The following is a 72,089-nucleotide window of genomic DNA, read 5'->3' as shown; positions in this document are numbered from 1 at the left end:
TTCTTACTTCCTATGCTTCTTTCTTATGTTGCTTCCTATGTTCAGGGTGTCCAGGTGGTTGATTATGATATTTGTCCACCTCATTTCCCCCAGAATTTGCCTTCGTTGAGCTGCAAATCTGTGTTTGTGTCCTACCAAAGTGTCTTCTCATTTTTAATTCTGCTGTTAGTGCTGTTTTTTGCTTTAATTCCTGGGCTGATACTCCAATATTTCTTATTTTGAGTATCTTTATTACTGGTGTTTATTGACCCTATAGAGTGATTGCTTCTCAGAGACATCTTCCAGGTATAGCTGGACTTTTTAGGCTTTGAGTCTCTAATGACTCTCAGGCAATCTTGTTTTCAGTATACAAAGGAGGACAACTGATTAGATAAATCACAACACCTTAGCCCAGTTGACACAATTAGCATCAAACACAGCTTAGAAAATGACAATTTGTGGTAGCAGTTAATCTGTCACCTTTAACCATGCAAGCTAGATCAAAATCTAGGGGCAGCCCAAAATATGTTCATAGTAAGTAGACCCTTCAATGTAGCAAATTTACCTTTTGGGATAAGGATTTAGCAGGGGTTTGGGAGAGAGTGGTAAAGAGATAGAGGGAGAGGGAAAGGTTAGAGGTGAAACTAGAGGACATAGGAAGATAGCACAGATTGTGGGGATCTGTTGAAGACAGGAGGAGAAGACAGACCAAAAGAACAGAACAAACTGACAACAATGGGGAAGCTAGAAATTGTATTCAACTTCCTAAAGAAGTGACAGTTGAGAGGACAGAGAGAGAAATGTAGAGCCAGAAGGTATAGAGAGAAAAAGAAAAGATATATATATATATATATATATTTATATATATATATATATATATATATATATAAACAAACAAAAAAAGGTCTCCCTCAAGATATGTCTCTGCTGTCCTTGTAGGCAATGTGGGCACCATTGTGTTGGTCCAGTCAATTAGTCTCAGCAAGCCAGCTGTAGTCTACTGAGATTCAGGCTGATTTCTCACTGCAAGGTCCAAGTTGAGGACCCTGACCTCCTGGAGGATTAATCTCTGCAAGGTTTTACTGCAGGTTCCAGCTGCCCTCCCCCCTATTCGAGTCTGGGTTTCTATGGGAGGAGCTGATCCTACCAATTTACTAATCACTGCGGTCCAGTGTGCTTTTATTGAAGAGTTTTTCTTCACTTTCCCAGTGGGCTTTGATTTTCATTGAGGAGCATCAGAAAGGCCCTCTCTGTTGTTCACTTCTGCTCTATTTTCTGGGGCTCATAACCATGACCTTTATGTTCCTCCTGGTGCCTCTGCTGTGCGGATTCAGATGCTGCATAGTGCATCACGTCATCGCCACGTGGTCTCCAGCGGGGCATGGCCTCGACGAGACCAGGGGTCTCTGATCCGTGTAGTATCTTATATACTCATCATTCTGTGTTATATACATTTGGCAATGACTTTTAAATTTCACCTGCTTTGAGCTTTTGACAACCTGCTCAGGATATCTATGTCACTCTGTCTTTGAGAATTGAACTGATGAGACATAATTGTCCTCTCTTGTAATTATCCTATTTAGATTCAAGGCAGGAATATAGTTTATTCACAAAACACTGGTTTTCCCAGAGCTCTAAATTTAGGTAAAGACAGACTCTCTAGGTGTCATCCAGTGTCTGGCAAGGTGAGAAAATATCTTTGGGTTTTCAAAAGAGGGACTTCATAACAATAATGCTTTCCAGAAGGGATGAAAGGGCAGTGGGGATAAAGAAGGGAGAGGTCCTCCATGGATTAGATCAAAGCTATTGACATTCATGTGCTAAGGAACAGGTTTCCCTAAGATTCAGCCTCCCCACAGCATTTGGGAGCCGCCCTCTGGAGGTTTAGACCGATTCACAACTGGCCTGTGCCTTCCTCTGAAGTGAAAGGGTAATGAGGACTGAGCTCTAACCTTGTAAAGTCTTTCTGTTTTTCTCTCTCCTGATACCTAATGCAGCTTAGAACTCTGATAAACATTACAATGGTGAGATGCTCAAATTTTTGTGGATGGCCCACATTCTCTAGTCAGAAGTTAACTCCTAAATACCATGGTATTTCTCTGCAAAGGCAAATTTGTTTTTCTAGTCTGGATCTTCAACCTCCTGTGTCACCTGTGACACCAGAGGAACTTACAAATGTCAGCTACATGAAACTGTCATCAGGTGTGGGTTTCTATTCTGTTTTCCAACTTTATGGAGGTATGATCGACTCATGAGTTTCAGGTATACAACCTGATGATTTTATGCAGGTGTCCAGTGTGAAATCATTACCACTGTTAGTGAGTTAACATATCCACTGTCTTATAGAGATACCAGGTATTTGTGCAGTGAGATCACTGAGAACTCTAAATAAATATGAAGAATCCAATATCTTCTCATTAATTATAGTTACCATAATGCACATAGGGTCACCAATATTTATTCATCTTACAAGTGAACATCTGTTCTCATTGACCAATGTCACCTTTCTCCTCCTTCAACCCCTCCTATAATTACCACTCTACTCTGTATTTCCATGAGTTTAATTTTTGTTTTTTTAAATTCTAAATAGTAAGTGCAATCATGAAGTCTTTGTCTGTCTATACCTGTTTTCATCCATAAAATGTCTTTGATATCCATCCATGTTTTGGCACAGATTCTGTCAAACTCTTGAGCTTGGCAGGGGACCATTCTCCAGTTTAGCTGTGAAGGGACTGCAGCACTGGTTGGCTTCTTAATGGAACCTTGGTGACAGAGTACTGTACTTGAAGAACACTGAAATTGACTAATCCTTCACAGGATTGCCTCACAAAATCTGTGTTATGAAAATATGTATCGAAGCATGGGAAATATTTGTAATGGTGCATAAAAAGTGAATATGTCAAGTGGCAGAGAAGGTTGTTAACTTTGATTGAGGCCAGACTTGGCAGCCTGACTGGTGCCAGTTGTAGAGCTGCCAATGTTGGGGAAGATGCCACGTGGAGCTCATACTCATTCCTGTGAGAAACCAGAAATGTGAATCCTGGAAGCCTGGAGCAAGGGCACCTCTCTGGTACAAATTCTGTGTTGTGGTGAACAACCTCTCTTTATCACAGATTCCCACTATATTTTCCAATTACTCAATATTTTAAGTAGTATTATATTTAATGACATGGTCCCAAATTATATTTTATGACTTAATAATATTAATATGTTTGGAAGATTAGAGGGCTCAGATTTGGAAGAACACACAAATCAATTTCAACAAAGTGAATCAATATTTCCAAGGGTCCTGATGGTTCTTTTACACTAAATGAAAAAATCCCAAAACATAGTCTAATGTTTGTACATCTCAGGACACACACTTGCTGTGTAGGAAAAGACAGTAAAGTGTTGCACGTATTTCAGGCAGGTAGTTTTTGGTGGATTTTCACTTAGCTTTTCCTATTTTCCTTCAGTTACAGTGTTTTCTATGTCAAACTTCATATTTTAGAGTTAATGGAGTTTGCTTAATGAAGCATTTTCTCAAATGATTTCAAAAAACTTTTAGTTCTTGGAAAAATACTGCTCAGGAAGATGTTTCATATAATTTCTGGGTGTGAAGTATGTTGTTCAGTGAAGACTCTCTAGAGTTCAAAACCTCAAGGTCAGGGAAGCAAACATAAGCCCCAAATTTGTCCAAATTCTCATTCTCTCTCTCTTCTTTTCCTTAAGTTTTTTGGGTAGTAACAGAAAAATACATTTCTTGAAGATCAAATAAAATTTGTTGTGAACTCTCCTCATAATTTTTCTACTTTCACTTGAAGTAGTACTTTAATTCTGAGTGAGAATTCCCTGGCACCATACTGTACAATATTCAGGTGAGTTGGTTTCAGGTTGACATATCTTTTTTTTTCTACTCATTTAAGGGAAATGGAAATGGAATCTTGGAGGTAAGAAAGTCTCCCTTAGTCCAAGTGCCATAACTATTGAATCTGTCTTTATCTGTCTTTCCAAGGGCTCAGATTTTGTAGCTCTGGTCTCTTGTTCTTCACTTGGTTATCAGTCCTATCTTTTACTTCCTAAATATCCACCATGTGCCTAATATTATACAGTCAAACTCAAAAATTTTAAAAGAATATTATAAAATCTGGAAATGTCCCCAATACCTCCTGTCTTGTACAAAAGAAGAGAAGAGGATACCTCAGCAATAGTGAACACGACACATTGTGGCATTTTAGTACCTGGATAATCATACCTGCAGCTATACCAAGAATATAGTAAAAATGGGACATTTCCTCCCCATTGTGGTTTTGTCTAACCTCTTATCTAGTGAAAATGTTGTAGTAGACTCAGAACAAAGTACATTCAGGTAAACACAAAAGAAAATCAAAGGAAAACAGGGCTCAACAGAATATTGACAAGAGTTAAAAGATTGAATAGTATGAATAGACAAGGTAAAGTTTCAAGTAAAATCAAATAAATTAATGTAAATTTCATAATTAATAGAGAGTGATTGAGGAGCAGGTTTGTATTGGCCTAGGAGCACAAGGGAGGAGGAACAGGAGGAGAGGGAGAAAGAGCAGAAGGAGGAGCAGGAGGAACACAAAGAGGAGCAGGAGGAGGAGAAGGAGGAGCTGGGGGAAGAGGAGGAGGAAGAGAAGCAGGAGGAGAAGGAGGAGGAGGAGGAGGAAGGAGAGGAGAAGAAGGAGGAGGAACAGGAGGAGGAGCAGGATAAGGAGGAAGAGGAGGAGCAGGAGGAGAAGGAGGAGCAGGGGGAGCAGGAGGGGAGGAGCAGGAGGAGAAGGAAGAGGAGCAGGAGGAGGAGGAGGGGGAGGAGCAGAAGGAGGAGGATGAAGAGGGGAAAGAGGAAGAGGAGCAGGAGGAAAAAGAGCAGGAGATGAGGAGCAGGAGGAGGAGGAGCAGGAGGAGGAGGAAGAGGAGGAGCAGGAGGGGGAGGAGGAGGAGGAGGAAGAGAAGCAGGAGAAGGAGCAGGAGAGAGAGGTGCAGGAGGAGGAGAAGCAGGAGGAGGATGAAGAGGAGCAGGAGAACAAGCAGGAGGAGGAGTGAGAGGAGCAGGAGGGGCAGCAGGAGGAGGAGTAGAAGGAGGAGGAAGAGGAGGAGGAGCAAGAGGAGCAGGAGGAGAAAGGAACAGGATGGAGAGGAGCAGGAGAGGGAGGAGCAGGAAGAGGAGGAGGAAGAGGAGGAGGAGCAGGAGCAGGAGGAGCAGCAGCACGAGGAGCAGGAGGAGCAACTGGAGGAGGAGGAGGAACAGGAGGAGAAGCAGAAGGAGGACTCAGGTGGAACAGAACAGCCACAGGGAAGCAGGCTGGTCTTGCCTTAGCGCCACAGCCTACCACAGGGATGGCTGTTTTTGGTGAATCTTCCACAGACACCAGTGGAGATGAGGAGAGGACCCACAGTGTCAGGTAATGGTGAGAAGCTGAGGGTGAAGCAGAGGAAATGTACTGAACAATTCCTGTGCATGAAGTAGGACTGGTGTGTGTGTGGGGGGAAGCAGAAGGATACCAGGGAGAGCTGAACTCGCCTTTGATGTCCTACCCTGTATGCATGTATCCACTGCTGCACACTGTGGCCCATGATCTGTTTCTTTGATGTGTTTTAAAGGTTGAAAACAAATGCCAATCCACACCTGGTGGCACAGGCCTGTAATCTCAGCACTCGGGAGGCTGAGACAGGAGGATCAGTATGAGTTCAAAGGCAGCCTGGGCTACATAGTGAGTTCAACACCAGCCTGAACTACATAGGGAGATGCTGTCTCAACTCCTCACCAAAAAAAGAGAAAAATAATGCCACATACTCATGAGACTAAAAGTTATTGATGAAGGTTGGGTTTCCACATTTCCTGGACACCAAAATTGTCAGACTTTAGCTGAATACATAAATAACATTTCCTCATGCAACTTTGATGCATGTGTAATCTCATTGTTACTTTTTAATAATAACTTTATTATTAATCACACACACATACAAAAAATTAAAACCATTCAAAGAAGAGCAATGCAAGGGGAAAAAAAACTACAATAATATTCAAATATAGTAGAACTCAACCAAAACAAAACTGAAAAGCACTTAAACATTTTTCCATATAACTTGAAAAAGCATCTCAAGCACCAACAAGACACAAGAGGATGTGATTTGTTGTAGAAAGGTCCCCAAAACCAACATTGAACAAATAATGATCTGGAAAAAAAACCTACAGTTAGTTAGAAGACTCCACATAAGCTAAACTTCTGCCTAATTTAAATTTTGACACAGTCATATGACACGCGATGGAAACACAATCCGAGAGATATGTCATTAGGCCATTTCATCCCTGTTTATCCTTATTTACACTTTCAGTTTCTCACACTAGAGAAGCTATTTGGTATTTACACATGTGTGTCCTATTTATTTCACTTAAGAGGATCGCCTCAATATGCATCACTGTTACTTTTAAGTCTTTGATACAGAATTTGAGCTCAGAAAGTCAGACTAATTTCAGACTAACTTCCACTGCCTGAAATTGAAGTTACAATCACCTTTCCAAAGACCCTCTTTCTGTCATTATGCTGGGCATTCATGAGCAGTTTTTCAGTCCACTCCTGGTTTCCCTTTCTCATGAAAGAAACAAATATTTGAGTGTCCTACAGAGCAGTAGTTATAAGATATATCAGTTACTTTTTCTGTTGAGCTGGTTGGACAAAACTAAAAACTGGGACCTTTATTAAAGAACTGACATTAATAGTTCTTTTATTAATCTAAACAGTTCAGAGATGTACTTTTTATTAGCTTCATTAGCTCAGTTTTAAAAATCATTCTCCAATGTTTAAGGAGAACTTGCATACAGAACATGATTTACTTTCTAAAAATAATATATATAATATGATGAAAACTGAGTCACTTAAAATAACATATATGTCCCTTTAGTCACAACTCTTCTGTGCCTAGAACAGCAATTTTCCTCCACTAGACTGTGGAGAGCGAAAGGTTGAAATAACCTTGAGAGACCTCTGAGTCTCTTGAGAACATAATGAATCCTGGATATGCAGCTGACACAAAAACAAGGATGGTTACTTGCAATGAGAGTGGTTAAATAGAAAGAGTTTGAATGTCTGCAGTGCAAGGGAACGTTATTCCCGGAGTTGTAAGGATACATTTGACCTTTTCCCTGGAAAATAATTAGTCGCCGAATTATGTACAGAGGAGGAGTTGGGGGTTGTGGAAAAGGTATATAAAGGACAATAAACTGGGAAGCGGGGTCTCTCCTCTGCCTCTCTCTCCTTTTTCTTTTCCTCAGAGGTTGTGTTTTTCTTTCATCCTCTCCCCTCCTCTCAGGTACTGTTCGACTAGTGACGGCTGGCACCGTCACACTAGACATTTGAGGGTGATTATCTAACCAATAGCGCCTTTTACTAGATTTTCCCACCTCTAAAAAATACAGAAGGCTTGGGAAAAACATATCTTCTGCTAATTTCAAATTTAGATATTCTGTATTTGCTAATATGGCTAGTAAAATTATAAGATAGAAATAGAAAGCTAAAGCCTAATGATATAGTTACTCTATGAGTTTAAGAGTGTCAGTGACAGTAATTGAGGAAAATCTGTAAGTAAGGGGGCAAAAAAGGATTGAACATGTCAAAAACACAACCTCTTCATTTTATCTGGTTGCTGCAGATTCCAAAAATACTAAGGTGATATTACAACATGAGGAGGGAATAACACAAGCTTAAGGGTAGAAAGATATATTTTCTTTAATAAGTTAGTATGTTTTCAGACCTCATAACTTGCTGTGTGAATTCATGAAAACTTTCTTTCCTCTGATCTCCTGGCTGAAAATCCTAACTGTAGCAGTATCCTCCCCATCTACACTTTTGCTCTCCTGAGCTTTACTCCGTAGTTTTTTAGTGCTACATTCCTAGTAATTATTCTGTTATTACTATTTTTAAAAAAGAATGGAGGGGCCGGGGATTTAGCTCAGTGGTTTCCCCGCCTGCCCTGCAAGAGCAAGGTCCCAGTTTAATTGCCGGTACCAAAAAAAAAAAAAGAATAGAACTATGAAAAATTTACCTTCTGTAACACTGCAAAGGCTTTCTTTCTCTCCTAAGAAAAACTGCTCCATTGAACTTCCTCCACTCAAAATCCTTAAAACTTACCTCTTCACTAAGAAGCTGCCAGCCTCACCCAGATTCCTTGACTTACGTGTAACATATTTCTTTACCTAAGTGTATGAAACTCCTTGATTTATAATTCCTGCTACTATTTGGATATTTAAATGGACATATTCTAATGCTTGTGCACAATTTTTATATAAAGTAATTAGTATATAAGTACACTGAATCATTACCATGATTATGCTTGTTATCATTATTTCAGATCTTCGAGCAATCATGTTGTTAGCTGAAGGAAATGATCATTCAAAGTCACCTTCATCTTCCTGGACTTCTCTGAGTATCCACACCTCCAGGTGGCCCTGTTCCTGGTGCTCCTGGCCAACTACACCCACCATCACTGTGCTGGGGAACCTGGGCATGATCCTGACCATCAGGTTCAATCCCAGACTCCACAGCCCCATGTATCTTTTTCTCAGTCACCTGTCCTTCATTGATTTCTGTTACCCCACTACTGTCACACCCAAACTGCTGGAGAACTTGGATGTGGAAGACAGAACCATGTCTTGCATCCTGCAGTTCTTCTCAGCTTGTACATGTGCAGTGGCAGAAACATTCATGTTGGCAGTGATGGCCTACGAAAGATTTGTGGTAGTTGTAACCCTCTTCACTGCACAGTTGTCACCTCCCCGAAGCTGTGTGCCTTGCTGGTCGCTTTGCCCTACATGTGAGAAATAGTCTCTTCCTTGGCACTCGCCTGCTTTCTCTTGGCATTGTCCTTCTGTGGGTCCAACGTTATCAATCATTTTGTCTGTGAGCACTCGGTCATTGTCTCTGTCTCCTGCTCAGACCCCTCTGTCAGCCACATGCTTTGTTTGGCCACTGCCATATTCAGTGAGGTGAGCAGCCTGATCAACATCCTCACTACTTATACTTTCATTGTCATTACTGTAAAAAAAAAGCTTTCTCCACCTGGGTCTCCCAACTGAGGGCCACCAGCATGTTCCAGGGCACTATCTTCTTCCTCTTACTGTGTGCCCAGCTCCAAGACTACATGGCTCACAGTCAAAGTGGGCTCTGTGTCTACACAGGGGTATCCCCATGCTGAACCCCTGATCTACAGTCTGAGGAACAAAGCTATGAAGGATGGTGCCCGGAAGGTGAGGAGTCACCTCACACAGTGATGCTGAACTTGCCTGTGTCCACGGGGATTTGGTCAACTCCATCAAAGGTATTTCCATGCTTTCTATAGAGATCATCATTGAAATTATATAGTCAACTCATTAATCCTGATTATAAATTTACTGTAATAAAACAATCTAGGAATCAAATAAACCCCAGGGTTCTGGATAATAACTAATTAATATACTGGGTAACAAATTTTCTAGACCATGCATGTGATTTTTTTTCATCTTACTGTACAATATGTAAATTTTACGTTTTAATTCTCCCCTGGAAAATTGTGTGTTTGTGTGCTTGTGTGTGTGTGTGTGTGTGTGTGTGTATGTGTGAGTGTACCTTCCGGGTGGTAATGTATACAATTTTTCTTCCAGGAACACACTAATTATAAAGTGAACATTATCAATACTAACTTTTCAAAACAAATAATGACCTTTCAGAAGAAATTAATTTGTTACATACTTGTGAGGCATTGCCTTGTATATGGATAAAGAATGGCTTCTTCTGGTCTTCAGGTTATAAATAAAATAGGAAGGAAGCTCATAAATGACAACATAGGAAAGAGTCAAGAAAAATCCTCAGGATAACATCTAACAAAATCACTAGAATTTCTATCAAATCAAAGGTAATATAAATCTATAAATTTCAAATTAATAAATTATTCCATCCATTAAAAATCACAGTATTACTATGAAAGGACATAATTAAGGTACAGGGTTTAGGAAAGGGCTAAAATATTTTATGAGATTTTTTCAAGGAGAAGATTGCATGAAGCATGGGCCTTTTGATTAGAAAGATATGTAGAATTTCAAAAATATATTTATTAACCTTGCCTTCATTGCTCAGGCACTTTTGAGCATATCAACTCCTATACTGTCTTGCTCACATTGTCATACCTCATGTCACACCTGTGTGAGTTCTGCGTGTGCAGCAGCACAGCACTGCATGGAGCCAGTGCTCACATGCCTCAGAGCTTCAGGAGCTACCACATTGGACACAGAAAGGGTGGAGCTGGTGGGGAGACCAGGAGGGAGGACTTTGACCACCACCACTAGGAGGTCCCTGGGACAGGGTGGAAAATGTCATCTAACAGATGATGATGATGATGAGCTTTCCTAATCATCAAATATTGTTTTAAAAAGCCAACCACATGAAATGAACAGGATATAAAAGGCACGAGAATATTTATGCAAAATATGCAGTGGTGAGAGAGAATGATATCAGTAAACAGATCAGATGCCCAGGTGGACAAAGCTTTCAACCAGATGGACAGAGCAAAGCTGCTGGGCGGCAACTGTGCATTTACAACAAACTTTTAAAAGTAGGTGAACAGAACTTAATAATGATGAGCATGGATGATCTGGGGAAATTGAGACGAGATCACAACAAGGCACTCTGGAAAGATGAATCAGTGAGGAACATGATCTACACATAAAAAGAATTTAAGGTTTTTACAACAGCTGTCCATGACTCAGAAGGAACTCCCCTTAGCAAAAGTAGAGCCTGGTTAGGCTCAGGAGACTGCAGAGCTGGTCCCACTTCATGTTCAGGGCAGGAAGCTGGAGAAAAACCATCTTGTTATTTCAGACAAGCAGAGGAAGGCCTACATGTCTGTATCCTCACTAGCAGTGCCACATAATTTAAACTTTGCATGAAATATAAAATAAATACATGTTTGCCTATTATTCAAAATCTAAAAGCAATTTTATAAACAGTTCCAAAAAATAAATAGAATATAAAATAGGGATTTCACAATTTGGAAAATAATGTAGTGAGCTATTTGTAAATATAATTAGTATTCAATAAAGTCTACATATTACAGGGAAAAACATCACCAAGGACTTAAACTATAAATATGCATAATGCCAATATAGTATTCTTCTCTGACCCACTAGAATTGAAATGACAAGAAAGCTGCGATTTCACAGTGTCTCCCCACACACCTAGTGACTTGCTGAGCTGTTTCCTATTTTATTTGTTTTAACTCAAACTCTCTCTCTCTCTCTCTGTCTCTGTCACTCTCTCACCTTTTGGCTATTACTTATACCAATATAAGAACGTCAGTGCACACATTCAATGGGATAAAGTATTTGTTCATCTAGATTTTGATAAAACATATCTTCATTTTTCAGAATTTGGAAGTGATAATAAAAGATTGACATAATGTTGTTTGCATTCTGATCTGTGTTTCTATTTCCCTACCTTTGTGCACATGTACTCTAATGATGAGTCTGAAACCACCCACATGCTCAGCTATGAGCAGGAAGGTGTGACTTTCCAGGAAGAATGCAGATTGAAATATTTTGTAAACATATGAATTCATTGAAATTTCAAGGTTTTATCTAGAAAGAAGGTGTGTGTTTTAATTTTTAAGTCTGTATTGTAGTAAAATATAAATTGCTTTTAATCCCACTCAGAATTCTTCCTCAGATTTGAACATGCTCATCATTTCTCCACAATCCTGAAGCAGTCCTGGAAGTCCCTTTCTGAGGATGTCTTTAGTTGTGCTGCCAAGGAGTCTCGATGTCCTGAATCAACTCAAAGTTTTTCTTTTCCTTTCCATTTTGAGCTTGGGAAGAGCTGGAAGTTGTTGTAGGATGACAGATTCAGTGAACAGTTGAAGAATAAGGTGAATGGGATGCAGAAGGTTAAGTAGCACAGAGTTTTCCTTACATTCTTTTAGACATTCAAAAGTTCAGTAACTTTAAGACCAAAGTGAAAGATAATGCTATGACACGGGAGGTAGACTTTGTGGAAATGGGAAGTGGGCCTGAGCATGGGAGGGAGAGGAGGGGAAGGGGAAGGAAAAGGAATCATGATGTGACACATATGTACTAGTTCCCTCCATTATGTTATGTATGGCAAGCGTATACTAATAAATTTATTAAAGATAAAATCTGGCTCCAGTCATCTCGGTCCTCTCCTGCTGCTGCTAAACATCGTGCTTTCTGTCTGTGCCCCGCTCACCACCATTAGGGACCGGCAGAGAGAACCCCCAGCATTTCATGATCTGCCCTATCCAGCACCAGGGTATTTGGCAGATAGATAAGAAAGCCAAGGCCCCCTTTTGGAGGGCTGAGGAGGTGGATCTTTCCAAAGATATTCTTCCCTGGGAAGCACTAAGGCCTGATGAGAGATTTTATTTCAATGTCCTGGCTTGCTCTGCTGCCAGCCATGGCATAGTCAGCGAGAATCTGGTGGAGCGATTTAGCCAGAAGTTCAAATTACAGAAGCCCGCTGTTTCTATGGCTTCCAAATTGCCATGGAAAACCTCCATTCTGAAATGTACAGTCTCCTTACATTAAAGACTCCAAAGAAAGGGAGTTTCTCTTCAAGGCCATCCAGACCATGCCCTGCGTGGAGAAGGAGGTGGACTGGGCATTGTGCTGGATCATTTGTCGATCTTCTCATTCAAGAAACCTGACCTCATGCCCGCCCTCACCTTTTCCAGTGAACTTATTAGTAGAGATGAGGTTTGCACTGTGACTTTGCCTTCACCTGCCTGATGTTCAAGCACCTGGTTCACAAACCCTTGGAGCAGAGTGAAGGAGATCATTGTCAGTGCCCTCAGGATCCACCAGGAGTTCATGCTGAGGCCTTGCTCATCTGGATGAACTGCACTTTAGTGAAGCAGTACATTGAATTCGTGACTGACAGGTTTATGCTGCAACTGGTCTTCAGCAAGGTTTTCTGAGTGGAAAATCCATTCTTCTTCATGGAGAATATTTCTCTGGAAGGAAAGACGAACTTCTTTGAGAAGAGAGTAGGCAAGTATCAGAGGATGGGACTTATGTCCAGTCCTATGGAGAATTCTTTTACTTTGGATACTGGGTTTTAAATGAACTGGAGATGTGTTCTTATTTTACTGAATATTTTTCCCTTTGTCATTAAAAAATCAGCTAAAGTAAATCAACCAGCTACACCAAGTATTGCCCACAATGTTCATTCATGGCACCTGTAACACTGTGTAGCTACCTCAGTCAGTCCTGTTTACTAACAGTGCTCACAGCATCACCTAGAGAAGGACACTAAAGCCCAGCCCCCTGGATTCTTTGGAAGATGGGGTCCGTTTTGCTAGCAGCTGGCGGCTGTGATGCCTCCATAGTGCTATAGCCAGGGGACCCCTGCAGCTCACAGCAGTATCAAACATGTTCCCGGGCAGATGAGGCTGGGGGCCTCGCTGCTTGCATGCAGGCTAAAGTTTACTGAACTGGTTGTAAATCAGATGGGCACTTTACATACAAATCAGAAACTGTACTGTTGAGGGAAAAGCCTGATAGAAGTGCAAAAGTGTTGCGTTTCTTACGAATTGTAGCTAAGGCAAAATTTACTAAGTGACTAAAAGAAGGTTATTTGTGCTGACTGAACAGGTACTTTGGAAGCTTTTTAATGAATTGAAATACTCTTTACTTTTGAAGTCAGTTCTAGGCAAATCTACACCTAGTGTGCCCAGAGGAGACAGGGTGTGATTTCTCCTGAAATAGGACCTCCTAAAAGTGTTGCTTATTCTGATTTTGTTTATGAGTAGGTAATGTTGAGATATTTATAGTTTATCTGATATATTTATAATTTATCCATGTGTTTTCAATTAGAATTTTTTTCTACTATATGTATCCTTTTCATATATTATGCATACTTCATACTTTGTAAAAAGTAACCCGGTATTATCTTAATGAGACAAATATCTTAAGGGGACATATCTTAACGAGACACTGCTTGCTGCAGTGCTAACATTTGCCTATGTCGCCCAGCAGATTCTCAACTGAGTAGAAAATTATTGGTGCATGAGCTGTTCATATCTGCTCCATTCAGATACTAATTTTAGATGGAGCTGTAAACTAACAGACACAGCTCACAGTGAGTTCCAATCTGCCTTTCTATCGGGGAAAAGCCAAGGTGTTCATGGGAAGGGGTGGGAGATTGACTTGACTCGTGAACCCCAAGTTCACTACTTGTGTTCCCTGTTGGTTGTTGGAGCCCTGGCCAGATTTCATTTATTTTATTTGAATTCCTGTAATACAAGACCTGTTTCCTGTTTCTATCTTTTAAGTTATTGTTATGTAAAGCAAATAAATCCAAGTTATATGATCTCAAAAATTATTAAAAATCAAATAAAACTGTGTAATAATAAGGTGAATATGTCCACATCATAATATATTTATTTGATATAAATTGCTTTAAAACTTATGAATGGATTAAAGACCTCTAGGTATACCATGAAGACAGTCACTCCTAGTCTCAAAGTGTCACATTGTCTACCCAGAATTTCATTTGACTATCAAGCAGAATTTAGTGGCTCCCAGAGACAAATCTGTGAAAGGGTGTAACGCACGTGGGGGAGCTATTTCAAAAAGTTTTATGTTGGATGAAGCACATAAATACCAACAAAATTTCAAAGGGAAGACAAACAAGAACTTTGTCTCTAAGGAAGATGCATCTAAAAGCACAGCCATCTTTAATGGACCCAGGTTATTATCAGCCCATCATGGAGTTCTGAATTTCTTCTTACAGTTTCTTTTATTTTAAGGTTTTAACCTTATAAATAATTGAGTATGTGATTCCTTTTCTTTCTTTCTTTCTTTCTTTCTTTCTTTCTTTCTTTCTTTCTTTCTTTCTTTCTTTCTTTCTTTCTTTCTTTCTTTCTTTTAATATTTTTATTTTTTGCTCTGCAGAGACCCAGTGTGGACACTGGATAAGGGAATGAGGAGCAGCACACAGGGAGAGACAGAGTGGCAGACTCTTCAGTAAGGCCACTGTGGGAGTGGGGCTGGCTCTGGTCCCCCTGAGATCGCTCACTCAAACTGGGGGTCGCAGTGGGGGCTGAGGGGGTAAGCAGCAGGCAGAACTTCTCACAGTTGGGAAGGTGCTTGGAGAATATGGAAGTCAGATTGTCATGAATTTTCAAATTTTTGGAGAACAATTATAAATAAAGACAAATAAAATCATTTTTAAAAACAAATGTGGAACTCTGTATGTTTCAGAAAAGTCATTATTCACACGTAATTCTTAAATGAATCATCCTGACACATGTGAATTATGGTAACAGCATAAATTGCAAAGTGCAATGAATTTCTACTCTTAGTTCACTACCTTCCAGTATTAAAGATCTAAAATAGTAACAATGAATACTCAGGAGGGAATAACCTTTCCAAAATAAAAATTAAAAAACAGTAAACACCAATATTATTCCTAAAGACTTGGAAGTGCTAGAGAACTTCTGATAGAAATAAATTAAGCATAATTAAAAATAATCTCTTATTCATTTCTACTGCATGTAGAGAATGTGGGACAGTCATAAAATTAGTGAACTGCAGAAGGGTGACCAGCAATTAGGGATGGGAATGTGAAAAGATTGTGTAAACAATGTGATGTTTGAAGGGTATGAAGAAATGAGTATCCATAGCAGCATTACTCCTAGGAGCCAAAAAGTAGAAACAATCTACAAGCCCTTTTACCAATGAACAAATAAACATGATGTATTGTATTAATTGAACAACATATTATTTATTCATCCAAGAGAAGTAAATGCTAAAAGATGGGTATATATGTAAAGCATGGTAAGTGAAAAACTAACACAAAAAACAAATACAGGGGATCTCTGTTAATATTTAATACTAGAATAGATGAAGACCTGAAGTCAGATAGGAGCTTAGAGTTAGCCAAGGACTACAGGAAAAGAGAGAGTGGGCTGACTTCTACTCTTATGTCTTTGTACTTCAGCTGATGAAAATGTTCTACAAGTAGACAATTGTGGTTATTCTCCAGACTTGTGATGCCACTATACACCAAGGAAGTGTCCAGTGTGAATTTTGTAGTTCATGTATTATATCTCAATACAAATATCATCAAAAGGTAGTAATAGTTTAGTAATTTGGAGAAAAAGATGTTTAAACACTTGAAAAACAAATGAAGAGGGGTACAGTTTGGTAAGGATTCTTTGGGGGGCTGTTTAATTACATTCTGCTCCAGGTAGATGGACATGAGACAGATAACATTTTATACTAGAAAATTTGTATGCATTGCAAGCATTAAATGTTTTAAAATCAATTTATAGTTTCATTCTGACATATATGAGTTGGGAACTATATTCAAGACACAAGCTCTACCTGTGCTCCAGTGGTTCTTGTAGTCACAGGGGAAAACACAGATCCAGAAACACAATTAATTACATGTTTACCCATTGTGGAAGCCTAATAAAAGTAGCTTCAGAGAGTTAATTCCCAAAAGGTTCCTGTTAGAATAAAATGGTATCTGCCTAATGTTCAGTTACCAAAGTATCTCTCATCTCAGGTAAGTTCTTGGTTTCCAAATTAAAAAAATAATGTAAATAAATGAAATGAACAAACCTAACTGATATGAGAAAAGTTAATGATTTCATACTAGGTTGCTTAGAAGAACATATTGTGAAATCGAATTTTCAAAGCTTATAATTTCTCCTCAGAAAGAAGGCTCTTACTGAATTTATTAGTATGCACAACATCTCATTTCCCTTATTTTTCTTTAATCTGAGTTCATAGAAAGATTGTATTAATTTTATCATTGTGTAAGTATAAATTTCAGAATGTTCTAACTTAATATATAATTGAAATATAACATTACAAATAAGTATCACTTTATAAATAATGATATGTGAAAATTTAAGTCCATGTGTACCTTATAACAGTTACCTTATCAAAAAAACAAACATAAATCTCACCAGTATTCACCCCATACATTCCACTTCTCATATTTCAATTAAGAATCATGCACATGTGAAAATACATCACCTTTTCATGAATGTTCATACAATCAAGGGCAAGGGACATATCTCTAAACTTATAATTGCACTTCATCTTGTTTTCATTTTTTATAAATACAATTTGCTATACACAATAGATACATTCATAATTTGTGATATAATAAAAATATATGGATTAAAATATGTTCTTCTATTTAGAGTGACCAGGACCCTGCTCTTTTAGCTGGAAAATTCCTCTATAGTAAGTAGTGAGCACCGTGGCAAAATCATAATAATTTTTAAGGAAAACATCAATAATTATTTTGTGTCTTATCAAGTACTAAAGATCTGGAAGAGTAGAACAATAATATTTATCTTTATTTGTCAGTAGTGCTATTATTTCTACAATTAATAAATGGTCTTTTAAGATGTGAATAAATTTTGAAGAAGATAAATTTGTAATGTTTTATATTGATTATTATTTTTAAGAAGCATAGCAAGCACTAAACTCTATTTCTCATGATGTAATTTCTCTAAAATTTGTGTTTCATTCATATTATTTGGAAGATTTACTGAGATTTCAATCATCAAGTATATTTTAGCTGAAATTAGGACAGTAAAAAGACCAGAGAAATTAGAGGAGATATAAACAAGCACATATGGTATGATATAAATTTAGACTTTGTTCAAAATTTCTCAACTGCTATTTTGGATTGATGATTTTAGTGTTCTCAAAAGCATCCAATATTTGTGAAGATAAAAAACCTCTATGGAAACTAAAGATGTTCTGCTTTACAGATATTTTGCAATGTACAAAAGAATTAAAATGAACCTCTCATATTTTTAAGTTAGACAAGAGAAAGAAGAACGGCCAGGGAAAATGTTCTACCTTGAATGAATTCATTTTCCTGGGATTTACTGATAACGGAGATATCAAAGTCAGGCTTTTCGCTGTATTTCTCCTGGTTGATCTCTTCAGTCTCCTGGCAAACCTTGGCATGAAGACTGTAATAATGGTGGATCCCCATCTGCACACACCCATGTACTTCTTCCTCAGCCACCTCACTCTCTTTGACCTCTGCTATTCCACAGCAATTGGGCCAAAGATGCTGGTGGACTTGGTGGCCCAGAGCAGGTCAATCCCTTTCTTGGGCTGCACTCTGCAGTTTCTGACCTTCTGTATCTTTGCAGACTCCAAGTGTCTGCTGCTGACGGTGATGGTCTTTGACCGGTACAGGGCCATCAGCATCCCCTGCTGTACACAGCCCACAAGTCCAACAGGCTCTGCTCCCTGCCTGTGGTGGGGGTTTACCTGGTGGGACTGGCAGATGCTCTGATACACACCACATTGGCATTCCGCTTGTGTTTCTGTGGGTCCAATGAAATCAATCATTTCTTCTGTGATTTACCTCTACTTTTTCTTCTTTCTTGTTCTGACATAGAGGTCAATGAGCTGGCTTTATTCACTGTTTTTGAATTCATCGAACTGGGCACCATCTCAGGGGTCCTTGTCTCTTATTGCTATATCGTCTTATCAGTCATGAAGATCCACTCTGCTGAGGGAAGGTTCCAGGCATTCTCCACCTGCACCTCCACCTCACTGCTGTTGCCATTTTCCAGGGAACTATTCTCTTCATGTACTTCCATCCCAGTTTTTCCTACTCCCTAAATCAGGACAAAATGACCTCACTGTTTTACACTCTTGTTATTCCCATGCTGAACCCACTAGTGTACAGCCTATGGAACAAGGATGTGAAAGATGCTCTGCAGAAGCTGAGAAATAAAAAGTGATTTTAAATAATTGCCTTACATCTAGATGTAACACACATATAATATTGCTTATTTTGAAAAATTGTATTATATTTTGGACAACTAATTGTGGCACACAGTTAACTTACTGAAATGAGTGTTTAAAATATTTTTTCATTGTAAGGAAATGTTGCAAATCTCCACATGTGCCATGTTCCATTATTATCATAAATTGATCCGAGCTATTCCCTGTGGTAAGTTTTTCTGATTTTCTCAGATGTGCCACAGTAGGATTTGCTCATGTTCCCATTCAACTTCAATTATACTGAGGTTTATTAAGTGTTTACTAATTGCCTTTTGGCGGTGTGTGTTTCATGGCAAATCCAGTTTATTTACCTGTGAATCTTATATTCTAAGGGAAGGAATAAAATGTAACTAAAATGAATCCCAATTTAGTGTGGAGGAGAAAGTCATTCTTAGAGAAATTAAGTGTGAGACCTAAGTAGAGACATATAGGAGAGAGGAGGGGATGTTAGGCAAGTGTTTTGGCAATCAGAGACATCCTGAGGTACATAGAGGTTGATAGGTCCATTATGTTTGGAAATAAAAGTAGTAAGTAACACCACCATTTTACGATATAAAAAGAAAATTGAAAGGCCCTGGGCAGTGTCTCTATCTCTTCTTTTCTTTCCTTCTTCTTTATCTTCACCCTAGTGAAATGATTCTCTATTCACAATCATTTCCCTTACATAGATATATATCTTTATTTCTTTAGTCATTCTCTCCAATGTAAGAAAGTAAGCATTTTTTATCCCAAGGCTGCACCTTCTGTCCTTACTGTCCAAAGCACTTACATTATGTCTGAGACACACAGAACAGGAAAGCAAAGAATAAAAGATAACCCAACATTTTGAGTGCTTATTGGATTTTGATATACAAAAATTCCCTGAAGGTATGATAAGTACCTAAAATACAAAGAAACTTACATATACCTCGTCACAAACTACCGTTTAAATACATATAAAATAGCTGTGAATGAGAAGGTAAATAATCTACAAAGACACGAATAATAATTTCCTGAGAATATGAAACATCTATCTGTGTATCCCCTTGATACTTTCCTTTGTTATAACCTCTAGTTTTGTGAGACTCAGGCACTGAATGAGCTTCTTGGGAAACCCAGGGAATATCTGTACATTTGAAGTCCAACATAGGACACTCTGGCTTCCTTAATTATCCAATACAATTGCTGAAGCTTCAGCCAGGAGTTGCCTTATGGTTTTACATTCCCAAAGTAAAACATTTCAGGATAGAACAAAAGCCCAAGGTAAGTGGGCTTCCTCTACCTCCAATCCCAGCACTCTGGGATGTTCAGCCTGGAGGGTGCCAAGTTGTAGCCCAACCTAGGGTACTTTGAAAATTAGGAAGAGGCTGGCTCAGAGATAGATGATAGCTAGCTAGCTAGCTAGATAGATAATTAATGGGGAGGAATGTGGCTCAGGATAAAAGTCCTGAGCTCAACCCAAGTACTGAAGAGAAGGAAAGGAAGAAAGAAAGAAAGAAAGAAAGGAAGGAAGGAAGGAAGGAAGGAAGGAAAGAAGGAAGGAAGAAAGAAAGAAAGAAAGAAAAAGAAAGAAAGAAAGAAAGAAAAAGAAAGAAAGAAAGAAAGAAAGAAAGAAAGAAAGAAAGAAAGAAAGAAAGAAAGAAAGAAAGAAAGAAAGAAAAGAAAGAAAGAGAGTGCATATGCGTGAACAGGTCAAGAATGACTTGGAAATACATTACAGTCCTAGTTCAAGTATGAAAAATTTGAGTCACCTGAGGTGTGTAAATAATATTAGACTATGACAATGAAGACTGATAGGTAGGACGAGATTCAGAAGACAAAATCTATTTAAGGATCACCCTTTTTACATGGTAACTTCTTCAAATTCTATGTCATGGAGATGTCATGGTAGTGGACACACAGCTTTATAGGACCTTGTATGGAACGGGTGAATGTCATGCAGAGGCTCATGTGCTGAAAGTCTGTACCATACCAGGGAGCTATTGGAAGTATGGGGCCTGGTGAGAGGTGCAGCTAGCTGGAAATCTCCCAGCCATTTGAGGACATGTCCTTCACTCGTTACTGAGGACCTGGCACGTTTGTTTCCTCTCCTTGCTTCCTTCCCAGGTACAACATGGTCAGCAGCTCCCTCTGCCATGTGCAGCCGCCCTTCTGGGACACCTCGCAAAGCCAAAAAAGGGGCCAAATGAGGATGGCTGAACCCCTAAAGCTGTGACCTGAAACAAAACTTGCTGCTTCTAAAGACTCTAAAGAGTATCATGGCATAAGTCTCAGGAGAGAAAGAGTGTAGAGGGGGAGGGTATTGCTCCAGCTTTGATATTCAGCCAGGAGACCAGAGAAAAGAAAGTAAAGAGTAATCATTTCTTCTGTGATATCCCTCCTCTCCTCTTAAGATCTTGTTCAGATATTTAGTCAATGAGCTAGTCATTTTCACTATTTTTTGTTTTATATAACTGTGCACAATTTCAGGAGTCCTTGTTTCCTATTGCTATATCATCTTATCTATGTTAAAGATCTGCTCTGCTGAGGGGAAGGTCAAAGCTTTCTCCCACCTGCACCACCCACCTCACTGCAGTTGCCATTTTCCAGGGAACCATGCTCTTCTCATACTTCCGTCCCAGTACTTCCTACTCCCTAGATCAGGACAAAATGACCTCACTGTTTTACACCCTGCTGATTTCCATGCTGAACCCTCTGATTTAAGGTCTAAGGATGCTATGAACATGGGTACACATATATTGCTTTGGTATGATTGTTTTAATTCTTTTGGGAAGATACCAAGAAGGGGAATAGCTGGGTCAAATGGGACCTCTAATCCTAGTTTTTTGAGGAATCTCCATACAGATTAAGAGGGGTAATGGGATAAAATACAATTTATCAAAATAAACAACAAAAAAAACCCCTCTACCTTCCTGTAATTCTCAAGTTTACAAAGAATTCATATTGAAAATAGTAAATGAATTTTTTCATAAAATACAGAACTCTAGTTTTTGAGAAAATTGTTAATTTTGAATAAGTCTTAAATGAATCATCCTTGCACATATCAACTATTTTATGGGAGGGGAAATTCCCAATTCTAGAACATCTCTACTTTCTGTTCACTATTGTCCATTATAAGGAGCCTAAAATAATTTACAATATGTAGTAAGCAATGACCTTTGTAAATTGTTTTACTAGATATTTTTGGGAATAATAAAAGAGAACATACAGACCTTATTTATAAAGATTTAAGTGTAATACAAAAACTCTTATATGAATATACTTAACATAATTCAAAATTAATAGCACTCAAGTAAAGAATATGATACAGTAATAAAATCTGTGTTGTGTGATGGGTGTGACTGGTGAGTGAAAATACACCAATTCTGGCTGCAAAAACTGGCTTTAACCTTCTATTAACTCTAGTGCTCATCGATTATTATTCATGAAAGCAAAAAAGTAGAAAAACTACATAAACATCAAATTATGAGTGCATCAGTCATATATATTATGTCCCTAAAATTAGATATTATTCAGCCATGAAATGATATGGAATTCTGAAACTGACCACAAAAGGAAAAAATTTTGAAAATATCATGCTTAGAGAATAGTCAACACAAAATGGCACATATAAAATATTTCTGTTTATATTTGATTTCCAGAATAAGTAAATATATAAAGTCAGAAAGTAGAATAAAATTTGCCAGGAACTGAGAAGAGAAACTTAAGAGAAATGACCACTATTAGGAAAGTTTTTCTTACTGAGGGGATGAAAATGTTCTGGAAGTAGAGTGGTGTTTGTTTCCCAAGCTTGAGATTATATTACAACTCATAATCATTTGCTTTAATCATGTGAGATTTAATTTGCAGTATATACACTGTGTCTCTAATATTTCTTCAAATGTAGTAGTACTACACTGGAGTAGTGAGGAAAATGTCTTTAAAATGGAAGCAATTAAAAATTAGTAAAGAGTTGGAAATGATTTGAGGGTAAATAATCTTATAAAATTCTGCTTTAAATGGACAAGGACGATACTGAATAAATTTAAAAGAATAAATCATGTACGCAATGTCATAGTTTTCATGACCAGATTAATTTGCAGTTTTCATTATGACATAGCTTATACAATGATAATAATAATTAAGGCTCATTTGGTAAAGAAATTCATGTTTACATAAGGGAAATACAGAAATATAAATATAATTAATCACATGTTTGCATAAAATGAAAGCCTGAGGGAAGTAGCTCTAGAGAATTTAATTCCCAAATTATACCTTATACATATAATAACATGCTGTCTACCTGGTGTTCAGCTACCAAACAGCTGCTCATAGCAGGTAAGTTCCTGAATTTCCAAGTTTAAAAATGTGCATTTGAAAACTACCTTTATAAAAAAGATTTATAAATGAATTATTTTATGACAGATTAGTCAAATGAATTTAAAATCCAATGATTCATAATTAATTTTCTACTCAGAACTGGAGAACTCTGAACTTAATATCTACAAAGCAGCATTTTATTTGCATTTTACTCTATGTTCATATGCAAGCCTTTATGCATTTTATGATTCTGTAGGTACCCACATCAATTCAATTGATAAATTCTCTTTTGGGTAAATAAGTTTAAAGAAAATTGAAATATCACATTAGAAATAACAATATATGCAATTTTAATTCCATATGAATCACATAGCATACTTATCTAAGTCAATAAATAAATAAATATAGACACTCGAATATTCAACTCCTGTTATTTCTCCTTCTTTGACATCAATAAAGACATTCACACATGAAAGCTCAGGAAAACATGTACATTTACATAACGATATGAATCCTCTGAATCCAGGAACTACTTATTGACCCTCATGCTGTAATCATTTTTGAAATACAAAGTCAATTAAAATCTGCCATATTGTGATATACTATGTTGTGTGCTACATTATGGGCATACACTTCCATTTTAGACTTTGTCCCTGAAAGGTCAGGATTTGGCTGGACTACCACTTTGGAGAAGAACATTGTAGCAAGCACAAGATACTTTCAGAAAAAACATTAAGCAATACTTATGTAATAGATTATCAAACACTGAAGATCACATCGACCATGAACAGTAGAAGATAACTTGGTTTTTCTTAGTCAGTGATATACCCATTATTTCTAGAACCAATACATTGTTTTGTAAAACAAATCAACAATTTTGAGGAACATCTTATTTCTAATTGTTTTGAATCTCTGGAGATGATTATAGCATATAATTAGTTCTGCATCTTCCACCCAAGTCTGCATAAGATTGATGTTTATTACATGTTATTTTGAAAATGTAGAGAAATTTCAGTACCCTGGAAATATATTTCCTGAAGTAAAGGAAGGTGAGGTGGAGAGAAAGTAAAGATTGTATACAGAGTAGCAGCCCCCAGGATGACATCTAGATTTCAATCAGAGTTTCTCAACTGCTTTCTCTATTTTTTTCTGTTATTATCAATAGAATCAATGGTTTTAAAGAGTGACAAATGGCAGAATAATTTTCTCCAGTTAAGAAAGGAAATTACAGGTACATAAAGTGATCTGTCTTGCAGATAATTTGTGAATGTACAGAAGAATTAAACATGAATCTATTCAAACTTGTTTTCAAGGTTACACAAGAAAAAAGAAAAATGGACAGAAGAAATTGCTCCTCCTTGACTGAATTAATTTTCTTGGGAATCACTAATAAAGCTGATATCAAAGTGACCCTTTTCACCATTTTTCTACTTGTATACCTCATCAATCTTCTGGTGAATCTTGGAATGATCATTTTAATTAGATTTGATTCCCAGCTCCACACACCCATGTACTTTTTCCTCAGCCACCTGTCTGTGATATCTGCTATTCCACTGCAATTGGACCCAAGATGCTGGTGGACCTCTTAGCTAAGAGGAAAATGATTTCCACTGTTGGCTGTGCTCTGCAGTTCTTCACCTTATGTATGTTTGTGGACTCTGAGTGCATGCTGCTGGTGGTGATGGCCTTCGACCGGTACAAGGCCATCAGCAGCCCCCTACTGTACACAGCCCATATGTCCAGCAGGCTCTGCGCCCAGCTCCTGGCTGGGGTTTACCTGAAGGGAATGGCAGATGCTTTAATAAACACAGTATTTGCATTCCGCTTGTGTTTTTGTGGGTCCAATGAGATTAATCATTTCTTCTGTGATGTCCCTCCTCTCCTTCTACTATCTTGCTCAGATACACAGATCAATGAGTTAGTGATATTTATCATTTTTGGGTTTATTGAATTGAGCACCATTACAGGAGTACTGATCTCCTACTTCTATATCATTTTGTCAGTCTTAAAGATCAGCTCTGCTGAGGGCAGATTCAAGGCTTTCTCCACTTGCGGTTCCCACCTCACCACTGTTGCCATTTTCCAGGGAACTCTGCTCTTCATGTACTTCCGGCCCAGTTCTTCCTACTCCCTAGATCAGGACAAAATGACCTCACTGTTTTACACCCTGGTAATTCCCATGCTGAACCCTCTCATTTATAGTCTACAGAACAAGGATGTGAAAGAGGCCCTTGCAAAGGTAAAAAAGAAAATTTAGTTTTAGACATTTGCTCTGTCCCTACATGCCATGTTATTTATGGCAGTTCTTGCTTCTATAAAAGTTTATTGCCTAACAGAGAAGAAATAAGTTGTGTCACATTTTTTAATTGTCTAAAAAGTTTCTGTACTAAAATGTACTAATAAAATATGGCAGATATGTAAATGTGTTTACATTTATCATTTGTCTTAAATTATTATGTGATATTTCTTCAGTATAGAAATGCTGCTACCTTTTTCATTTGTGCCATGATTTTATTTGCTCATTTCTTGATACTTTACTAATTGTTTTTTAAGCACATTTATGTATTTTTTATTTTGGAGAAATATAGTTTATTTATGTAGTGCAAATACAAACATTAGCTCAGAATTCATATAATTCATATAATATCAAGATAATCATGAAATAGACTGTCAATAAATTCCATAGCAAAATGTCCTAATTCACAATGCAGAGTAAAGGCTTCAATGCATGGAATATTAAGTTTCAGATAGAAACAATATTTCTTTGAGAAACTAGGGGAGCCAAAGCCAAGGCTTTGCCATTTAGGGCAATCTTGAGGTGTGTAAATTAGTTCTATGACATTTGGAACCAAAGTCTGATCAGCTCAGCATATAACGTGTAATTCAAAAGCCCCTAGTAGCATACATTGGTGTGTTGGAATTTTCAAACATCAGCTCCCCAATTCCTTTCTCTTGGAAATTTTGCTTTTCCTATTCCTCATTCTCCACCCTGTCCAATATTCTTTTGTGGTTCATGATCACCTTCTTAATGCACTATTTAATGTTATCATGTATCAACATATCCAGAGAGGGACTATGTACTACAAGGTTAAAAATACAACAATTAAAAATAGCTGTGTTAAACATTAATTAAATTCAGGAATAGACAATATAGAAAAGTATAATTTGGACCTTCTTTCTGAGTTTTTTAAGAAATGAGAGAAGACAGTATTGAAGACTTTGATCTATCTTAGACTTGCTGGTTAAATCCTCATAGTTTTCATCCCCTGGTAATCTCTATAAATCACATTGTTTTGTCATGCCAAATGGGATCAATGGCAAATATTGTCTAAATATTATAGTGCCAGTGACTATGTGGAGGGAGTTAAGAGTATAGTTATTTTCTACATCTTGATTCTCTCTTTTATCTGTGTAGAAGAAATCCCTAATTATTAGGATGACAAACAGATGACATATTTGGTGATATGAATAACACAGTCTACTTCAATCTCCTTTTACTTTAAAAGGACCCTTAACATAGGAAATGTCCAGTGTCCTCCCCAGTTGCTACATTCTGTCCCTATGAATTCTAATTTTACTCCCAAGTAAATGCATCAGTTATTGGAATGAGTTTGAAAGGAGGAGTCTCTTCATGCTTGTATATAATATCATACTACATCTCCCATCTTGTTTGACCTGAAATAAAAGCAGCAATGCTTTCAGATAGATAGTATGAGTTTCAGGTCAAATAATTTTAAATGTGGTGCTTTTTATTCAAATCTATAATTTCATACACACAGTATAGTAGTGGATATTCAACTTTATTAGCATTTGCTCTAGTTCAGTAAGTGTATGAAAAAAGCTAAAAGCTCATGTATGAAAGCCTTGTTAGTCAGTTGTAGTTTTACTGGGAGGATGGAGCCTTTGACTCTTAAGGACTAGTTGGAAGTCTTCCATCCATATGAGCATGTGCCTTAAAGGGGACTCTGGGGACCCTGACCATTTTAAATCCCTCCTTTTTACTTCCTGACTCCCATGGAGTGAGCAGGTTCCTTTGCTATGTACAACCACTATCATATACTCTCTTGCAACAGACGCTAAATCTAAGAGGACATCTGACTTTGAAGGTTTCAGTAAACCTTCAAAACCTATTTGGCAAAATAAGCCTTTCCTTCTCTGAATTGAATCACTTACTGAAGTAAACACTTTTTTGAAGATTGTATTTTTATGATTGTCATAGTGAGTGGGAAAATTTTGTCTGTCAATAGACATTTTCGTAGCACTTCAGAATGAAGAAGAATGGATGAACAAAATCGCTTTTTCTTGAATAAATTCCTTATCTTGTGAGTTCCCAATAATTCTGGAATCAGTTTTACTCAGTTTAGTACATTTGTAATTGTTCATCTCCTTGGTCCTCTTGTGATTTTTGGAATGGTGATTTTAATTGGACTGGATTTCCTGTTTCACACTCCACTGTGGTTTTTCCTAAGCCATGGCTCTTTCCATGACTTTTGCTATGGTACAGCAATTGGACTCAGGGTGCTGAAAGGATTCATTGCCAAGAACAAGTCAATTATATTCTTCATCTGTGCTGTGTATTCTTGATAATCCATGTCAGTGCAGTTCTGTATGTCTACTGCTGGTAGTGATTGCATTTGATAGGCACACGGCCATTAGCAACACCTTGCTCTATACAGCTCACATATCAGGTAGGCTGTGCTCCCAGATCTGGGTTAGAGTTTGGCTGATGGAAATGGTAGATGCTTTCATAAATACAGTATTGGCATTCTATGTATGTTTCTGTAGATTTAATGAAATTAATCATTTCTTCATGGTATTCAACATTATTGGTTCCATTATCTGATTACTCTTTCAGACCTACTCTGCAGAGGGAAGATTTAAGTTTTCTTTGCTTGCACTTCCCTGTTAAGTATCATTTCAATTTTACAGGGCACTCTACTCTTCATGTGTTTCTGGTTGATTCTTCCTAATCTTTAGGTCAAGAAAAATTTATCTTCTTGTTTTATAGCATTGGGATTCCCAGGCTGAAAACTCTGATTTGCATCCTATTGAACAAGGTGTGAAAGAGGTCTTGAAGTAGTTTTGAAATAAAAATATTATGTAGATAGTTTTCTCTAAGTCTTACACCGTGTTTCATAAAATTCAAATTATTTTCACTGATTTCACCCACAGTGGTCACCATGTTAAGAAATGGAAATTTAAGTGCTCTTTAAACAATTGCAACCTGAAGAGATTTGTCATGCTTGGTGACAGGGAGTCAACCTAATGAGTGTGGACCAAAGATGATTCCCATTCCCTCAAATGAGCACCAGGGAAGAAAACAATTGTCAGAGCTCTTGGGAAGCACACAGTCATCAGTGACTTCAGTTTAATATTTGGCTAATTATTGAAATTGTTTAGAATGAGCTTGCCTCAATATCTCTATGGCAATAATTTTCTATATTTATAATCAGTACAATTACTCAATAAATGACAGCAAAACATGAAAGGGCACTAAAGTGTATCACAAAGGAGCCCTTTTCCCCAGTCAAGAATATTTTAAAGATGTTAGCGTGAAGCATTACCTAGGTTTATTGGGATTTTACAGAACAATTGTGCCTTTGAGAACTCTTGGATTGGGTTGGATTTGAGAAGATACTGGAATCACCCAGATTATTTGAGTGTACACATTACTTAAGCCTATGTGCTGTTATATCATTTTTTGTGCATGTAATTTTTTATTTACTCATTTTGTGATAAAAAATAACTTACCTGAATTGAGACAAATGTAAAGAGATATTTTATTGTGCCTTACAGTCATTAGCAGACTTCACAACACATGTGGAAATCCATGTATCTTGAGATGATTTATACTAATATACTTCATATGCATAATAATGATCAACTATTGGAAAACATATGTTGCTTTCAGGCAAATGATTTCAAGGAAAAAGCCAAATTCTATTTATTTCAGAAATAAATTTGTGCACTGTTAATGAGATTTGGGAAGTACAGGAAATGCGAATAGTCTATGTATCTCAAACTGGTTTCTTTCTTTCTACTTTTTACTAAGTGTCTCCCAAGCTAACAGCCTGAAAATATTTAATAACACATATTTACTGTTCCATTGCTATTGCAAATCTATGTTCTAGGGATTATGTGAATGCAGAGACATACATGTATGGTAATTTAAGAAAACCCACCAGAAAGAGCATAGTAGGTGTCACGGATAGTGTATGGCACAAAATAATTGAGATTAATGTGTTTGGAATTGAGATAGGAGAGTGGAATCTGACAATGATTAATAAAAAGTCATTATGGTGTATTGCCACACTTCCAAATGGTATAGTAAAGAGTAGTGCTTAGAAATAGCGGAAACATGATGGAAGAAAGAAAAGGACACAAAACTCATGAGGTTGAGGATGTGTTTCAATTTCAGAAGATGTCTAGTTTCACTGGGAGAGAGTGTGATGCATGATCTGGTTGAGTTTCTCACAGTGATCAATTCAGTGACATCAGGGAAGAATGAGGCCTTTAACCTTTGCCACAGTTGTTACAGGATTCCTGGGGGGACCCTGAGCCAGGAGGGTAAACAATCACATCTGAATCACAAAATGCACAGGGGGGGGGGCTTATGAGATTTATTTCCCCATAGGAACTGGGTGAAAATAAATAGGATCTGTGTATGGTTCAGGTAACAGTGGTGAGTACAGAATGTCCATGTCAACTCAGGTAGGCTTCTCAGTGACTATACCAAAAAATAGAGGAAAAGTAAAGCATTGCTTTTTGGAGAAAGTGAGGAATTAAAACTGAGACATGTGTTAGTAAATGATTTAATGCTTGCTTACTCAGTTAAACACATTCTGCAATCTAATGGCCAGAGATGTTTTCTTATTAGACTTATGTGAAGTTGACTTCATTTGTCATTTGTATAAGAATTGTGAAGTTTACACTTTCACAGTTTATAAGTACACAATTCCTTTTCAAAATCTTTCTGCAAGTAGTATGTTTCATGTGAATGTAAAATTTGTTCTTGCTTAATGGAAGTAAATATAATAGAGGTATGATATTACATGTATCAACATATACCAACTCAAGTCCATATAGACTGCATCTGTAGTTGTTAATCTAGAGGAAAGATGAGCTCCCTGATTTCATGCATCAGTAGACACACACAGACACCATGCCACATACACACAGAAATGCATATATGAACATACTAAACTGAGGCTCATATGTCACAGGAACTTGCACTGTTTCTTTTCCCATTACAGTTTTTGTGAAAAATTCACTTAAAAGCCAACAATAAGGGCTGGAGATTAACTCAGTGGTGCTGTGCCTGCCTCCAAGTGCAAGGTTCTGAGTTCGATCTCTGTTACCAGAAATATAAAAGCCAACAATAAGCAGAGGTGCATGTTGCAGTCTGTTATTCCCACTTCTTTTTACTCCTTCTGTTTGGCTTTTCCAGGGATTCATCCTTGGGAACCGGCTGAGTTACATGAAAATCTTCTAAAATTTCTGATATGACAGGGATGATTAGGAGCAGAGTGGTCCAATCAAACATTTTACTTTTCAGTGGGACCTAAGGACACCAGGCAGAACCATAATTTTCACTCATTAACTTACATTCAATATGATGTCAGTGAGAAAATAGTACAGTTTCTTAAGCATGTGATCATTTTGAGAACTGTGAGAGATGATGCCTTTTACGTTCTGCCTTGTAGTTACTTCTAACTCAGGGGTTCGTTTCATGACTTTCGATCTGGTACTAGCTTTTAGTACATTCAAATTAGAGTGTGAGGATGGTTTATGCAGAAAAGGCAATTAATAGTTATACATGTTTAGAATAAAATTTCATCTAGCCCCATTTCTTGATATTTTGTTTCTTTTTTCATATGGCATTGCTTCTTTAGATGGCAACTTGTTTCTCCTGCTTTCTGAGGTTAAAGAAGAAAATTGAGGAGGTCCTGAGTCATGCAGAACACGTCGAATCAGTCCACTGCAGACAGGCAGCCACCTGGTTCCACACTACAAAGACACAGAGGACACCAGACCATCAGACCACAGTACTGAGTCCCGCTGCTCCCAGCCCAGAGGTAGGGGCTTCTGAGCCACCATCCCACTGCTCTTGGTCCAGAGGAAGGGGTTTCTCGGCCACCATACCTCCCACTGCTCCCAGCCCAGAGGAAAAGGCTTTTGGGCCACCTTCTGTCCCACCACTCCTGGTCCAGAGGAAGGGGCTTCCGGGCCACCATCCCTCCCACTGCTCCCAGCCTAGAGGTAGGGGCTTCTGAGACACCATCCCACTACTCCTGGTCCAGAGGAAAGGTCTTCCCTGCCTCCATCCTTCCCGCTGCTCCCAGCCCACAGGAAAAGGCTTTTGGGCCACCATCCCTACCACTGCTCCCAGTAGGATGCACCATCCCACCTCTCTCAGCTCACAGGAGGTAATCTGTTCAGGCGCCAAAAACTCCCCACAGGTGAAATGAGAAAACATGTAAATAAGAATCAAAACCAGACTTCCAGATCACCTACAGCAACCCCAAAGGGAAATGAGATGGAACACTCTGATATTCAACCACCTGGATCCACTGAACTGGCAAAAAAAGGGGATCTGGAAAAAATGAAATCAGAAATAGTTTCTCAGATAACAGGAGAAATTGTGCTCCTAGTGCAAGACATGATTAATAAAACTAGAGAGGAGCTCAGGAACATGATAGAATCCCAACATAAGAAACAAATGGAACCCATAAAACAGATGCAAATAGATATCCAGGAGATCAAAAACTCCATTGAAAGCCTACACAACAGAATGAGCCAATGTGAGGACAGAATTTAAGATAGAGAAGAAAAGATTGCAATTAGTGACCAAGAAAAGAAAAATTGCTTCAAAATTATAAGGGAACATGAGAAATCAATCCAGCAGCTTCTAGATGATGAAAAAAGAATAAGACTGATTGGGCTTAATGAAGAAACAGGAGAGAGTGCAGTTGACATAAAAAAATCTCTTCACAGAAATAATGGCAGAAAACTTCCCAAGCAGGGGAAAAGAGCTTGACATACAGATAAGTGAGGCATATAGGAATCCAAATAGCCTGGATCAAAAAAAAATCAACACATAGACATATAATTGTTAAGATTCCAGAAACTCAACAGAAGAACAAAGTTCTACAAGCAGTTAGAGAAAAGAAACACATCACATACAAAGGAAAGCCCATCAGAATCACAGCATTCTCAACACAAACCATCAAATCAAGAAGAGCTTGGAGTGACATATTCCAAGTCCTAAAAGAAAACAGCCTCCAACCCAAATTGATGTACCCTGAAAAAGTATCTTTCAAAATGGATGGAGAAATAAGATACTTTCATGACAAAGAGCACCTTAGGAACTTTGTGAATATCAAAACAGCACTCCACAGAATTTTACACAATATCCTAGGAACAGACATTGAGGATCACAACCCCAGGAAGCAAAGCAGAATGAACCCATCTGGCATGACAACAAATTAAATGGAAAGGGGGAGAAGCCAACAAAAAGAAAAAGTCATGGCTATGACAAGTCAGTACATTTCAGTTATAACCATCAAGGTTAATGGCCTCAGTTCACCAATCAAAAGAAATAGATTGGCAGAATGGGTCAAGAAGCACAATCCAACAATATGCTGCTTACAAGAAACACACTTAAATCAAAAGGAAACTCATAGACTGAAAGTTAAAGGGTAGAAAACAATACTCCATGTGACGGGAACCTGAAAAAAAGCAGAAGTAGCTATCCTCTTTGCAGATCAAGTAGACTTCAAATGAGCACTGATTAAGAGAGATGAAGAAGGACACTATATCCTTGTAAAGGGAACAATCCAAGAGGAAGAGATGACAATCATAAATATCTATGCACCAAACACTAGTGCACCCAACTATATAAAACAAATACTAATGGACATGAAAAGTCATATATGCAGTAATACAATTGTAGTGGGGGACCTCAACACGCCACTATCACAAATAGATTGATCAACTAGACAAAAAATAATTAATGAAATACTAGAGCTCAATTGAACTCTTGAACAAATGAACTTAACAGAACTTTACAGAGTCTTCCACCCCACAAAATCAGAATATATATTCTTCTCAGCTGCACATGGGTCATTCTCCAAAATAGACCAAATGGTCACACATAGAACATGTTAAAATAAGTGCAAAGGAATTGAAGTTACCCCCTGTATATTATCAGACCATAGTGTGATGAAATTGGAGATCCATAGCAAAAGAAACTCAAAAAATTTCATAAACATGTGGAAATTGAACAACACACTTCTGAATAACCAAGGGATCACAGAGGAAGTTAAAGAAGAAATCAGACAGTTCCTTCAATTAAATGACAATGATAATACAACATCGGAATCCATGGGACACAATGAAAGCAGACTTATGAGGGAAATTCATAGCAATGAATACGCATATTAGGAAAACAGAACGAGCCCAGTTAAAAAACCTCATGCTGCACCTCAAGCTTCTAGAAAAAGAAGAACAGGACAACCCCAGAGCTCATACAAGGGAGGAAAATATAAAGATCAGGGCAGAAATCAATGCAATGGAGACTAAGAGAATGATACAAAAAATCAATGAAGCCAAGAGTTGGTTCTTCGAAAGAATCAACAAAATTGACAAACCTTTAGCCAACCTTGTCAGAAACAGGAAAGAAAAGGTCCAAATCCATGCAATTAGGAATGAAAAGGGTGAAATTACAACAGACCCAGCAGAAATCCAGAGGATCATTAATACCTACTTCCAGAGCCTATACGCCAATAAGATGGACAACACAGAAGAAATGGACAGATTCCTAGATACATATGAATTAACAAAGTTGAATGAAGAAGACCAAAAATTCTGAACAACCCAATATCAACCAATGAAATTGAAAATGTAATTAAAAATTTATCAACTAAGAAAAGCCCAGGCCCTGATGGCTTCACTGCTGAATTCTACAAGACATTTAGAGAGGAACTGCTGCCACTACTGTTTAAACACTTCAGTGAAATTGAAAAGGAAGCAATACTCCCAAATTCATTCCTGGAAGCAAGCATCACCTTGATCTCCAAAGCAGAGAAAGACCCAACCGAAAAGGAGAACAATAGGCCAATCTCACTAATGAACATAGATGCAAAAATCCTTAATTAGATAATGACAAACAGAATGCAGATCATCAAGAAGATCATACACTCTGATCAAGTGGGATTCATCCCAGGGATGCAGGGATGGTTCAATATATGTAAATCACTCAATGTAATAGACTATATCAATAGAGCCAAGGACAAAAATCATATGATTATCTCCATAGATGCAGAAAAAGCATTTGACAAAATCCAACATGCATTTATGATAAAAACCCTGCAAAAAATTGGAATAGATGGTCTCTACCTCAAACTGATAGAAGCCATCTATGAAAAACCATAGCCAATATCATACTAAATGGTCAAAAACTGAAATCCTTCACACTAAAATCAGGAACAAGACAAGGATGTCCACTATCAAAACTCTTCTTCAATATAGTTCTGGAAACGTTAGCCATGGAAATTAGACAAGAGAAAGAAATAAAAGGAATAAAGATAGGAAATGAAGAAGTCAAATTGTCATTATTTACAGATGACATGATTCTGTACATAAAAGACCCCAAGAACTCCACCAAAAGTCTTCTGGACTTAATAACCAAATTCAGTCATGTAGCTGGTTACAAGGTCAGCACACAAAAATCAATAGCTTACCTCTACACAAATGACAGACTCACTGAGAGAGAAATCAGGCAAATAATTCCTTTCCCAATAGCATCCAAAAAGCTGAAATACCTAGGAATCAACCTAACGAAAGAAGTCAAAGACCTCTTGAAAAGAGAGATTGAAGATGATATCAGAAAATGGACAGCCATGCTCTGCTCCTGGGTAGGAAGGATTAATATAGTGAAAATGGCCATACTTCCAAAACTGCTATAGAGATTGAATGCAATTCCAATTGAGATCCCAGCAGCAAACTTCATAGACCTTGAGAAAAAAATCCAAAAATTCATTTGGAACAAGAAGAGACCCAGAATAGCAAAAGCAATTCTAGGTAACAGAGACATGGCAGGGGGTATCACAATCCCCAAACTGCAACTATACTACAAAGCTACTGTGATAAAAACAGCATGGTACTGGCAAAGAAACAGACCTGAGGACCAGTGGAACAGATTAGAAGATGCAGAAACAATGCCAGACACACTCAGCCATCTCATCTTAGATAAAGGAGCCAAACACCCTCACTGGAGGAATGATAGCCTCTTTAATAAATGGTGCTGGAAAAATTGGGCTTCAACTTGCCAAAGATTAAAACTAGACCTATATCTCTCACCATGCACTAAACTAAAATCAAAATGGATTAAAGATCTAAATATTAAAATAGAAACTCTGAACCAGTTGGAACAGAGGTTAGGTAGAACCCTTGAAGACATCGGTGAAGGAAAAAATTTTATGAACAAAACCCCAGTTGCCTGTGAGCTAGCACAAACAATCAACAAGTGGGATCTCTTCTTATTAAAAGGCTTCTGCACAGCAAGAAAAAACACAGCAGTGTGAAGAGACAACCCACAATGTTGGTAAAATTCTTCACCTGCTCTTCCTCAGACAAAGGTCTATACTATCTCGAATCTATAAAGAATTAAAAAGATCACACCTCCTAAATTTAAAGATCCAATCCGAAAATGGGCATCTGAAATGAACAGACATTTCTCACACAAAGAAGTAGAAATAGCAAATAAATACATGAAAAAATGTTCAACATCACTGGTCATTCGAGAGATGCAAATGAAAACAACACTGAGATTCCATTTCACTCCAGAAAGAATGGTTGCTATCATGAAATCAACCAATAGCAAATGCTGGTGGGGCTGTGGGGAAAGAGGAATGCTGCTCCACTGCTGGTGGGAGTGTAGACTGGTGCAAGCACTGTGGAAATCAGTATGGAGATACCTCAAAGAACTAGGACTGGAAATCCCATTTGACCCCACTATTCCACTGCTGGGTATCTTCCGCAAAGGAATTTAAGGAATCATAACACAATGTATGTAGCAGCACAGTTTGTGGTAGGTAAACCTTGGAAACTGCCCAAATGCCCATCAACTGGAGACTGGGCAACGAAAATGTTGGTTTTTTTCATAAAATGGAGTACTACTCAGCCATGAAAAATGAGAAATTAGAGACATTTATAGCTAAGTGGATGCACATTGAGGTGATACTCTTAAGTGAAATAAATAGGACACACATGTATAAATACCGAATAGTTTCTCTGGTATGAGAAACTGAAAGTGTAAATAAGGACTAAAATGTATAATAGGTAATGTGAAATAGGAAGAAAAGGGGCAAAGGGGAAGGAAGTGGGAGGGCTAGGGGAAAGGATAGAAGGGAATGGGATTAATAGGAGAAAATGGAAAAATAGGAACAAAATCTTTGTATATAGGGAGTAATGAAGGTGTTGAAGGGAGGGCTGGGCAAGGGTGAAAAATAAGAACCAAGAGAGACTATGTAAAGGTGCAAATTTCCAATGATGAATGTCATTCATTTTATTGTATACCTAAAATGTACCAATGATTAGAATGAATAATTGATAATGCAAAATAGGAAGAAAAGGTCCAAGGGGGTAGGGGTATTGGGAGGGATAGGGAAAGGAAAGAAGGGAAAGGAAAAATGGTGAGAAATGGAAAAAATGGAAATAAAGTCTTTGTAAATAGGGAAGGTTGGAGGGGGTGAAAGGAGGGCTGGGAATGGGAAAAAAAAAAGAACCAAGATGCATTATGAAAAAAAAAAGAAGACAATTGACAGATATAATTCACATTTTGTTCCATAAATATTATATTTTGGATATGTAGAAAAATATAATCCCAGTATAAATTCTCTTTATTTTTATTACAATTTATAGAAAAAACAATGAAAAATGGATGAAGGAAACTGCTCCTCATTAACTGAATTCTTTTTCTTAGGAATAACGAATAATCCTGAAATGAAAATGTCCCTATTTGCCATATTTTTAGTTGTGTATCTCATTAATGTCCTGGTGAATCTCGGTATGATCTCGCTTATCAGAGTGGACTCCCAGCTTCACACACCAATGTACTTCTTCCTCAGCTACCTCTCCTTCTCTGACCTCTGCTATTCCAGTGCAGTTGGGCCCAAGATGCTGGTGGACCTACTCACCCAAAGCAAATCAATTCCTTTTGTTGGCTGTGCTCTGCAATTCTTCTTCTTCTACATGTTTGTAGATGTTGAGTCTGCTGCTGGCAGTGATGACCTTTGATCGGTACAAGACCATCAGCAACCCCCTGCTGTATGGAGTAGACATGTTCAGCAGGCTGTACTCTGTACTTGTGGCCAGTATCTACCTGTTGGGAGTTGTAGATTCTTTGATACATACATCATTGGCATTCCGCTTGTGTTTCTCTGATTCTAGGGAGAGCAATCATTTCTTCTGTGATATTCTTCCTATCTTATTAATATCTTGCTCTGATACACAGATCAATGAGTTATTGATATTCACCATTTTTGGTTTTATAGAACAGAGCACTATCTCAGGAATCCTTTTCTCTTATTTTTATATTATCTTGTCATAAAGATCCACTCTGATGAGGGGAAGGTCAAAGGTTTCTCCACCTGTGCCTCCCACCTCACTGAAGTTTCCATTTTCCAGGGAACCATGCACTTCATGTACTTCCAGGCCAGTTCTTCCTACTTCCTAGATCAGGACAAAATGACCTCACTGCTTTACAGCCTGGTGATTCCCATGCTAAATCCCCTGGTTTATAGTCTACAGAACAAGGATGTGAAAGAGGCCACAAAAAGGTTGAAAAATAAAATTTTGGGAGCTAGGTATTTAGCTCAGTGGTTCTGCCACCTGCCTCACAAGTGCAAGGTCCCGAGTTTGATCCCAGGTACCAAAATAAATAAATTAATTAATTAAAATAAAATTTTATCTTAGGTTAATTAGTATATACTACCAATAAATATGTGTTTATACACAATGTATGTATGTGGTTTCTTCACATTATATTTATAACCGATAGTCTTGTCAAATGCCTTAATTAAACTTAATAGTTTAATTATCTCCAATATATCTATATCTATGTAAATATAATTTCCCAAATATTTTATCCTTTATTATATATCTTCTAAAGACATGGAGATATTTATTTTTGGAAATATTTTCAGTCTTTATTTTAATGTGCAGAACTGTCCTTTATTTGATGTGTACTGTAGGCATTGATTTTATTGTTAAGATTTACTGAAGATGCCCATTTGTACCTGTATGTTCATTTAATTCATGGTGAAATGAGTGTCATGCTATGGATCCCAAGAACGTATTGGGAATTAGAAACATTAAATAGCTAAACACACAAATATTAGATAATAAAGTATAAATTAGCATGAAGAAAATGCAGGACACTTTATGGAAAAGTAAAATATCTAAATCTGATCTGTAAAGAAGAAAACATTCTGTGAAATGAGAACACTTAGGTTATTTGTTTGTTTGTTTGTTTTCTTGGTACCGGGGATCAAACTCGGGTCCTTGCGCTGACACTTAGTTTTATATCTAAACAACGAATGCAGACATAATGGAGGGGTGCTGGGAGAAGAAATTGCTTTATATGACAAATTGGATATTAGAAATCCTGAAATGGTCAGGAAAACGGACCGAGAAGGAAAGGAAGTCCAAGTTGCAAGAAAAAAAGTGGAAAGGAGATTTCCCTAATGATTAGTATGTTGAAAATTTCTTTATATACTTCTACACAATTTAAATGTCTTCTTTTGAGAAATATTTATTTGGATTTCTTGTACTCATTTTTCATACTAGTATTTGTTTTGGAAGGATTTTTATTTTCTTTTATTATTTATTGAGTTGTTATGTGTTCTAGGAAGAAATGGTTCTACTGCATGTCAGGATGAGTATAGTAAATCATACTATATTATTTATTTTTATATAAATATAAGAAACAATTTTTATTCTTACAACATGAAGAAATGATAAATATTTGAGAGGATGGATTTCCCAATTACCCTGATTATATCATTACACAATGTATATATGACTGTTCATTCCACCCATAAAATTGAGCAAATTTGTAACTACTCAAAAAGATTCAAAACAAAACATAATTGAAAAGTGTAGGGTCCTTGTAAAGTCTACTCTACAATTCTCAATGGAGTCATTTCTACTCAGTTTTTCCACTTTTATTGTTCATATATCATGTTTTAATTTCCACATTTGTGATTCATAAATAATACTCTCCTGAAAGCATTATTCTACCTATAACTCTCTATTTTAAACCATCTCCTCTAATAAAACACTATGAAAAATCTTGATGCACACAAAGTTTACTGAATTTCATTCTAGCACCTGTACTGTGGCTGAGTTACAAGTTGAAAAATAAATAAGAAATTGAAATCAACTCTCGTAGAAATATTTTCAGGACTAATTTTATGGTTGATAATAACTCAGTGCATGACATGTATTTTGAATATAATTCTGGATTCTAAGGTAGTCAATCTACAAAGTTGTGCACATTAAATAAAGAACATTCATCTAAATACCTAATTAGTATTTGATTAATCAGCTGACTAAACTTGAATTTGCAGTGGAAAACCTCTAGAAGAAACTTGCTGAGCACATATAGATATTACTATATATTTCAGGAGTGACACAACATTCTATGAAAATGTTGATTATCTATTAAAACTGAACAAGTTAAAAGACACTGAAAACCTTTGTTTTGTTGTGTGCAATTATGTATAAAACATCCTTGTGTGAAAACATTGCATAAAGAAAATCAAGTCTCAGAATCTCTGTTGCTCTTCAACAGTGGCATTTGTAGGACACTGTTATAGGTTTGGGGAAATTATGATGATCCAAAAATGTACGGGGCAAATACTTCTTCTAGAGACCACATTATAAGTTTCCACTGCCACAGACTCTGAATTTACACAGCCCCTTTGTTGAACAGCAGCACAACCAAAACATTGTTTAAAATATAAAGTTCAGGTAAATTCTAGGGTTCATGTGTCACCAAGCAATCCAGGGTTCTTCTGTGCAATTTGAGTAGTAAGCATGAATCAGCAAAGTGCAGGTCTGCTATGGGCTCTGAGTTTTAACTGCTAATTGCCCTGGGACATCAGTGCTCTGTGTACCTGTATCCTGTAGTTCACAGTGGTAGAGCTCTGGGCCCCACATTTCCAGTTCCTGAACTGTTGTCTGCACTGTAACCCTGTCAATGCTACCATTTACTGCCACTCACAGGTTGTCAGTGGTTGCCACCACCAGCCGCCCCTGCTGGACACTGTGGCTGACACACACTGCTGTCTCCATGACTGAAGTTCACTAGCTGTCTATGCTGACTTTGCCCACTGTCTCTAGATGGCTTCAGGGCTCTCAGCCCCTCATGTTCATAGTCACTGCCCTTTCTCTCTTTAAGAGACCCATTCTGTCTGCATGAGCCAGGATGCTGAGTAGGTTTACAGATCTATGGGAGGAATAAATTATAAGCAGATGTACCAGACCAATGGATGGTGGGTCTGCCCTACAACAGGGGATCAGCACACAAGAGGGCACCCTCTTGGACTAACTGAAGAGGACTCCTGTTTAGAAGGAATGATTAAGATATAAAGAGATTGTTTAAATTTAAAAAAAATCTTACTACAGTAAGATACACACTGTCATTAATCCCTCTCAAAGCACTCTTGCTTTGAACATGCTTATCCCATCATTCTTGCTACTTCCTGAAGCAGATCTGGAAGTCCTCTTTCATAAGTGTCTATGTGTACTGTGATTAAAAAACAGTAGTGAGTGCTGCTGTCAAGTGCCATCTAATAGAATGGCACATTTGATGAACTATCCCTGTGTCTCCTCATCTACCTTAGTAACCAAATTTGGCACCATAGGACTTCTGGCTCTTTCCCAGAGTTAAAATGATCACGAATGGTAAACACTGAATTGATTCGGGACATCAAGCCCAATGTGAGATTGTAACTAAAGAGAAGAAAAAAATGACTTCTGGAACTGCTTCAGAAGTAGCAAGAAAGACAGGACAAGTGTTTTTGGAGTGAGGAGGAGTATACTGAGGGGCACTGATAGCAACATATGTTTTACTGTAATAAGTTTTTAAAATATTTAAACACTACTTTTGGATCACATGTCCTGTACAGCAGCAGCAGGCTTGTAATTGGTTTACATTCAATCTTGGCTATTACTCCAAAGTCAAGCATACTAATTAATAACACATGTTTCAAATTCAAGCCTCTTATTCAAGTTTACAGCTCAGTCTTAATTAACTTCCCCTGTTTGGTTCAAACTCCAGCCTTCTGCGGTCAGGGATCAGATCACTGTGAAGAGAACCAGGTGTCCTTGCCAGCTGCAGCTGTCCTGGGGCCAGTTTGGACTGTGGCACTCCTGAGAATGGGGGCAGAGGGGCCTGCTGGATGGGCTGTTGCTGCCTCTCCCAGAAAATGACATCATAAAATCGGGACTTCCCTCTTTCTGGGATTCTCCAGGAGGGTTAGCCCAGTTAAACATGGCTCACTAGAGTCTGGGGATGTGGAATGTTAAAAGCAGGCCTGATCCTCCCCTGTGTCTGCCATGTCAGCAGCGGTTTCTTCTCTGCTCTGATTGTTTTTGCATATGTTGAGATCCTAAGCTCAAAATCTTTATTTTGGGTTAATATGGAGGCTTTTGGAACATGTGGAGTTTATATGGGCAGAGTCATCAGAAATCACGATTGCCTTAATACAAAGGAGCTTTCTCTTTCTCTGGCTACTTGTGCCATGTAAAATCTGAACATCTGGATATCTGTGAACCATGCTGTCTCTATCTAATGAGTCTATTTGTGCCTGGATTTTCACTTCCAGCCTCTAGAACTGCACATATACATCTATGTAATATAATACTAATATATGTTGTATAAAATATATGTTTTAGATGTAGATCACATTATTATTCAATCAGTAGGGACTGCAAATACATACTAATAAATTTTTTAAAAGTAAAAATTAAAAAGAAGACTATATTTAAATTCTATTAAATGTTTAGTTTCATGAAAAGATAGTGTGATTCCTCAGTTTCAAAATGGATCAAATTGTTGACAAGGGCAAGCAATTAAATTTCAGCCTTTACTAGAGTTGCTGACCCACCATTCTCTGGGGAAAGAGGAATACAGGAATCTAATCAATTATTTGTGAATAACGTAAAGGATGGACAGCAGGAGACTTAGGTCCCAACAGTCTCTAGGTGAGAACAAATATGATCCACAGATTGCTCAGCACCAACAGTAAGTACATGAAGTCTTTGTGCTCTCAGGTAGGCTTTTCTGTGAGTATATTAAAAAAAAAAAGAGGACAAATAAAACATTACTTTCTGTGAAAAATGAGGAATTAGCAATGAGAAATGTATTAGTGAATGATTTTATATCTTCTTATTCATCAACTAATGGCCAATGATGTTTTCTTATTAGACTTGTGTTGTCATTTTTAATAAATTAAATAGCCATTTATTTAAGGATTGTAAAGGATTTACTTATTCATATTTTAATTGAGATAAGTAAACCATTCCTTTTTGAAATCACTTTGAAAAGGAGGTGGTATATGTAAATTTAAAATTGGAATAAATTTTTATTAATGTTTTAGAATAAAGTTTTATTCAAATAATGCTACAGGTAACATATCACAGATAACAACATATGTAAATTCAAGTACCTATGGGCCTAACATACTATTTCAATCTAGAAATCATAAAACAGGATCATATAAGTTCCACATTCAAATATCTAGTAAAATACACACTTAGACCTCTCACATAAGTGCATAGATGAAAGCAAAAAACAGAAGGAATATAAGATAAAATGTCTAGAAACATTTCCTCCTCTCTTCCCATGTTGAGTTTATTGCCAAGGTCAAATTAGAAGCCAGTGATAAGCGTGCGCTCGTGTGTGTGTGTGTGTGTGTGTGTGTGTTGCGTGCGTGTGTTTGTGGTCTGCTGTTCCTCCTATTTGAAGTCATTTTCCAAGTCAAGAGATTTGTAACCTGGAATCTACTGAATTGTGCAAAGGACTTGTAAACACTGTCACAAACCAATGATAATGAATGGCTAAATAGTTCATTGATACATGTGTCATTTTTCAATAAACCTTAAAGATATAAAAGAAAGTACAACGATTTTCATTTTAAAACTTTTGTTCCATGCATGTCATTGTTGGTGGTAAATTCAGTCATATTTCCCGAATAATGTAATCCATGTGATCCTTTCCTAACAATTATGATATCGGTGGTCCTGCATTTTTAATCTTGCTATTTTCCTTCATATCATTTTGGATCTGACAGCTGATTCTAGGTTACTTAAATCTACTTCCTAAGAATGGGTGACAGAGGCCAAGATAATGAACATATATCAGATATTATACATATATTTAAATTCTAAGTTTATAAATTTCTACACTAGAAACTTTTAGTTCTTTTAACATGATCATTTCTCTTTAAGAGTGACATTTTCCAGACTATTTTCTAAGTGGAATGAAAATTATTTGTACAATGAAATTATGTTCTACCTTATGGACATTTTTACCTATCTAGAAAACATCAGATCCTAATTAATGATTTTCTTGAGAACTTTTGAAACAGTTTACACCAAGGTTAAAGAAGAATGGAGAAAGACAACTGCACCACATTCACTGAACTCTTTCTCTTAGGAGTTACCAATAAATCTGGCATGAAAGTGATTCTCTTCACCATTTTTCTTGGCGTTTATCTCATCATTCTCCTGACAAATATTGGGATGATCATTTTAATCAGAGTGGATGCCCAGCTTCAGACACCCTGTTCTCTTTCCTCAGCTGTTTGTCTTTCTCCGGCCTCTGCTGTTCCCGTGCAGTTGGGCCCAAGATGCTGGTGGACCTCGTAGCTGAGAACAAATCAGTTCCCTCTGCTGGCTGTGCTCTGCACTTCCTCACCTGGGTCTTTATAGGTGCAGAGTGTGTGCTGCTGGTGGTGATGGCCTTGGGTCAGTACCAGGCCATCAGCAGCCCTTGCTCTATGTCATGGACATGTCCAGCAGGCTGTGCTGCCAGCTCCTGGTCGGAGTGTACCTGGTGGGATCTGTAGATGCTTTGATACATACTATGATGACTTTTAGGTTCTGTTTCTGTGGCTCTAATGAAATCAATCACTTCTTCTGTGATATCCCTTCTATCCTAGAGTTGTCCTGCTCTGATACACAGGTCAATGAACTAATAATGTTCACCATTTTTGGTTTCATAGAACTGAGCACCATCTCAGGTGTTTTAGTCTGCTATTGCTATTTAGCCTCATCTGTTTTAAAGATTAGTTCTGCTGAAGGAAGGTCCAAAGCTTTCTCCACCTGTGCCTCACACTTAACTACAGTTTTAATTTTCCAGGGAACTCTGCTTTCCAGGCAAGTTCTTCCTATTCCTTAGATCAAGACAAAATGACCTCACTATTTTACACTCTTGTGATTCCCATGCTGAACCCTCTGATGTATAGCCTATGGAACAAAGATGTTAAAGATACCCTGCAAAAGCTGAGAAATAAGTTTTTTATTAAGTAAGAAACCATATACTACAAATAAATATGGATTAATTCATACAAATCTATACTCTTGTTGCCTTCTAATTATATGTTATAAATTTGTCTCAAGGTTTTTAATGCAATATAAGAAATATTTTATCAAACAATAATAAATCAATGTTCTGTAGTTTCCTAACTAGTCCAACTTCATTTTATGTTTCCAATACGATAAGGGTGCTATTTCTTTTTGGTAAATTTCCACTCTATGTGCTAAGTGTTCCAGATTATCACTTGTTTAGTAGAATATTTCATGCTTTTATGTTATTATTCTATTGAGGTTTTAGTGTTTGCCTTTTACATAGTTGTGCGATTAGCATCTTAGGGATAAATAATTTCCATGTTAATGTTTCCTATAATATATTAGAAATTAGAATTATTAATTAAAGTTATAAATAATTTGTGATAAATCATAAAATGCTATTAATTTAAAAACCAGGCTATTCTAAGTGCAAGCCAAATGTGTAAATGTGGATGGCAAAGGGAAGGTTGTTCTCTGAAGGGGGGATATTTAGTTACAGATCTAAACAAGGAGTAGAGATCCAGTGAATGATGCTGCAGGAAGGAAGGATTTTATATGGAGAAGCTGAGAATTAGTAACCTGGATGTGGATAGGAAAGTAGCGCTTTGGAGGAACATAAGGCCAAGATGCAAGGAATAAAGAGCAAAGTGATTCTGATTGACATTTCCTTAGTGATTACTGATATTAGACATATTCATTTACATGTTGGCTATTTGTATGTTTCTTCTGAGAGATGTCTATTTGAATCTTTTGGACCTTTTCATTCAATTTTTTGCTTACTGTTTGTTTAGTTTCATTTCCTATGGAGCTGGCTAAGTATGAGGAAAGGAATCAGTTCTGGTGTTTGACTGTATAGTAGGGTGTATATTGTCCATGACAGTGTATTGTATGTTTCAAAATAAGTAGGAGAAAGTATTTTGACTGGTGCAGCTCAAATAAATGAGGAAAGTTTGAGCTGATGGATTTACTAATCATTTGATCATTACATAATGTATATATGACTCTCAACATCATACGCTACGCATGAATTAGAACAATCTGGGGAAAAGTCAATGTAATTAAAAATGAATGACCCATGTAAGGTCCATCCTTGTGCTGAAATTTTCTGCTTGGTCACTATATCTCTACTTCTCTTACCCACTTTCCTTTCTCAGCCTAATTTTAAAACCCATAACTGTGGTTCTTAAATAATACCTTCCTTAGTGTGTTATTGTATACATTACTCTCTGTAGTAGACCATCTCCTCCAATTTGAGAAGGAGAACGTTTTATGCTCAAGAATACCATGCTTTTCTGCCTGGAATTCTAGCAACTTCTTGTGACCAAGACCCAGAGTGGAAAAACAAATCAATAATAAAAATAAATCCCTGCAGTAATATGTGAGGGCTTATTAGATATCAAATTATTATGACATGCACTTTGAATACACACCTTACAGCTTCTAAGAAAGAATACAAAATGTTTGTGTCTGATGTAATAGATCTATAAAGGCATACATATTAAACACAGGAAGTGAAAAATGTACTTTATCAACGTTAGGTTATTCCTTTGGACTCTGTTTAAATTTGAGATGTCAAAGCACTGTAAGGAGCTTGTTGAAAAACGGGGATGTGGCCATAGATCTGAAGAAATTCCCAGAGGTATGGCACTCTCAATTATGCATTAAAACTGAACAATCTAAATGATCTTGAACATCTAATATTTTCTAGATGCCATTTCAAAATGTCCTTCTCAGAAAACATCTCCACAGTGGAAGTAAAGCCCAAGTGTTTCCTCTTGCTTTTCATAGTATCACCCGTGGGACCTGTCATAGATTACAGGAAAGAGTGGTGATAGAACTGGTCCTGTGGGAGGAACACTGCTTTTAGAAAATGATTTCAAGGTCTTGTACCTGGACATTCCAATTAGCCCTATTCTTTTGTTAGTCTTTTTTATATATAGCAGCTCAGTAGACAATGCCACATACAGTACATTTGCCAGTCACCCTAAGTAGTGGGTTGACAATATAGGCATGTCTTTGTATTTCCACTAATTTCCTTCAGCCTTCCTACTGAAGTACCTAAACATAACACTGCCATAGCGCTTGTCAATTAGGATATGTCGGTGACACATGTGGTGGGTGACAGGCTGGTACCGCTGATAGGCTCTCTGAGCACATTTCTTAACATACAGCAGTGAGGATGCTCAGTGGACCACTAAGTAGGAGGCCCTGGGCTAGAGTCACAGATGACAAGTTTAATCTTCTGGCTTGATATCTCTCCCCTCCCCCCCCTTATCCTAAGCTAGGAATCTGAAGCAACTCCAACTGACAGTATATATAGCAAGTCACTCTTCCTCATTAAAAGTCAGCTTCCTTTCTGTAAAAGATCGACTCATGGCAGATGATCTATAAGATCCTTTCCTGTTGCCAAGTTTTGTCTCCATATGGCTACGATTCTACTGCCCTCTAAAACCTCCCCACTACTAGAGATATTTATAATAAGAAAACAAAACAACAACAGTACACACAAAGTATACAGGGCTTCATCTTTGCAGAAAATGGCTGCACTGTGTCTCCAGATGGATGCGATCTGGAATGGCAGTAACAATGGCACCAGCCAACTCGTATGAATTGTGAGGAGATGGACACTTTAATCACATGCTCTTTAATGGCCTCCTATGCAGCATTTATGTTCAGATAGACACATGACAAACATTGTTATATAACCCTTAGTATTCAGCTTAGTGCAAATTAAAATTTCAGAATACTGTTATGACAACAAAAAACTAAGATTAAAATATCTGACAATAATAAATTCAAGTATTCACATGAATGCATGACAAGTTTAGCTCTTATAGGTTGACAGGAATAATAATTTGACCTTCCATTAGAAAGTATTTGTTATTCAGTATTACACCTTATACATACCTTAGCACCCCAGTACGTCATTTCTTGTTTTATATCCAAAATAACTAAGTGTATATGTATACTCAAAGCTGGTACAAAAATGTCTTACTGTATTATCATTTTCACTTTGATAAAATATATTTGACATGTTGATTTATTAGATTTCTCTCCAGTAACAGAAATGAATAAACTTTCACTACATACAACAGTATGAAGAGCTCACATACAAAAAAGAGTGAAATAATTCATACATAAATGTAAAATGACACAAACTACAGTAGTGCCTTGGTTCACAAATTTAATTTGTTTTATAATTTTGGGGAAGATATCTACATATGGTTTTCTGTGGGGAACATGCTGCAGTTGTGTCTAGACGTGGGGTGTGTGAACAGAAGCAAAATTTTGTTAAGTGCTTTTATTTGAGAACCTAATTTTTTGTGAACAGAAATGTTTATGAACCGAGCTACCACTATAAATGACCTCATTTCTAATAAGGTCTTTAAAAAATATAAAGCTAACCTATCTTAGATATAAATTTATGTTAGAACACACAGATAACTTCTGAAATATTGGTTCTGTTCTTTTTTAGATCTGGATTTGTATTGCAGGAATGTTTTCATTTCTTAAATTTCATTTGCTGTTGCTCTTTCAAAGAGTATGTAAATACTGAGTAGTTTTCTAAAAGCAAACATTATTATTACTTTGCAGGTAATTGAAATATTTCATTATTATCTACATGTAATAGTTTCTTGTACACATTTTAGCTGCTTGTAAGATTAGTAAAGCACAAAACTCTCATAGAATATCTTTCATATTCTGCAAAATGTGATGCTTTGCTTATACAAAACATTGGCATCCACAGTCCTTTCTTGCTTTTTCCAATGGAACAATCTGTAAACCTGGTTTCCTCTGTTAGGATCATGCCTTGAACTTACTTACTTCATAATGGTCCATGACTCGGGAGGGACCAGGCTGCCATCTTCTGATGGGGAGATTTTTAAATAGGTAGTTTCTTATTGTGTTTAGGGGTACCGGTGACTCCAAAAATCATTTAAAGATGATTGTGTTTCATGCTTTCCTTAGTTGTTTCTCTCTAATGTCTTTAAATCCACCTTAAATCTTTTCACTTTATGATTTTTGCAAAGCAATTCCATGTTAAAGCACAAATCTCTTTGTGGATGAACTTACATTTACAATTTTGTGACAATGTATGGCTACCTGTGCTCTGGCTTTAATGGAGATGAGGAAAACCTTGAGGGAACTAAAAAATGATTTGAGGAAGAAATGGGAAGTATATGCCCAAGAAAAAGCCCACCTCTTCTAAATATGCACTAGAAGTTTAATGAAGCTCTTGGATAACAGAAAACTTTACTTTCTCGAGTTTAGTGATGGAAAAGGTTTGCCTCCATAATATTTCCCAGAGGAGTGCACTGGGTATTGGAACATCATACAGAAAAATGACAATGAAACATCAAGAGTCATTCAAAAGTGGCTGGGGATTTAGATCAGTGGTTTTGTCGCCTGCTGCACAAGAGTGAGGGCCCGAGTTCAATCCCTGGTACCAAAAAAAAAAAAAAAAAAAAAGGGTCATCCAAATGATCACTAAGAATCATTTGTATAAAAAACTAAAAATACATTAATGCCATTGAATTTCATTGAATGTGTATACTACATTTATAGGAAGAAGAGAAAGGCTTTATAACAACAACTATGCAAACAAAAATATTCACCACAACAGCTATGATGGTTAAGTCCAAGTAGGACTTTGGTAGAAACACAAGACTAGCTGAAGTGTCACAGCAGACAACCTTGGACATTTCTCACATCCCCTTACTGTAATTTTTCCATACTTTCATCAATAGGATTTGTGGCAGATAAGCTGTACGTATTAAGACTCATGATGTATAGATAATGTTCATGATTATTTTACATTTTCTTAAATATCATCGACAGAACAAATTTGATCATTGCAGAGTAACTTATGCTTCTCAGTAGATGACAGAGACTCTCATATTATGAAACATCCTTTGGCAAGCAGCCAGGGTTCAGTTCTCCCCAAGGCTGCCAGGCTGTGCCATCCTGAGGTAGAATGACTATTTTCGATATAATTTCTGCACCTGTGCAAGCCAGCGGTCCTCCACATCACTTTCTATTCACATCTATACTAACAGTGTGAGAATGCCAGCTTCATGTAAATAAACCCAATGTACTGCCACGTGCCAGCTCTTCCTATCTCTGTGCTCTGCCTTCATTCACCACTGGGATCCTGCCTTGCTTTAAAAGTGGACTTAACAGACCTCCAAGGACATGGGAGCTCAATAATTTTGTCCATCTTCAAATGTCATTTTAATGTACTATTATATCACATGTGAAGACTCAGAATTGTTTGAACCACAAACCTGTTTCTTTGCACTGAACAGAGCAATCTCCTGTAAGAGATTTCAATGGATTCATTGAAACAGTATCTATGAGAGTTTAGACACTGACTTTTCACCTCGAGGTTTTAAAATTTGTGTCAAATAATAATGAGGTTGCTAGGGACAATTAGGGACATATGTAGTATTGTGGAAAATATATGACCATATGTGGTATAGATAACATAAAATGTCTATAATAAGAAGACAAATTTTAAGATCAAATCTAATACTTGTGCTTGTAGACTATTTCTTAGAATTTACTTCAAAGAAACATTTGTATATAATACAATTTTGGATGTATGATTTTACTTATGACAGACATTTTATGATATGAAAAAATTAGATATAATATAAATGCCTATAAGTACAAGACACGTTAAATAAATTAATGTACATAACTAGAAAGCAATACATTGTCTTTAGTTATAATATATACAGTTTTACTCTGAAATCATTGTTTAAAAATTAGAAATACAGTAATACAGATAACAAAGCCTGGTTATGTCTAGTGTATGAAATAAGTGTTGTTTTTGCAGAAATCACAGCAGTCTTTGTAAATATTTCTAGTGAAGCGTACTTGTGGATGTGCATCTATGTGTGTGCATACTAGTTTTGTACTTCATTGTAAAAAAGGAAATGCTCATGTAGGGACAGATGAACTGGAAGTAAAAATGCTGGTTGAGTGCAGTCATGTATTCTGGATAATGTGACATAATAGTGAGCATGATGCTAGATAGGACTAAGAAAATATTGTTAAGAGGCATATACTTTTTTCTCAAACACCCTACTTGTAAGACACACCAGATGTAAGAACATATTATTGGATCTCTCAATGACTCCTGAGATTCTGAGTGTTCAACATGCAGGGACCAGATCAGAAGGGGTCCAGGCCCAGGGCAGGAAGGAGGCGGTGCTGCTCCCTTTGCAGAGAGAGCTCCATCCGCTGACGACATCACTGGTGCTGGGTCATGAACTGATGTTTTGTGGTGTTTTTATCACTTGTACATTTTTAAGGTTTTTGGCAATAAACCCTGTTATAAAACCAAATGATAGTATGAGACGATGCAAACATCAACTTTAATTACTTTACATATTAGCATTTTAATAGCTATACAGAAATAATAGGAAAGCAGCGTTAACATGATTGCGGGGGTGACAAAGCATCATATATTGTTTTTAATATGTTACTAGCATTTTCATATATTTTTAAAGAATGTAATCATATTATAAATGAAATCATCAAAATATCTGCCTATAGATATTTAAATGAGTTTATGTTGAAATTTTGAGACTTACAAATTAATCTTTGTATTAATATTTTATCTTTTTAAAATTCATCTACCTTTAGTTCCACCTTTTTTATGTGTCCCATAGACCAGAGAGGGACATGAATAGTATCATGTGATATATGATTTGATTTGTAAAATATAATGGTGAGTCCTAGAATTTATTTGCCCTCTTAGAGGAAACTCACTGCTTTTATCTAAAGATTGGCAGATTTCATTGGTCTACAAAAGAAATAGCCATCAAAGTAAACAACAAAAAATGTAATATACTTTGGAGAACTGCTAAAAGGAATGTCTCTTAGGAACAAATTTCTTGTAGGTTATGGGACAGAGAAAGTGTGATTTTTTTTCTTACATTGCCCACTTCTGATCTGTTGTGAATAGATGATGTGGATTTTAGTTGATAAGATGGACTCATCTAGTAAACCACAAAACTTTGCTTACATTTGCATCACCTTTGCTAGCAATATCTCTGCTATTAGGTTTAAAATACAGAATAACACCTGGACAAAAGCAGCTTTAGAAGGGGATGAGAGGCACTAACATATCTGAGCTGTCCTCATAGTTATGCCTCATGGAGACCTCTCCATCTATTTCCAGAGCAAGCACCAACCTGCTTGCTCCTGCAGGTCCTAACCCACAGACATTGTCCTTCCTAGTGAGGATGACATGCAGGCTTACTTCTGAAAGCTAGACGGGACTTGCATGTCTGATAGGAAAGAGTAAGGAGATAACAGCCAGGAATAGCTCTGCCTCAACTCTATCTGCGCCATGATTTTAGGTATGAAGGGAAAGAAGACAAGATATATTCATTACATGCACTCCTCAATTAACTATATACCTCTGTATGACAGGTGAGACAATATTTCTACAAAATTGACAACAACAGTCTTACCAAGAGATGTGCATAATCTGGAATAACTAATTATTAGAACTATTACCTTCATTTTTGAAGGCATCAATTTCTTCATTTTTAAGAAAGAAATAAAAATTACCCTAAATAATAATACACAGTTCTCTCCCCCCTTTCTCCTTTCTCCCTCCCTCTCCTCCCCTTCTCTTCTCTTCTCTCTTCCCCGCTCTCTCTCTGGGTTATTGAATCCAGGTCTTTTCCACTGAATTTTATTCACAGTCCTTTCTTTTGTCATTTTTAGTAAGGGGGTCACTAATTGACCAAGTTGGGCTTGGCGTTGTTATCCTTCTGCCTCAGCCTCCTAGAAGGCTGGATCACAGTCATGTGTCTCTATGGCTACACAGGTAAAACTGGAAATACCATTATTGCATTTAGATGAATGTGTGCTACATCAACTATACAGAAGAATATAAATATATTTCTTTACACAAAAACAGGTATACTTCCAATAAGGGCAGTGCAGCATACTTTCAAATGATTGTTATGTCATTTGTTTTTGATTATGTAACAAAAGGACCAAAAATTAACTGTGAACGCAGTCAGAGTATGAAAACCTTCTATTTCCTTTTCCACTTTTCACACCCAGTAACCTCCAGACCTGAGCGATGACAGAGGAGAACTGCACTGTGTTTGCTGAATTTGTGTTCTTGGGACTTTCCAGCAGAAAAGATGTGCAGCAGGGACTCTGCACTCTTCCTCCTTGTTTATGGCATGACTGTGATGGCCAAACTAGGGATGATCCTGCTCATCAAAGTGGACCCCAGGCTCCACATGCCCATGTATTATTTCCTGGGCAATCTGTCTTTCTGTGATGTCTACTATTCCTCACCTGTCTTTCCCAAGATGCTGGCTGATTTCCTATCCAAGCAGAAGAGGATTCCATATAATTTATGTGCCATTCAAATGTATTTTTTCGGAGCCTTTGTGGATGTGGAATGTCTCATGTTGGCTGTCATGGTCTATGACCACTACATTGCCATTTCCAATCCACTTTTTTATACCATTGCAATGTCCAGGAGGGTCTGCACCCAGCTAGTGGCCTGCATCTATATCGTAGACTTGGTAGATTCAGCCATCCACACTAGCTGCACATTCCTTCTGCAACACAAATGTCATCGATCACCTTTTCTGTGACATCCAGCCCTTGCTGGCCCTGTCTTGTGCAGACACGTCCATCAACAAAATAGTGATGTTCACTTTCATTGGCTGTGTCATGGGGTGCAGTGTCATCATTGTCCTCCTCTCCTACAGCTCCAGCATCACCATCTTCAAGATGAACTCAGCAAAGGGCAGGCACAAAGCCTTCTCTACATATGGCTCCCACCTAGCAGCTGTGGCCATGTTTCACAATACCCTCCTGTTCATGTTTTTCCAACCCAGCTTGAGTTGCTCCATGGAAATGGACAAGATGGCCTCTGTGTTCTACACAGTCATCATTCCCTATGCTCAACCCCCTGATCTACAGCTTAAGGAACAAGGATGTGAAGACTGCTCTGAAACAAGCAATCTGCACCACATGGTGCTCTGGGTAAAATCACCTTTCCCATACAAAATGAATTGAGAATTTTGAGAATAAAGTTCAAGTACTTACTCAGAATATCTCACCAATCCAACCTTCAAGATATTTTTCATGACTTATTATTTTGCCTTTATTGAGTGTGAGGAGCAGTAATTTCACTCCATCTTCCTTCTAAGCTAAGGCAGAATAGAAAGAGCATCATTTTGCTGGTTTGCAAACAGGGTCCTGTCATCCCTCCCCCCTCACTGATAAGTCTACCCCAGTGAGGTGTCCCTGGGTTTTGCAAATTGTCCCCACACACAATTCATCATCTTCTTTATATGTTTGAAATTTTAAAAATGGGTATAATTAATAAAATAGCTGAGCTAGAAGGAATATTCACAGGATGAAATTTAGTTTTGTTTGTGTCCTTCGTATGTATGCTCACCTTGAAAATGTCCATTATAACAAATAGAAATAAGTATGTAGAAAATAAATAAAAATGAACAAATGATCTCTTGCTTTAGACTCAAAATTACAGGAAGTTAATTCTCTTGTCTTTCCCATCTTACACTACATTTGGCTTTGTTATCACGATGTTCTACAGCAGGGTGCCACTCAGCAACACTCACTGAATGAACAAAGTCCCTTGCAAGACTCATGAGAAAAGCAGATTTTGCATACTTATGAGGAAACAATTCCCCATCTTTCATTTTAGTTCATCTTCAACAAAATCTGCCTGCGTGCCCCTCTTCACCTAGGCTGAATGAAATATTAGGAGCAGGAGTCTTTTGACATAAATAACATCTCTTCTCAGACTCCCATTTCCCCAGGAGCCTGCCTTAGTTTTATCAACAGCACCCCAGGACCAGCAGCCTCACTGTCTTTATGCAACTTGCAGTCAGGCTTCAGTCTCTGCCCTTCCCTCCCGGGCCCACTCTAAGCAAAGGGAGGGGCTTCTGGCCACTCTGCAGCAAGTGCTCATGGGAGCTGGCTATGAAGGACTGGACCTTCCTACAGACTCCTGGGAAAGGAGCCTCCATCTCCCTACATCCGTGAGTTCATAACATTTTACTGTATTATTATTATTATTAAATTGTACTTAAACTAAAATTAACTAAATTCCTAATCAATACAATTTAAGTTGTAAAGAATTATTACCATAAATATATTTTCAAAGGAAAGAAGAATAATATTTACATTAGTACTCCACTTATAATGATTTATATTGCTTCTCTTTGTATCTGGTAAATAAATTGGAACCCTATCTTTAAAAGAAAATATTAATAGTAATTCATTTGTGCTGAGAATTTAGTCAATGCTATATTTCTATATTTTAGTGAGGTACATATGTTGTTCACAATGTAATCACTTAACAGTTAGTTTTATTATTCAAAAAATCCCACAATTTCTTCTCCCAAGTGCATTCCTCTTTTTTTAGGTCACTATCATGATAGGAACATCAATGGCTTTCAAATGAATGAATGGGTAAAAGCTAGCCAAATACTTGAGTTTAAAAACAAGCTTCCATTTTTATGCACAGGGCTCATTTTTATCCATTATCCAGTGAAATAATTGACTGAATGCCCAGATATTAATAAAATCAATATGCTATTTTTCTCTTTTTCATATATATATGCACATACATATAAACTTTTCTATATGTGCATACATAGCACATCATACCAAAAACCTTCAAAATATCATCTTGAATTATACTTTATCAATATTGTTCTAAAAGCCTTTAGCTACATGAACTCTATAAATGCATGACCTACACACAGTTGGACAATTCCTTGCTCTTCTTCATATTGGCTGACTGAGGTTGCACTGTGGTATTCAGTGGAAAGTGGAGCTGGATTGTAAACCTGTTCTACACAGCTGTGATGGTCTAGAGACTGGAATCAGTAGGCACTGCCCCTCCCAGAATACTTTTGAGACTGGGTCTCTTCCATATTCACAAGATTGCTTTGCTTTCTTGATAGCAACTCATGACTCTCACTGGCTGTTTTCTTCAAGGCCAAGAAGACAAAGGCATGGAGTGATTTCTGCCTACTTTTGTTGGTCAAAGCAATCAAATGATAGCAAGATTCCCAAAGAAATAAAATGACCGCTGTGCTTCTAAAGGAATATGTTTACAAAAATACATAGCTGTCTTCATCATATGGAAACTATCATCAGTCTGTGGTAAAATTCTGAAATTTCTCATTCTGATTTCTTAGGTTTTAACAAAGGTAGATAATTAGGTGTGTGTGTGTGTGTGTTTCCTTTTTTTTTTTTGCTGTACAGCAACCTACCAAAGCCATGGATTAAGCACTACTTAGAGAGCACACTTATAGAAAAATTATGGCAGACACTACCGTCAGATCATTGTGGAAGGAGGATTAGATTGGATCCTTTTGAAGCAGCCTTGTCAAGCCAAATAGAGTTGGGGGTGAAGGTCATAGAATACAGAGAATTTCATTGTTATCTGATATTTGAATTATAAAAAGTTTAATATTTAAGAATTTCAAAAATTTGCCAAACTTTTGTACAAATAATAGTAAATTAAACCATTTTAAAAACTATTACAACTGTGCTTTGCAAAAAAAAACCCTATCTTTACATAATTTGTAAATGAATCATTCTTTTTTTTGATTCATTGTTACATTTTATTGGTACATTTTAGGTATAAAATACATTTACATTTCTCATTGGGAACTTGTACCTTTACATGATGCATCTTGGTTCTTATTTTTTCCCCATTCCCAGCCCTCCCTTCACCCCCTCCACCCTTCCCTATTTACAAATGTTTGTTTCCATTTTTTCCATTTTCATAATTTTTCCTTTCCCTTCTTTCCTTTTCCCTGCCCCTTACACTTCCCCTGCCACTTTGGACCTTTTCTTCCTATTTTGCCTTATCGATTATTTGTTCTAATCATTGGTACATTTTAGGTATACAATATAATGACATTCATCATTGGAATTTTGCACCTTTACATAATCTCTCTTGGTTCTTATTTTTTACCCCTTCCCCTGCCCTCCCTTCAACCCCTCAACCACTCCCTATTTACAAAGACTTTGTTTCCATTTTTTCCATTTTCTCCTATTAATTCCATTCCCTTCTTTCCTTTCCCCTACCCATCCCACTTCCCCTTCCCTTTTGTGCCATTTCTTCCTATTTCACATTATCTGTTATATCTTTTAATCCATATTCACACTATCAATTTCTCACACTGGAGAAACTATTCCGTATTTACGTGTGCCCTATTTATTTCACTTGAGAGTATTGCCTCAATGTGCATCCATTTAGCTATAAATATCTCTAATTTCTCATTTTTTATGGCTGAGTAGTACTCCATTTTATTAAAAAACCACATTTTCTTTATCCAGTCTCCAGTTGATAGGCATTTGGGCTGTTTCCAAGTTTTAGCTATTACACATTGTGCTGCTATGAACATGGGTGCACATATATCACTGTGCTGATTCTTTAAATCCTTTGGGGAAAATCCCCAGCAGGGGAATAGCGGGGTCAAATGGGACTTCCAGTCCTAGTTCTTTGAGGTGTCTCCATACTGATTTCCACAGTGGTTGCACCAGTCAATACTCTCACCAGCAGTGGAACAAGGTTCTTCTTTCCATACAGCCCCGCCAGCACTTGTTATTAGTTGATTTCATGATAGAAGCCATTCTTTCTGGAGTGAGGTGGAATCTCAGTGCTGTTTTTATTTGCATCTCTTGAATGACCAGAGATGTTGAACATTTTTTCAGGTATTTATTTGCTATTTCTACTTCTATGAGAAATGTCTGTTCATTTTAGATGCGCATTTTTGGATTGTGTCTTTAAATTTGGGAGGTCTGATCTTTTAAAGTTCTTTATAGATTCTAGATAGTAGAACTTTGTCTGAGGAACACCAATTTTTCTCACATTGTGGGTTGTCTCTTCACACTGCAGGTGCTTTCTTTTGTTATGTAGAAGCTTTTTAATAAGAAAAGATCCCCCTTGTTTATCATTTGTTCTAGTTCATGTGCCATTGAGGTTTTGTTCACAAAATCTTTTCCTACACCAATGCCTTCAAGGGTTCTACCTAACCTCTGTTTCAGCCAGTTCAGAAATTCTATTTTAATATTTATATGTTTAATCCATTTTGATTTTAGTTTAATGCATGGTGAGAGATATAGGTCTAGATTTTTTTTTTTTTGGTACTGGAGATCAAACTTGGGTCCTTGTGCTTGCAAAGCAAGCGGTGGAACCACTGAGCTAAATCCCTGGCCCCTATAGGTCTAGTTTTAATCTTTGGCAAGATGAAAACCAATTTTTCCAGCACCATTTATTAAAGAGGCTGTCTTTCCTCCAGTGAGTATGTTTGGCTCCTTTATTGAAGATGAGATGTCTGAGTGTGTCTGCAGTTGTTTCAGCATCTTCTAATCTGTTCCACTGGTCCTCGGGTTTGTTTCTTTCCCAGTACCATGCTGTTTTTTATCACAGTAGTTTTGCAGTATAGTTTCAAGTTGGGGATTGTGATACCCCCTGCCTTGACTCTGTTTCCTAGAATTGCTTTTGGTATTCTGGGTCTCTTTTTGTTCCAAATGAATTTTTGGATTGTTTTCTCAAGGTGGATGACGTATGCTTCTGGGATCTCAATTGGAATTGCATTGAATCTATGTAGCAGTTTTGGAAGTATGGCCATTCTCACTATATTGATCCTTCCTACCCAGGACAAAGGGATGTCTTTCCATTTTCTGATATCATCTTCAATCTCTCTTTTCACAGTGCTATAGTTTTCAGAGAAGAGTTCTTTGATTTCTTTCGTTAGATTGATTCCTAGGTATTTCAGTTTTTTGGGCGCTATTGTGAAAGAAATTATTTGCCCTATTTCTCTCACAGTGAGTCTGTTGTTCGTGTAGAGGGAAGCTATTGATTTTTGTGTATTGACTTTATATCCAGATACTCTACTGACTTTGGTTATTAAGCCTAGAAGACTTTTGGTGGAGTTCTTAGGGTCTTCTATATACAGTATAATGTCATCTGCAAATAATGACAATTTGACTTCATTTCCTATCTTTATTCCTTTTATTTCTTCCTCTTGTCTAATTGCCTTGGCTAATATTTCCAAAACTATGTTGAACAAGAGTGGTGATAGTGGACATCCTTGTCTTGTTCCTGATTTTAGTGTGAAGGACTTCAGTTTTTGACCATTTAGTATGATACTGGCTGTTGGTTTTTCATAGATGGCTTTTATCAGTTTGAGGTAGAGACCATCTATTCCAATTTTTTGTAGGGTTTTTATCATAAATGCATGTTGGAATTTTTCAATTTTTTTTCTGCATCTATTGAGATGATCATATGGTTTTGTCCTTGGCTCTATTGATATAGTGTATTACATTGATTGATTTGCATAGGTTGCACCATCCCTGCATCCCTGGGATGAATCCCACTTGGTCAAGGTGTATGATCTTGATGATCTTCTGCATTCTATTTGCCAGTATCTTCTTAAGGGTTTTGCATCTGTCTTCATGAGTGAGAATGGCCAATAGTTCTCTTTTTCGGTTGGGTCTTTCTCTGCTTTGGGAATCAAGGTAACGCTTGCTTCCAAGAATGAATTTGGGAGTATTGTTTCCCTTTCAATTTCATTGAAAAGTTTAAAGAGTAGTGCCAGTAGTTCCTCTCTAAATGTCTTATAGAATTCAGCAGTGAAACCATCAGGACCCGGGCTTTTCTTAGTTGGTAAGTTTTTAATTATGTTTCCAATTTCATTGGTTGATATTGGGTTGTTCAGAATTTTAGGTCATCTTCATTCAACTTTGGCAATTCATATGTATATAGGAATCTGTCCATTTCTTCTGTATTTTCCATCTTTTGGTGTATAGGTTCTGGAAGTAGGTATTGATGATCCTCTGGATTTCTGCTGAGTCTGTTGTAATTTCACCCTGTTGGTTCCTAGTTGCATGGATTTGGGCCTTTTCTTTCCTTTTTTGAATAAGTTTGGCTAAGAGTTTGTCAATTTTGTTGATTCTTTCGATGAACCAACTCTTGGCTTCATCGATTTTTTGTATCATTCTCTTAGTCTCCATTGCATTGATTTCTCCTCTGATCTTTATAATTTCCCCCCTTGTATGAGGTTTGGGTTTTTCTTGCTCTTGTTTTTCTAGAAGCTTGAGGTTCAGCATCAGGTTGTTTAATTGGGCTTTTTCTGTTTTCCTAATATATGTATTTACTGCTATGAATTTCCCTCATAAGACTGCTTTCATTGTGTCCCATAGATTCTGATATGTTGTATTTTCATTGTCATTTATTTGAAGGAACTGTCTGACTTCTTGTTTAATTTCCTCTGTGACCCACTGGTTATTCAGAAGTGTGTTGTTCAATTTCCACGTGTTTATGAAATATTTCATTTCTTTTGCTATGGATGTCCAATTTCATTGCACTATGGTCTGATAATATACAGGGGATAACTTCAATTCTTTTGCAGTTACTTAAACATGTTCTATGTGTGAGTATGTGGTCGATTTTGGAGAATGACCCATGTGCAGCTGAGAAGAATATGTATTCTGATTTTGTGGGGTGGAAGACTCTGTAAACATTTGTGAAGTTTATTTGTTCAACAGTTCAATTGAGTTCTAGTTTTTCATTACTTGTTTTTTGTCTAGTTGATCTATCTATTTGTGGCAGTGGGTTATTGATGTCCCCCACTAAAATTGTATTAGTGCATATATGACATTTCATGTCCATTTGTATTTGTTTTATATAGTTGGGTGCACTAGTGTTTGGTGCATAGATATTTATGATTGTCATCTCTTCCTCTTGGGTTCTTCCCTTTACAAGGATGTAGTGTCTTTCTTCATCTCTCTTAATCAGTGTTGGTTTGAAATCTACTTGATCTGCCAAGAGGATAGCTACTTCTGCTTTTTTTCGGGTTCCTGTTGCATGGAGTATTGTTTTCCACCCTTTAACTTTCAGTCTATGAGTTTCCTTTTGAATTAAGTGTGTTTCTTGTATCCAGCATATTGTTGGATTTTGCTTCTTGACCCATTCTACCAGTCTATTTCTTTTGATTGGTGAATTGAGACCTTTAACATTGATGGTTATACCTGAAACGTATTGACTTGTCATTGCCATGACTTTTTCTTTTTGTTGGCTTCTCCCCCTTTCCATTTAATTTGTTGTCATGCCAGATGGGTTCCTTCTGCTTTGCTTCCTGGGGTTGTATCCTCAATGTCTGTTCCTAGGATACTGTATAAAATTCTTTGGAGTGCTGGTTTGGTATTCACAAAGTTCCTAAGGTGTTCTTTGTCATGAAAGTATCTTATTTCTCCATCCATTTTGAAAGATAGTTTTGCAGGGTACATCATTCTGGGTTGGAGGCTGTTTTCTTTTAGGACTTGAAATATGTCACTCCAAGCTCTTCTTGCCTTGATGGTTTGTGTTGAGAAATCTGCTGTGATTCTGATGGACTTTCCTTTGTATGCGATTTGTTTCTTTTCTCTAATTGCTTGTAGAACTTTGTTCTTCTGTGAGTTTCTGAAATCTTATCAATTATATGCCTATGTGTAGATTTTTTTTGATCAAGGGTATTTGCATTCCTATATGTTTCACTTATCTATATGTCAAGTTCTTTTCCCCTGCTTGGGAAGTTTTCTGCCATTGCTTCTGTGAACAGTTTTTTATGTCATCTTCACTCTCTCCTGTTTCTTCTTTGACTCAAATCAGATTTATGTTATTCTTCTTTACATCATCTAGCAGCTGCTGGATTGATTTCTTGTGGTTCCTTACAATTTTGAAGCAATTTTTCTTTTCCTCGTCAGTAATTGCATTCTTATCTTCTATATCTGAAATTCTGTCCTCACATTGGCTCATTCTGCTGTGTAGACTCTCAGTGGGGTTTTTGATCTCCTGAAAATCTATTTGCATCTGTTTTATGGATTCCATTTGTTTCCTATGTTGGTATTCCATCATGTTCCTGAGCTCCTCTCTAGATTTATTATTCATGTCTTGCTCTATGAGCACAATCTCTGATGTTATCTGAGAAATTATTTCTGATTTCATTTTTTTCTGATCCTCTTTTGTTGGCAGTTCAGGGAGCCCAGGTTGTTGAGTATCAGGGTGTTCCAACTCAGTTTCACTTGGGGTTGCTCTAGGTGACCTGGAAATCTGGTTTTGAGACTTGTTTACCTGTCTTCTCATTTCGACCGGTGTAGGTGTGCTGTGGCCACCCATGTGGCTCACCTCCTCTGAGCCTGGAGCATTGGAAAAGCAGCTAAGAACTCCCTTCCTATGGGCCTGGAGCAGCAAAAATGAATCATTCTTATACAGATGGGCTACATTAGTAGAAAAGCACCTGTTAATTCAGTATATTTCTAATTTTGACCACTACTTCCTTTTTTAAAAACTATCCTCACATAGTTTTCCAGATTCATTAAGAAGTAGCTGCAATAAAAAAAAAAATAAAATAAAATAAAATAAAATAAAAAGTAGCTGCAAATGCTTTTGTTAGGATTCTGGGGAATACAGAAACATCAACATGAATTTAAGACTAAATTCTTAAAAGCTAAGCATTTAGTAGAGAGATTCTTGTCTCAATGTAATAAGAATAATTCAAACCTTTCAGGTTGAATGTACAGAATGTGTCACAGACACAGAATCATGTTATGTGGAGAGTAGTATGAACACACAGATGGGAACACAGCAATGTGATGGTGGGTAATGAAAATAGCACTGCACATTTTCATTGAGGTAAGTGTTCATATTGCTATTTTTTAGCAGTGAAAAACTAGAGCTAACCCAGATGTCCACTGATTGAGAAAGATAAACAAAGTGTTTTATATCCATAAAATGAAACAGTATTTGGTCATGAAAGTGAAGGAATTTCTCAAACATGCTACCACATGAATAGATTGTCACATTATGGTAAATGGAAAAAATACTGATACAAATCACCATGTGTCTCACTCTGTTTGTATTTCCTGTAGACCTGCCAGTGAAGGGGTGGAAGGGAGCACAGGGACCACTAAGGAGTGTTTCTTTTAAACCTGGAAAATCTCTGCAAGTGGATCTGGTAAGGGCTGCCTGCCTTTGTGACTGTACCAAAAGCCAAAGAAGTGTTTACTTTAAAATTCTGGATTTTATAGTACATGAATTTTTTCTAATTAAATATCATTGAAATGTTATAATACTTTATTAATATGAAGAAAAAAACCAAAAATGACAGAAAAATCAACAAAAAATGTGTTAGAAATTATTATATAGGGGAGCAATTGTGTTTTATTATTCTGACTTAACTGAACAAGAAGAATATAAATTTTATAGAGTATGATGTATATCTCATATATATCGATGTATACATTCTCTATATGTTATTCTATAAAATTAAGTTTCAGTTTTCATCATGACATAGATTAGTTTGATGACAATAGTAAAAAATTAAAGTAATTTTGCTAGTGATATTACCTTATCCCCAAGGGAAAATACACAACTATAAATATAATTAATCACATGTTTACCTAATGCCAATTACTTAGGGACAAAGCTTTAAGAGATTTCATCCCAATTTCTACCTGCTACTATAAAAATTCTCTGTTCAGTGCTTGGTTATCAAAGAACTGCTTATCCCCAGTAAGTTCCTGAGATTTTAAGCTAATGATATGAGGTTAAAAAATACCATAAACTTATTTTACTTCAGGAAGGAAATGAGACAACTGTAAATGAGTCATTTTATTAAATTCTGCAGTGTAATGATAAAAGTGATACTTCTCTGAACTGGAAGACTTTACTGAACTTATTAGTATCTGCAAAATAACATTTTAATTGAGAACCCAGAAGGAAGCTCCCCACCTCCATCCCAGGCTCCTAGGGCAGAGAAGCTTAGCCTGTCCCAGAACCCAGAAGGAAGCTCCCCCACTGCCATCCCAAGCTCCTAGGGCAGAGAAGCTTAGCCGGTCCCAGAACCCGGAAGGAAGCTCCCCCACTGCCATCCCAAGCTCCTAGGGCACAGAAGGTGAGCTGCATGGGCACCAGAAACACCCCCTCCTGTGGAAATGAGAAGACAGGTAAACAAGTCTCAAAAACAGACTTCTGGATCACCTACAGCAACCCCAAAGGGAAACGAGATGGAACAATCTGATACTCAACCACCTGGACTCTCTGAACTGGCAACAAAAGAGGATCTGGGAAAAAGGAAATCAGAAATAATTATTCATATAACAGCAAAGATTTTGCTCATGGTGCAAGACATGATAATAAATCTAGAGTGGACACAGATAAAAAAATAGACTATCTGAGGAACATGATGGAATCCCAACATAGGAAAGAAATGGAATCCATGAAACAGATACAAACAGATTTCCAAGAGATTAAAAACTCCATTGAAAGTCTGCACAGCAGAATGAACCAATGTGAGGATAGAATTTCACATATAGAAGACAAGATTGCAATCAGTGAGTAGGAAAAGAAAAATTGCTTTAAAATTGTAAGAGAACAGGAGAAATCAATCCAGCAGCTGCTAGATGATGCAAAGAAGAATAACATAAGACTGATTGGAGTCAATGAAGAAAGAGGAGAGAGTGCAGATGACATAAAAAAACTGTTCACAGAAGTGATGGCAGAAAACTTCCCAAGGAGGGGAAAAGAACTTGACATACAGATAAGTGAGGCATATAGGACTCCAGCTAGCCTTAATCAAAATCAATCTACACATAGGCATATAATAGTTAGGATTCCAGAAATCCAACAGAAGAACAAAATTCTACAAGCAGTGAGAGAAAAGAAACAAATCACATACAAAGGAAAGCCCATCAGAATCACAGCAGACTTCTCAAAACAAACCCTCAAGGCTAGAAGAGCTTGGACTGATGTATTTCAAGCCCTAAAGGAAAATAGCCTCCAACCCAGATTGATGTACCCTGCAAAACTATCTTTCAAAATTGATGGAGAAATAAGATACTTTCACGACAAAGAGCACCTCAGGAACTTCATGAATACCAAACCAGCACTCCAAAACATTTTAGACAATACCCTAGGAAAAGACAATGAGGATCACAACCCCAGGAAACCCAGCAGAATGAATCCATTGTGCGTGACAAATTAAATGCAAAGGGGGAGAATTCAACAAATAGAAAAAGTTATGACAAGACTTTTAAAACTTTTACCTTCATCTCCCTAATGAGTGTATAATTCAATCTTATTATTGTACTGATTAGTATTTTTCTGATTCTAGAGTTGTACACCACTCCTTGTGCTATACTGGCTATTTATAATCTTCTTATATCTACATTTTAATTGGGTTGTCTATTAATGAGCTCTAAGAATTCTTTATATTTTCTAGTCATAGGTTATATGTATTGTAAATATGGTCTGTTTAAGGACTACTTTTCATTTTAATGATGTCATTTAAAGTTCTAAATTTTGATGGAATCCCATTTATCAATTTTTTTCTTTTATACATCATGTTTTTTGTATCCTAGGTAGTTCTTGCCTACCCTGAATTCATAAATATTTCACCTTATAATTTGTTCTTAAAGTCTTATACATTTAGGCTTTCTTATTTAGGTTCATAGATCCCTTCAGTTTATTTTCATGTATGGAAAAAAAGAGTTGAGGTTAATTTTTTATATACAGATACCAGGTGTTCTATTGCCATTTGCTGCAAACACTATCTCTTCCTCGGCTCTTGAATTGAGTTCATATTCTATAAAATGCTAATGTTAAATAATCTTTCAAAACTCAGTGAACCTTATATATGTGGTTCTATTTCTAGTTTCTCTGTTTTATTCCAATGATCTATATGTCTTTCCTTACACCAACATTCCCTTGATTACTGTAGCTTTAGAAGAAGTCTTAAAATTAGGTACTAAACAACTTCCAACACTGTTTTTGTTTTTGTTCTTGTTTTTGGCTTTTCTGGGTCTTTTTTTACTCCTCCATAACTTTTAAATTTCAATATCCAATTCTTCATTTATAGCAAGTATACACAGACCTGAATTTTTATATATACCTTGTGTTTTCTAATCCTGCTAAATTCAAGTACAAGTTCTAGGGGTTCCTAGAGATTTCTTAGTATTTTCTCTGTAGATGATCATTTCATCTACATATAAAGATTTTGCTTCTGCCATGCCAATCCTATCCTAGTTGTGTCATTTTATTGCCAGACTATTTTGGTGGGGCCTAGGTTTCAAAGTTTAAGGTACAGATAAAGAGTAAGCATATCTGCCCTTGTTCCCCACCTTAAGGAGAAAGCAATATATCTTCTCCATTTATATAAGGCATTCTCGCTGGAAGTATGGAGTACATGTCTTTAATCTGTTGAGAAGTTTCTGTTCTACTTCTAGGCTCCTGATAGCTTTTACCATGAACAGCTGTAGAATTTAGTCCAATACTTTTTCTCCAACTAGTGACAGGATCATATGGCTTTTTGCTTTCCTCTGTTAAAATGATGACTTTTGGGGGTGGATCTTCCAATGCTGAACCAACACTGCCATCCCTATAACAAAACCGCTTTCTACATCCTGCCAGATCTGACTTCCAATAGTTTGTTTTGTTAAACAAATTTCTATCTATGTTCATACTTTTTTCTTCTATTATCTTTATCCAGTTTTAGGATTAGCACAATGTTAAGTTCCTAAAATGAGGGGAGAAGTGTTCCTTCTTTTTTCTGCTTCAAATGTTTGATATAATTTATCAGTTAAAATGTTTATGAGCCTGCTGTTGTCATGTAGGTAGGTTTTTAAGCTAGGAATATACTTTGTTTAATAGGTGCTATTCAAATTTTATATTGTCTCCAGAGTTAGTTTCATTGATTTGTCTTCCAAGGTACTTCTTAGAAGTTGTCAAATTTATTTCAAAAAAGATTTTTGTAATATGCTTTCTATATCCTTTTAAATTCTTTAAAATCTGTGGTAAGGTCTCCTAGGTCTTGATATTTTAATTTAAAAAATGTATAACTGATATTGTGTAACAGGAAGAAAAGGTCTAAAAGACCAGAGGAATTGGGAGGGGGAGGGGAGGGGAAAAAAGGGAAAGGAAAAAATATGAAAAGAGGAAATAAAATGGAAACAAGGTCTTTGCAAATAGGGAAGGGTGGAGGGGGTGAAGGGAGGGCAAGGGAAGGGGGAAAAATAAGAACCAAGATATTCATATAAAGGTACAAGATCCCAATGATGAATGTAACTGTATTTTATACCAAAAATGTACCAATAAACTTAATGGGGAAAAAATAACATTTTAATTTTTCTATTTTAATCTAGGTTCTTATGCAGAGTCACATGGACTTAAAAGATTTTTATTTGTTTCATTTTGAATTAAAATTTTTCAGGCACCACATTACAAATTTGAATAGGTCCACATTCAACTCTGTATGAATCAGACAACGTGCTTTCTTAGGGTGACAAAAATGACCACAAATTGCTACCCTTCATATTCCAATTTTCTTCCATCAATAAAAAGTCATACAGGGACATGTGTGAAAATAAACATGAGTGCACAAACCCATCAATAAGGGGATCTTTTGTTGTTGTTGTTGTTACCGGGGATCGAACTCAGATCCTTGCGCTTGTGAGGCAGGCACTGGAACCACTGAGCTAAATCCCTGGCCCAATGAGGGAATCTTATATAGCTTTGAACATTTATTGTCTTCCCTACTGTTTTCCTTTTCTAAGTACAGAATTCCATTTACAATAGTTATGTTGAGAGTATGCTTTAAATTGCAGTTTACCTAATGCTTTTTACCATTTCTCTTCAAATGATCAAGAGACTCATCCTTTTTTTCTGGACCTCCCCAACAAATATACAATGAGCATTATGCCAGAATCATAACAAATTTCTAAAAATAACACTAATTATTTTCCTAATACTTCATTTCTCATCCAATAATCAATAGCAGAGAGATTAACAATAGTAAAATACCAACTGTATTACAACTCAGTGATAGCACCCTGTTTCTAGAGCTAAAACAGTGGTTTTTAAATAAACCATGATTTCTGAGGAAGACCATATATGAAATTCATATGAAATATGAATGTTTTCAAGTGTATCAAATGCTTAGTTATGTATCTGTTAGATTCTCTAAGACTGATATTGGGGTCATACTATTTTTAAAATGTAGTAAGGTTTCAGTACAGTAAAACTTCACTTCCTAAAATGAGAAATGATACAGCTAAAGTCAAGTACTTGTAGAAAGCCACATATTTCATGAATGGCATTTATATTTAAATGAGTTTCTCAGTGGCTTTTTCTGACTTTTCATTATCATTGTCACCTAGACAGAGTTGCATGTTTGCAGGTACATAATTATGACATACATCTTAGGGAGTGGGGACATGTACATAACACATCTCAATTCCTTTTATTTCCCCTTTGCCTCCAGGACCTGCTTCCTCCTTCTTTAAAGAATGATTCATAAACAGGTATGTTTTTGGAGAATAAAGAAAAATTAAAGAAACAAAGTATATTCTGTCTTACAAATATATTGTAACTGTACAGAGGAATTTAACATGTAGTTTCTATTCTTTTTATAAAATTTTAGGCAAGAACGAGGAAGAATGAACAGAGAAAATTTCTCCTCATTGACTGAATTCATTTTCTTAGGAATTACCAACAGTTCTAGGATGAAAGTGACTCTATTTACTATTTTCTTTTCTGTTTATGTCACTGATCTCCTGGCAAATCTGGGGATGATCATCTTAATCAGAATGGACTCCCAGCTTCACACACCCATGTACTTTTTCCTCAGCCACCTCTCGATCTGTGACCTCTGCTACTCCTTTGCGATTGAACCCAAGATGTTGGTGGATCTCATAGCTAAGAATAAATCAATTTCTCTTTTTGGTTGTGCTGTGAAGTTTCTGACATTCTGTATCTTTGTAGATTCCAAGTGTCTGCTGCTGGCAGTCATGGCCTTTGACTGGTACTAGGCCATAAGCAGCTCCCTGCTGTACACAGCCCACATGTCCAGCAGGCTGTGCTCCCTGCTGATGGCTGAGGTTTACCTACTGGCGATTGCAGATGCTTCCATACATACAACTTTGGCATTCCACCTGTGTTTCTGTGGGTCTAATGAGATTAATCATTTCTTTTGTGATTTACCTCCACTTTTTCTCCTTTCTTGTTCTCCCATACAAATCAATGAGCTGATGTTACTCACCGTTTTTGGATTCATCGAACTGGGTACCATCTCAGGAGTTATGGTCTCCTATGGCTATATCATCTTATCAGTTTTAAAGATCCACTCTGCTGAGGGGAGGCTCAAAGCATTCTGCACCTGTACCTTCCACTTGACTGTGGTTGCCATTTTCCAGTAACACTGCTGTTCATGAATTTCAGGTCAAGTACTTCCTACTTCCTTGATCAAGAAAAAATGACCTCACTGTTTTACACCCTGGTGATTCCCATCCTGAACCCTCTCATTTATAATCTTAGGAATAACGATGTGAAAGAAGCACTGGAAAAACTGAGAAATAAAAGATGGATTTGAGCAACTCTACACAGACCTACTTCCAATGGTTGTTGTTTTTGTAAAATTATGTTGCATGATTCACAAGAAACAAAGACGTATCACATAATTTCTTCTGGTAAAATAAGTATTTGCACTAAGTTCTAATCATAAGAAAATGTTACAGATATCCAAGTATGTCATGTTTAAATATTTGCCTTAAATTGACATATGGTACTCCAACTCAGGGAGCATTTTGATGAAAACTTCATTTGTGCCAAAGTTTTGTTACTTCTTTCATTTGGGTATTGTCTCAACTATGCTAAGATTTAGTGAGTGCTTACTAGTTATCCATTTATGGATGTAGATGCTTTGTATTTTATGACAAATCCAGTAGTTTATTTACTGATGAATCTTATCATTTAGTTTATGCTACATTAGACACTAATTAATTGGTGTTACATTAGACACCCCAACATCCACAACAAGGTTAAAAACAGTTGTGAAATTTTTTAAAAAGTGTGGTTTGAGAATCTTATCCTCTAGGTGAATTAATAGGCATTCATTATCCAAACACTCAATCCACATAAGCCTCAAAACAATCCTAAAATAAGGAGTGTGGCCCATATTCCAGATAAACAAGTCTAAATGGAGTGTGCATGACAAATTCTTCTGTGGATTGTTTCTGGGACACCAGGTTTGTGTGTCAGGGTGACACAGAATGAAAATGAATGGAGGATGTAGGGCATAAGCAAATTTATTTATAAAATACAATGTTAAGAAAGTAAACCATATAAAGGCAAAGGAGTAAAGTTCCCACTATCCAGGAGCAGGTTCTGTATTGGCAGCCCATGAAGATTCCTCATCTAGGAGTTTTTAAGAGGCTTCAAAGGGAGCTCAGGCCACTGTGCAATCCATATAATCTCTACCCTGTAGGAGGCAGTACAGTTTTTAGGGTCTTGTCTATGCAGTGTTCACATAGGGCTCATGCAGAATACTTGTGTCCATCAGCCAATGGCCTGCCTGATTGGTCATACTCTGGCCAGGTCCTAGACTGTCAAAGGATACTTAGTAGATATTTTTGCTAGAACAGTGAAGGGTTGTTGTCCCAATGTGTGACAGTGGCTGTGTAGAGGATGAGAAAGATTACTTGGAGATGACATTTACTTCAGTCTCTGAGAACTCAGAGGGACTGCTTCTTGGGCATGAGAGGCTCAGGGAAACAGTAACCAACTGAATATTCCATGGCTATTTATTTGTAACTCAAGAGCATGAGAATAAAGATGTAGAAGAAAAGCATTATGGGACATATTATATAGGAATTTTTGTTCAGAGTCAGGGTGGGATGGGATGATTTGTTACATGACACAGGCCGCCCTAGTTTAAACAAACTTATCAGGGCAGAGGGAACACATAGGCCAGAGCTCACCTCTCTGACAAAACTAGCTTTTGATTCTGCTGATTGTTGTGCTGCAAACTCTGCTCTAAACTCTGACCATACATTCAAGGAGCATGGGAGCTGTTGTTCCCCAAGGTCCCTTCCTTATGAGCTTCAGGTTCAATCACACTTTGGCCAGGGTCTCCCCACAGCTCATGGCACATCAGACTCGAGTTTGGGGTTCCAACTCCATCTTGGTGTCATTGATCTAATTGCAAAATAGAATTTTAACTCTCTTCTCAATTTTTGTTACAGGCTAGGAGTATATAATTTTCACTCTGAAAATTTGATTGTTTGGGAGAGAAAAGGATTCCAAGTTACATCCCTAAGGCAGAAGGTTTGACCATTAGGGAAGTCTTTTGGTGAGCAGATCCAGGACTTTAGGTAATGAAAGAAGTCTAAACAGGTTAGGTTGTGAAAAACCTACTCTTCTAGTGATGACTTTTGAGCAGTAATATTGTTGGCTTCCTCACCTGCTGAAATTCCAACTCACAATGGTTGAATGAAGGGGTGGGGCCTTTGGGAGGTGATGCATTTTTGGGACAGAGCCCACCGAGACAAATTAGTGTCCCCCCAAAACAGGACCTGTGACCTCACTTCCCTTTCCACCAGGTAATGACAGTAAAACTAAGGCTGTCCAGAATGACCAAGTGGGCTCTCTCCAGACAAAAAAACCTGTGTCCTGATTTTGGATTTCCCACCTCCATAACTGTGCAGAGTAAGTTTCAGTTGTTTACAGGGTAACAGTCAGGTAGGTGTTGGTATATAAGCTCAGTAAGTCCCAGTGAACAGCAACACAGGAAAAAGCAAGGAGTTACATTAAAATACAAGCAAATCAAATGCCAGTGGGTTGCAAATAATATAAACATGCAAAATTTCTTTCAATTAGCTCATGTTCCTCTTTTTTTTCTCTCTTAAATTCTTTTATTGCTATATTTTAGGTATGCAATAAATTTACATTCATCATTGAGAACTTGTACCTTTACATGATGTATCTTGGTTCTTATTTTTTCCTCATTCTCCTACCCACTCTTCAACCCCTCCACCCCTTCCTATTGGCAAAGGCTTTGTTTCCATTTTTTCCTTTTCCTTCATTCCTTTCCCCTACCTCTCCCACTTCCCTTACCCCTTTGGATGTTCCCCTTTATTATAGCATCTGGAGATTGATTCAAGTGTCAGATCATATCAGGCCCCTTTTGTTGAATATGATTGGTGAGAACTAATTTTAAGGAAAACTAAAATCCTATAGAAGGGCGTGCAAATCACAGTAAATTAATTTGTCGGTGACTTCAACTTTTTTAATTTATGAGGTAGAAAATGCATTATTACTAATTATTTTTAGAGATATAATGACTATATAGATACACGAGCAGACACTTGTGACTGTTCCATCTTGAGATTCTACAGAATTACTGAACACGAAATAAAATCTGTGATATACTGCACTGGTGTTTCAATTTCATTACACCCTTCCCCTCTAAACCTATCTAAATCACATTGTGCTTCATGTCAACCAATGACTGATGGTAAATGAACT

General features: G+C 37.1%; 2 protein-coding genes and 5 pseudogenes across 2 annotated transcripts; all 7 read left to right on the top strand.

Moving 5' to 3' along the window:
* The first annotated feature begins 8,303 nt into the window (after positions 1–8,303).
* Positions 8,304–13,087, top strand: LOC147828871 (ribonucleoside-diphosphate reductase subunit M2 pseudogene; annotated as a pseudogene).
* A 320-nt stretch (positions 13,088–13,407) lies between these two features.
* LOC106008592 (olfactory receptor 5W2-like) lies at positions 13,408–18,753 on the top strand (annotated as a pseudogene).
* A 5,652-nt stretch (positions 18,754–24,405) lies between these two features.
* LOC147828870 (olfactory receptor 5W2-like) lies at positions 24,406–25,331 on the top strand (annotated as a pseudogene).
* An 11,627-nt stretch (positions 25,332–36,958) lies between these two features.
* On the top strand, positions 36,959–40,448 carry LOC106008071 (olfactory receptor 5W2-like; annotated as a pseudogene).
* A 3,305-nt stretch (positions 40,449–43,753) lies between these two features.
* Positions 43,754–44,674, top strand: LOC101706024 (olfactory receptor 5W2-like; annotated as a pseudogene).
* An 8,137-nt stretch (positions 44,675–52,811) lies between these two features.
* LOC101706371 (olfactory receptor-like protein OLF2) lies at positions 52,812–53,747 on the top strand. The gene is given in 4 exon segments (XM_004869913.2): positions 52,812–52,900; positions 52,902–53,309; positions 53,311–53,653; positions 53,655–53,747. Coding segments are annotated over 4 exon segments (924 nt in total). The 5' UTR covers positions 52,812–52,820.
* A 13,190-nt stretch (positions 53,748–66,937) lies between these two features.
* LOC101706997 (olfactory receptor 5W2) lies at positions 66,938–69,156 on the top strand. The gene is given in 3 exon segments (XM_087207854.1): positions 66,938–66,944; positions 68,220–68,978; positions 68,981–69,156. Coding segments are annotated over 3 exon segments (942 nt in total).
* The last annotated feature ends 2,933 nt before the right edge of the window (positions 69,157–72,089 follow it).

This window comes from Heterocephalus glaber, unplaced genomic scaffold (assembly GCF_053883595.1).
Source record: "Heterocephalus glaber isolate CG9 unplaced genomic scaffold, H.glaber_assembly_v1.0 deba00000896, whole genome shotgun sequence".
Classification (NCBI taxonomy): Eukaryota; Metazoa; Chordata; class Mammalia; order Rodentia; family Bathyergidae; genus Heterocephalus; species Heterocephalus glaber.
Note: the sequence above shows the minus strand (reverse complement) of the source record. Positions and strands in the feature narration are given on the sequence as shown.